The sequence below is a fragment of the Elaeis guineensis genome, chromosome 9, assembly GCF_000442705.2.
Source record: "Elaeis guineensis isolate ETL-2024a chromosome 9, EG11, whole genome shotgun sequence".
Lineage (NCBI taxonomy): Eukaryota > Viridiplantae > Streptophyta > Magnoliopsida > Arecales > Arecaceae > Elaeis > Elaeis guineensis.
Genome location: NC_026001.2, coordinates 84544849 through 84616937, shown reverse-complemented (window position 1 = coordinate 84616937; position 72089 = coordinate 84544849). Strand labels below are relative to the sequence as shown.

Here is a 72089-nt window from a genome sequence, read left to right as displayed (position 1 = left end):
CGTGAGTCCATCCCTCGGTAGCATGGCCGTGTTATGTCCCGGATTTGGGACGTGATATTTTATGATATCAGAACTTAGATTATAATCATTGGAGATTATGATATAAATGATTAGGATATGATAGAATAATATCAGAGCTTCGGTTTAAGATCATTGAGATTATAAAGTGATATCAAAACTTTAGGTATGATCAATAGGATGTGACCGAGTGGAGTATAATGGATAATATCAGAGCTTAAGATTATGATCATTAAGGACGTGATAGAATGATATAAAGTTTAGGTTATGATCACTAGAGAATATAACTTAAGTGATATTTGAATTTAAGGTTATCATTATTCGGGATTGTGACTTTAGTGATATTTGAACTTGAGGCTAAGATCATGAGGAACATGATAGATATAAAAGAAAGGATTCAATAATTTGATTTCGAATCAATAGGTATTATGATGAAATTTATGCATAAGTGGCATATGATGTCTATAATAGAATTAACGAGTTATATCTTAGATTTCAATTAGCAAGGTTGACCTGAGTACGAGAAGTGTTGACCCTAGAATGAAGTGGGAGGTATTGATATATTATGTTAGGTATATTTGATGACATTGGAATGCTAAACCTATATGGATAAAGGACATGATAATTTTGTTGATTTTGATGTTCATTTCTTTGCAAAAAAAAGTTGGTTTGAAAGTTGTCTAAATGATTGTAAGGTAAATCGAAGGTTAACTCAAATTAATTCTAGACATATTGGATTCTCGAGGAGTGGTGAAGCTTATGTCATAAGTTCAAACATAGAAGGAGGATGAAGATTTAATTTTGATGTGCTATGCCTAAAAGATAGTAATGACAAGGAAACCTTAAATTTTACCCTAAATTGTATATGAAATCTGAAAGTTGGATCTATCTTTGATTGATTTAATATACAAAGATATTTTTATTTTTGATAGACTTAGATAAATTGATAAGTTGAGATCAGAGCGCGCAGCAAAAGCGTGATGGTCTGAATTGATTAGAAATATTAATCCTTTAAATCAAAAAATATTATGAAATACGTTAGTTGTAAATAAGGAAGGATTTTACTGATAATAAATGGATGCTAGAGAGAAAATCTATCTGATCAAGGAAAGACTCAAAGAGGATAGACAGAAGAGTTGGGCAGATAGAAAAAGAAAAGAATTGAAATTTCACTTCGATGATCATATTTTTCTAAAAGTATCACCTACAAAAAGTGTCATGAGGTTTGGGAGACATGGCAAGCTGAATCCACGATATATTAGACCTTTTGAAATTTTGAGCAAAGTAGGAGATGTTGCTTACGAACTAACTTTACCATCAGATTTATCCAAAGTGCACAATGTCTTTCATGTTTCACTACTGAGAAAGTTTATACCTGATCCAAATAACGTGATAAAGTATGAGCCATTGCAAATTCATAAAGATTTAACCTATGAAGAATTTTTTCTCCAAATTATTGATCGAAAAGATCAAGTTCTAAAATGGCGCATTATTCCGTATATGAAGACTCACTGGAGTAATCATAAAGAGAGAGGCCACATGGGAGCTTGAAGATGATATGAAGATGAGATATCCACACTTATTTGAAAATGGAGGTATGTTAAATTTCGAAGACGAAATTTTTTTTAAGGATGTAGAATGTGATAACCCGGCCCAATTGGGCCCAAAACCAGCCCACAAAGCCCAAACACAAAAAAAAAAAGAAAAAAAAGAAAACAGAGAACGAAGACTCCCAGCGAGAGTCTTCTTCTTCCCTATGTCCAACCAGGAGAAGAACTCCCAGGGCCATCGAAAACCCTTGTGAAGAACCCTATAAATCCTCCTTCTCCCCCTCAAAAGCCAACCACGACCAGCCGTGAGATCTCCCTCTTCTTTCTCTCAGAATTCTCCGTTGAAGCTCCCGACCCTGTTCTTGTGTTCACCTCAATTTCTCGTCGGAGACCTCACCGAAGTCGAAGGTAAGTCCCGACCCTCCTTTCTCTCTTTCTTCTTCTCCTTCTTATGGTCTTGCACACCCTCGCCGACCGTCGGGATCGATGAAAAACTTATGAATAGGGGTGGCCCTGTTCTTCCCCTGTTCGACCGAGCCTTTCTTCCTCTTTTTCGACCACCAGCGCCATCGCCCGTGGTACCACACCGATGTAGCATTTCCATGATCTTCCTATCTTGCTTTTCCGAGAGACCTTGGCCGCCGGCGATCGGCCAATGATCGAAAAATAAGAGGAAAAAGGGCAGGTCCCTTATTTTTCGTTTGCTTTCTGATCTCTACCGACTGAACCTCGTCGCCAGCCATCTTTGGCTCCACCGCCACCTTCTTCTGTCGTCGGACCTCCGGTCGTGCCGCCGCCCTTCGTTGGAGCTCGAGCCATCGAGCCCCCTCCCCTCGGTCCCTCCTCTGTTCGGTTGGGAAGAGAAAGAATAAAAGGAAAGAAAGAAGAAGAAGAAAAAAAAGAAAAAGAAAAAGAAAAAAGAAAAAGAAAAAAAAAAGAAGAGAGAGAATTTTCTCTCTCCTCTCTCTCCCTCTTTCTCTCTCTTCTCTCTTTAAAAAGAAAAGAAAAAAAAAAGAAAAAAAGAAAATAATAATAATAATAATAAATATATGTGAGAGAAAGTTTCTCTCATCTCTCTCTTAAATATTTCTCTTTCTAGAATGGACTTTCTTTCTCTACCTTCTCTTTATATTTTCTCTCTCTAGATTCTCTCTCTATTTTCTCTCTCTAGACCTTTCTCTCTCATTATGAATTTTGTCTCTCTAGGATCATTCTCTCACTCTAATTGCATCACAGATCCTAAAATAAACTTGAGATGAAAATATGATGATCTGAGACTGCTCCGAAATTCATGCAGTAGATTAGATCCCGATCCGATCCTTATTCAAAATTGATAACATCGATCATGGTTAATCCATATTAAGTCACCCTGATATACCCTCTGATGATCTCAACCATGATTGCCACTTTTGAAGGATACGAAGATTTTCTCTCCACTTTCTCTCTCTACTTTCTCTCTCATGATCGACTTTCTCTCTCTAAAAAGATCTATGAATCCTGTATCGAGTCATGCCTTCATCTTTTAGAGGCTCATATTGACTCTAATAAGATGATCCAAAGTTACTTTGATATCCGTGCTGTATGTCAACTTCATTTGGCCATGTAAAGTATTTTTCAAACCCATTATTAAGGAATCCTATTGATTGATCTTGACTTTAATTTGATCTGTGCTTCACGATTTCTTGATCAAGTCACTTGAATCTAACTCTCAGATAAGAGATCCTGAATTGCCCTGGTATCTGGATGGTCCGACACATCCGGTCAACAGTCTTCTTTCCTTATAATTTGATCTTGTTAGAAGTCTGAAGATCTAAGATGAATGAGATAAGTAGATCTTATGCTCCTTATTTATTTTTAAATGATCATATTTTTATGCAAAGAATTGCTATTGATGAAATCATAATTTTTCATAAAATAAAGATCGACATTTGTGATATGAAAAAGCATGTTTTATTGTGAGTATTGATTTCATGAATATGTCTTATGAAAATAGCATGATTATGAAGCATGAATTTCATTGTTTTTCCATCTATGTATATGCATACTTTAAGAAAAAGATATAATAATTTCAAAGACTCTCAGATGGCTATGAATAAATCCCTTCGAGAAGGTCGACATCCGGAGCTAGCATCCACACGAAACATAGTCCTGCCAGCGGGTATAAAGTTGGCACATGAATTAAGAACTCTGTCGATTAAGAAACATGGCCCTATCACGGGTATAATAGTGACCTTAGCACGAATATCTGTGAGCAATATTTTGAAACATAACATAAATATATGATGAAAATGATTTACGATTCATAATTGTGAAATATACTGATTTATGCATGCATGATGAGCTTATAACTTATTTTATTATATGCTCTATGAAATATTTATTTTTACAATAATTGTTATTTGCTAAATGATACATTATCATAGAAAACTTATACTTGATCCGGTAAGGAAGCGAAAGTCTACTTACTGAGCTGGTGTAGCTCATATTCCTTTTGTTTTCTTTTTTATGTACAAAGAAATAAGGCTAGGACTGATGGAAAGGAAATCCAGGCTTGAGGATCAGCAAAGCAAACTTGAAAATTTTGCATTAAGAATTCAGTTTATGTTTATGGATTGTAGTCATTATGAATTTTTAGGCTTAGATTATTTCATCTTTGGATTTAGATGCTCTGAATCAGTTTTGGTTTAATTAAATATTTGAATTGAACTTTAATATTACATTTATTTATGATACATCTGTTATTATATTTAAGAAGATGAATTTTGACTTCGTGTTATCGTGGGTCCATCCCTCGGTAGCATGGCCGTGTTATGTCCCGAATTTGGGGCGTGACAGGCTTGCCATGGGAGAGGCTGTTGCTGCGGCCATTATCCGCAAACTAGACTTGTGAACCCAAGTGCAGATGGTAGATAGAAAAAAATATTTCTAAAAATCGGCTTCTTTTATGACTGCATAGGTAAAAGGTGTTTTATTGGCTGGTTTTTGAACTGTTACCATTATGGCCTACCATTGGTGCTTTAAGATTTGTGTTTGAAGCTTCTTCATGTGATCGCCGGCAATAAGCTGGGATGCAGCAGTCGACAGCACCGGAAGGGAAGGCAGGTAACCCTGGGAACCGCCAGGGGAAATCTGGTGGGGGGGGGGGATGGCCAGATTTGGGGTGGAAAAAGGGGATGAAGGCGTGTAGCACTTGGATCTCATCGGAACCATAACTGGAGGAGGTGGAGGAGCTTGTACAACAACTTTCAGAGGTGGTGGAGCTCTCGAAAGATGAGGTTCAGATCGATACGAAAGATTGGGCAGCCTCGACGGTGGTGGCGTGGAGTCTTGGCTATAAAGTGAAGGTCGAGACGGCGATCAAGGAATTCCAATAGCGGGCGGGCGTGAAAGGGGAGGTGGTGGGCTATACCCTGGAGCAGGAATACCTCCTTTTTCAGTTCTCGGAGCCAAGAGAAAAGGATTTGATTCTTGACCGATCTTGGGTGGTCGTCGGCCAAGCCTTGACAGTGGAGCAATGGCGGCCGTAATTTGTTCCAACGAAAGAAGCAATCCGCTCGGCGCTGGTGTGGGTCCGACTACTGTGGCTTCCTACCGAGCTTTGGGGGGAGGTGGCAGTCCGAAACATTCTCCGATGGGCTGGCGAGCTGTCGTCGGTGGATGATTTCACGACAGAACGGAGAAGGCTGGGCTACGCATAGGCATGTATCAAGATAGATCTTTCCCGACCATTGAGACCAGGAGTGCTAATTGACGGATCAGAGGGACCTAGATGGCAACGATTCGTGTATGAAAACCATAACGACGTCTGCCTTGGTGCGGCTACTTCCACGGTCCGAAGGCGTGTCCAACGGGCGGGGAAGAGGGGAGCTCGTCGGCAGGTCTCCGCTTAGATAATGTGGTTCGAGCCGAAGGAGAGGAGACACTGGGGCCTTAGCTGATTGCCGTCCGATAATAGATGCCCGAACCGATGGCGAACGGAGGACGAGAGAAGAAAGGGGTCGAGTCAACTCGGCCCCCTGAGTCGGAAACTCAACAGGGCCAACCTGGGAAGGAACCAACTTAGAGCGGCTCAGATCGAGTTGATCCAATGAGGGGATCTAACAATTGGATCAAGCCAGCCAAGATCGCACGACGATGATTGCCTAGGTGTGGATCAACGATTGGATTGTGGGGCCGCATTGAGATGCGTGCAGGGAAGGGAGTGGAGATGGGCTCGAGCCCGTGTGTGGCCTGACCGGCCAACTCCTTCGGCCTGCTCGCATTGGACTGTGACTAGAGGCAAGCCCGTGCACAAGAGCCTGTGGGTCGCGGGCTGCATTGGCGGAGAGGCAAGAGCAGGCTCTGGCCAGGCAATAAAAAGGGCACCTATGAAGCCCATGGATCAGGGGAAAGGGCCCAACAGCAATAAAAAGGGCCTTGCAATGCCCAATAGGCCCAAGGGCAAGGCTTTAGCCTGCCAGGAGGGCCCAGTGGACATGTCAGCCATCTCAGGAGGCCCTAGGGTGTTCACTTTCTCAGCTAAGACCCCAAGGAAAGGGGAAGCAGTGCAACCTAAGAGAGACTCACAGGCGGACGACCTTGGTGCCCCAGCAGATGCCAGGTAGTTTGGGAAGGGGTTGGTGACCGAGATTATGGATGGAGCAAGCATGGACCATGACAAGGCAGTGATCCGACTGATGCAGGCCATACAAGGGGAGGAGAGGAGTCCGTTTGCTATGGACTCAATGACAGTAGGTGCCAAAGCTGATGCTCAGACTAAGGGGGGTACCAGTGCGGATCCCTTTTCTTGTCAGCTTCCCCAATGAGACTGCTGATTTGGAACATCTGAGGGGTGGAGAAGCCCCCATTCCAAACAACGTTTGGCAAAATCATCTAGCAACACTCCCGGACATCTATGTCCTGCTTGAGACCCGACTATTAGGGATTTGCCCGGGCTAGAAGATGGATCCCACCGATGTGGAGCACTTAAGCAGTGGAGTCTAGAGGACTGTCCGGAGGGATCATGGTGGTGTAGCGACGAGGCTTGATCAAGGTGGATGCTTTCCACAGATGCGAGCAGTAAATGGCTTTAGTTATTTCGAAGGAGATTGGAGATCCTTGACTTTTGTCTAGAGTGTATGTTAGCACTAAGTATAGGGAGTGGAGGATTTTTTGATCTGAGATATATAGGCTGGTGGAGTAGGATTTGCCTTTTTTTATTGCTGGAGACTTCAACTGTATTATGAGACCCCACGAGAAGATGGATGGCAGACACTGTGGAGAGCATAAAATCTGAAGGTTTAAGGAGTTCATCGGTGACTTGGGATTGATTGACCTTGGCTACATCAGTCCCAGGTCACTTGGTGCAACAACCGGCTTAGGAGAGCTCAGGTTTGGGAGAGGATTGATCAGGCTCTTGCTACTGCTGAGTGGTTCCAGCATTTTCTGGAGCACCATGTGTAGCATCTTCCAAGGATTACTTTCGACTACTGTTCGCTTCTCATCACCATCGATGGTTCGCACTTGCCCAAGATGTCATTCCGGCTTGAGAAGTTCTAGACTTTCTATTTGAGATCATGGAACTTGATCAAAGAGGTTTGGAGGATACCGATACATAATAATGCGAGACATCGGGTGACTAGGAGGGTTGAACTGATGAGGTGCAGGCTAATCTGATGGAACTGTCTTGAGGTTTGTGATATCTTCAGACGGATCGAGGGAGTAGATATGGATATTGTAAAGCTCCAGAGGAAAGAGGATCAGGATGGAGACCTCCACGAGCATGACCTCAAGGAGCTTCGTGACAAGCTCTCTGGACACCATTTTTTGCTGAGACAACAGGAGATGCTATGAAGGCAAAAGTCTATGATGCAGTGAATTAGGGAGGGTGACCAAAACATCGAATTCTTCCATCAGTCGATAATGATCTGTACGTCTACCAATCGCATCAGACAGCTGAGAGAGAGCGACGATAGAGTGGTGGAAGATAGTGATGAGATCAGAGGTCAGATTTTTCAGTTCTTCAGATCCCGCTGGACTGTTCCCTTGGATGGAGATGCCCCCCTCCAGGGGTCCCACTCTATGTGCAGTATCTCTGATAGGGAGAATGAGGATATGATCCATCCAGTGTCGACAGAGGAGGTGCGGGGTGCCCTTTGGTCCCTCGAAAAGGATAAAGCCCTTAGGCCAGATAGTCCCCCCCTTCTTTCAGCATTATTGGCCGATCGTTAGCGATGAGGTGACTCAGACGGTGCAGGTGGTCTTTGAGTATAGAGGTATTCCTGAGCAATAGAAGAAGACGTTGACTGTCCTCATTTCGAAGAGATCTAATGCGTCGGCCCTGATCACTTCAGACCGATCAGTCTTTGCACCACTCTCTACAAAATATATGCGAGGATCCTGATCGAATGATTGAAGCCGGTTATCCCTCACCTGATTAGCCAGGAGTAGAATGCTTTTGTCAGTGGTCGCTCCATCACCGATAATGCCTTGCTTGCTCGGGAGTTTATGCATAATCTTCAACGTACCCTACTCGTCGGAGCCTGATGACGATCAAGCTGAATATAGAGCGAGCTTAGGATTGGATGAACGAGTGATTTTTGTATTAGATGCTTCACGAGCTCGGCTTCCAAGACAGGTGGATTGATTGAGTCATGGACTGTGTGGAGGCTTCAAGCTATGCCATCTTGATCAATGGGACCCCGACGAAGTTCTTCCACCCGATGGACGGTCTACATCAAGGGTGCCCTCTTTCGCCCTATCTATTTATTTTGTGTGCTGATGCTCTTTCTCGTGCTCTTTGAACAACGATCTAGAAGACTGAGTTAGAACCCTACTGGTCTGACCCTGAGATTCAACCGCTCTCGCACCTCTTTGCAGATGATTGCTTGCTTATTAGTTGAGCGTCTATCAAAAATGCGAGGTGCTTCGCATCTATTATTGAGACATACTATCATGCCTTTGGCCAGCTCGTGAATCTATAGAAGTCCACGATCACCTTCAGCCCCAAGATGAAGATTTAGGTGAAGCAGATGATTCAGGATAGGTTGGGGATCTCTGAACAGACTGGGATCTTGATCTATCTAGAGGTCTCCATCATAGGGAGGAGACTTCGGAGGGTTGACATTAGGCCCATGAAGTAGCAGATCCAGAATTACCTCGAGAGCTGGCAAGCCAATGCCCTCTCCATGATGGGGAGGACTACTCTTGTGAGATCGATCCTGAGCTCCATTTCAGTTTATCTTCTGGCTAATGCTATTGTGCCGTGCTCCTGTCTCAGGGATCTTAAGCAACAATTCTGCAACATTTTTAGGGCTCCAGACATGGCGGCCATGAGCTTTACCTACTCTCTTGGCAGGTGATTTGCTAGCTTGTGCAGGATGGAGGCTTGGGGATCCAATCCTTGCTGGTTCAAAGAGAGATGATGATTGCCAGACACGCGACCAGATTCCTCATTTAGCCTGACTGCTTGTAGAGCAGGATGATGATGGCTCAATATGGAGCTTGAAGCTAGAAGTCCCAGATCCATACTGACTATGGTTGCTCCATCTAAAGGAAGATTTACAGTTGCGCCCCTATGATAGTAGCCCAAGTCAGATGGCTGATTGGTGATGGAGCTTCGATTGTTGTGAGTCAGAATGCCTGAATTTCCAATCTTTCTCTCTCACAGTGGCCGACTTACGTCAGCATGGAGGTGGACGATGATATATGGGTTCGTGATCTGATCACTGATGATGGCAAGGGTTAGAGGTCTTAAGAGGTCATCCATCTCTTCGATGGTCAGCCTGCTGATAGGATCCTAACCATTCCCATTTCTATTTATCAAAGCCATGATCTAAGTGTGTGGGGCCGATCTTGCAGCCCCAAGGTCCCTGCGAGAGATCTCATTGTAATGAGCAGGCTGATGCCAGAGAGGAGGATTGAGACAACTTGGATCTAGAGAGTGACTGTTCATCCCAAGATCAGACTCTTTCTTTAGAAAATTGTTTGGGACCGCTTGTCGATCCAGACTCTTCTCAAAGATAGAGGCATGGAGCTTCCGACCACCTGCCCCATATGCGGGCTGGAGGAGTCATCGACGGAGCATGTCCTGCTTCAGTGTCCGAGAGCATGCTTGATATGGGGGATGGCAGGTGGCCAGCATTGGAGGACGACTAATGGATCGGATGATATGATGCCGTATGTCGCATATCAGATTTGACTATCTAGAAACAACTTGATCTTCAATGCCAAGATAGTGCCTGCGCACCGAGTGCTAGAGAGCCTACTATCATACAGAGGAGTCTAGCCATTTTGATGCTGCTGGCCAGTCTCTTATCGCCCCGAGTTTCTGAAAATCCTTTGCTGCTCATGCAGCGATCCGAAGAATTCTTTTGATTTCTTAAGAGCCCCCACCCTTAGGGTTTGTCAAGTTCAATTTGATGGCAGCGTGAGAGATGACAAAGATAGTGTGGACTACGTCATCCATGGCCCGGATGCCAGACTGCTGGCTTCTCGAAGCTCACCCCTATTCGAGTCATCAATCCCCAATGTGGAGCTCGATGCCACCTGGGCTGGCATTATCTATGCGCATCAAGAGCTACGGGCTAAGAGAATCTTCATTAAGAGTGACTCTGCCACAGTCATTGGCTGGATCCATGATAATATGAGGCATCTCGATGTTCATCTGTTGCTCCGTGATATTTGGAGGGCCCTCAGTCATTCCACCGCAACGACTATTCGACACATCTTTTGAGAGGCGAACAATGCTGCCGACTAGATTACTTCCTTTATGGCCGATCACATTAGAGATTGGACCTGATGTCAAGATAACAACAATCTAAGAGCACTGCATGACATTTTGTACTCTAATTTTTTAGACTGCACTCGTACTAGACTAGTGTGACCGCCTAGTTGTATCAAAAAAAAAAAGACTGCATGGGTAAAACTGGAAGTTGAATTTTGTTGGGATGAGGTGTTAAAATTTGTGCTTCTCATTGCTCAGGTGTGTCCTCAATCCTATCCTTATCCTGTAAGAGGACACATCTTTGGACCATATGATCAAGAAATTATATTCTACACCATGTGCACCACATAGTGGTGCACTGCACCAATCACATACGTTCGTTAAGTTGAGCAATCACCGATATGAGCACTTGATGTATAAAATCCATAGAAATAAACATCTATGATGGTGTGGTGCACTGTCATATAATGCACATGATGTAAGATATAATTTCTCCACATGGCCTCATGAAATTTTGCCAACTATCCGAGATTAATGTTTAGTAAATGGAGTTCCCCATCAAAGTTTGAACTTACACTAGTTTAGTTTGGTCATCGAGCCTATTTATGTGCATCTTAGCTTCAATCCTTTTGGTTTGTGTTCAAGTCCATTTACATGTGTCTAGACTGTCACATAGGTGAAATTAAGCTTCACTAATCTTAGACTTGGAGGTTTTGGTCTAGTAGAAATTTTTTGTGCACCACTTGTGGTGTAGAAAATCTGATGTGGAGTGCACTGCTTCACCCTATTGAACCACGTAGCCATCATTTTTTAAAACATATTTAATATCCACAGTTCTATTTTTTCATTTGAAATTTTGAATGATGAAAATACTTTTTTTAAAAATTATGACACTCCTTTACAAAAATTATGACATCCCTTCTCTTCCAAAAAAAAATTATGACATCATATGCTGATATTATGACATCCTACGTTGAAATTATGACTTTCTGCACAGAATGTCATAATTTTTTCACAAGATGTCATAATTTTTGTAAAGAGATGTCATAATTTTTATGAAGGGATGTCATAATTTTTTTGAAAAAAAAAGATATTATAATTTTTGTGAAAGAATGTCATAATTTTTAAAAAGCAATGACATAATTTTTAAAGATATTTTCATTATTCAAAATTTTAAACGAAAAAATAAAACTGCAGATATTTAATAGGCGTTGGAAAGTGATAGTTACATGGTCCAATAGGGCGAAGCAATGCACTCCACATCAAATTTTCTACGCCGCAGGTGATGCACAAAGCATTTCTCTTTGGTCTAGATTTCGTGTACACTAAAGAACCAATTGGGTCTGAATCATTTGCATATTAAAAAGATCATAAAACTCATCCCATCTTCGGGTGTGGTTGGAGTATTTAAAATCCACGCCTTCCTAGTGAACATCAGGCTCAAGTTGAGTATGAATCACATTTGAGTTAGGTGTCAATTGGGTCCTGATTCCTATTAAGCATCATACTTACCAACTATAATTGGCAAGCAAGGTTGCAATAGCTTGCCCTTGACATAAAGAGAATGTAGAAAATGAATATTGTGATATTCGCATGTTCATACCACAGCAAACTGAAGATTCTTGAATCTAAGAGTTCATTTGTTGAATGTTCAAAGTGAAATCTACAAAATGAATTGTGCCCAAATCTAGCAATAACTTGGGTTTTATCATGTAAGAAAATTTCTGATATAACTCACAGGCATAGGGTACACAAAATTTTCAACCGTGGTTATCAATATGCATCCCTAATCGGTAAAGTTTAAATGACTTGATGGGGCCTTCTCAAGTTAAATTGCACATTTCTACCACGATTTTAGGATATAAATGCAAAAATCCCAACAAATAAGGGCAGCAATGAGTCAGCTTTGGTTTAGGTCAAGTATGGATAGCATCACACAAAACATAGCATTTGTAAACCCTATAATGCATTTTTATTTCAGGGATATAAATGCAAAAATCCCAACAAAGAAGAGTAGCAATGGGTTGGCTTTGGGACAAGCATTTATAGCAACATTCAAAACCTAGACATATACTTGACTTAAAACTGGTATAAGGTCAGGACACCTCAACCGATACCTATCCACAGGTCATTTTGGATGACCCATTTTTTATCTTAATCTAACTTATTTTGCAGGGCTCAAATCCTAAAAAACCTAATCCATCAAATTTAACTTTTACCATTCTCAGTCTGATTTTAAAAATAATTTAAATAACTAGTATTAAAACAAACACCAATCACTCAATAAAATCATATATTCAAGATAAAAACAATCATGCCTTGATCATTTCAATCAAAATAAAATTTGACCCCTTCAGCCTGGGTCGGGTCAAAGCTTCAACATATATCCAATCCATTTGAAGTTCAGGTCAAAAACTATGACCTGCACCTCCCTAATCAAAAAACCTTTGACCCAAACCCCACCTAAATATATGGGCAGCTGGTAATGTGGTAGTGAACCTCCCCGTCCCAGTTGCAAACTTGACTCCCTGACTTCACCTGCAAACTAACAGATAGAATCTGGTCTTGAATGCTTAGAAGGCATAAATGCATTAGATTATTGTATTTCATTTCCTCTGCTTTCCATCATCTTATAGCGCTTTTGTTCTTTTTTAGGTCTTGCAGGACAAAATCGTGTTAGAGCTGGTCCCTTATGATTCCGGATTCAGTGCCCATCTTCAATAAATGAATCGCATAACAAGGGACCAAGAAGAAAATGCAATTTGTATAGGGAAATAGCTAGCAATCTTGCAATCTCTGCGATGCACATTTTTCCTTTTTTTTTCCTTTTGGGTAACTTAATGACAGTTCTTGTTACTAAGTGACCTTTGCTGCAGCATTCACTTTCCCAGGTGGATACAATAACCACAATAGCTCATGATGCAGGAATAGCCATGCTAACACACAAACTAGCTGCTATAAAACATTCTTAATCTCAGAGTGAATTGAAATAATACTCATTTATCTGGGATCATGCATTCGTGATGTATACCTATACTCTCTTAGCACTTGCTGCCAAGAAGTTCATGTGGGTTGCACTTGGAGGGATGAATATATGTAACAGATGCAGATATAACACAGGTGAATGCACATGTAAAAATGCTTTTAAATCAGTCACAGGAGCAAATTTACAATAGTCCACCAAAATCTGGAGTACACTTGTGAATAAATAAATTCTCTAGTTATAAACTAGAAATAAGTAATCCAGATCATCAATTGAGATTAGATCATTTGGCATGTAAAAAAATGAGATAAAAAAGATAAACATGTTACCTCCCATTCAAGGTTCAGTCAGATGCTGGAAATTTTATAGCACCTTGCTTGATTTGCTTTGTTGGGTCTAACATGGACGAAGTTAATTGAAGACCACAACAGGGTACTGCAGTAATGAACTACTACTGGTATATGGCATTGGTGATGGTTGATTTATTTAAGAAAATGGAGCATTTGTTATGCATCAAGATTGTTTGAAGCAAATTAATAAATATACTCCATTTAATCTACATAATCTACAGGGAACATGAAAGTCTATATGCCGACTCCAAATATTGTAAAATAGAGAAAGTAGGAAATGTTAGCCAACTAAGATTAATCTTTTCAAATATATGTTGGCTGTGGAAGCATATATCCTTCAAGATGATCCCTCCATTTTTCATTCTGTTGCATTTTGCAAGAATTTTTATTCATCTTACCCAGATTAACTACAAGTTCTCTCAACTGACAATGCTCGCTTGCATGGATTGATAAGTCCTGATAGAACCTTAAACTATATGATTTAGAGTAGTAATTAAGTGACAGCCACCAAAATTGTACATTTTTTTAAGTAGAAAAAACTGCTGGCACTAATGTAACTATCATAAGAATGATACATTTAGCCTCGAAAAACTTCAGGTGTCAAACAAATTTTCTATGATCTATATTAGTACCAAAAATGACATCAAAAGCAGGCAATTCTACCACAATCTGACAGGGATTAGCAGTCAGAGGAGCAATAAGATAGAAAATACACATTATTTGTCAAAAGAAAGGTAAAAACAAATTTGAACTGGAGTGGCTTGCTTACTAAGTGCAAAAGATCAAGATGCATCATCTTTGGGAGTATTTGTAAGTATAATTCCATTACAAAAACTTCAGTAAATCAGGAAATGGAGACACAGCTATCTCATCATACTTTCCTGAGGTCCGTTAAAGCAAACACTTTCTAGTACCGGATGGTCAAGGCTGTTAGACCGGCAACCGGGTTTGATCCCACAGCTTGAATAACAAAGATATCTGCAATTTTCAGATTCTAGAATTAAACAATTAAGTGAATTGCTAAAGAAAACTGTATTCAAATCTTCAATTGCCAGAATAGAAGAAGAAACGTCATGTATTTTAACTATAATTTACCTGCATCAGAAGCAAGCAGAGTTCTTGCCCCCAAATCTCTCAAGTTCCCAATCAACAAAAGAATCTGGGGGCCAAAAATCAGTCATCCATATTTTGCTTATATGACATTAGAAAAAAAAAATCTATTTTAAGCTACTAAATTGGTAGAACACTTGTACCCGACATTAGCAGAAAGAAGTACCAGCTGAAAAAATATCAGCCCAAACAAATCCTATCGCTGACAGTTTTTCTCCGCAGCATCACGAATGTGAAACATAAGCTGGAAAATTATTATAGTTAGAAAGTTGAATGCCGAATATTACACTGATCCTGATGAAGAACAAGATAAACAAGCAAATACCTTGGTTGCAACATAAAATGATACAAACAAGACAGACAGAACGGGCATTCCTGTACATTAAAAGGACAGAAGGCTCTTGTAGGTAAATGCTTGTTGAACTGGAGCAAACTGATGTGCAGTTAACATACCATCCTTCTGAAGAAATCGTGAAATCAACCAATTTATGCCCGATGGTCCTATAACATAACCAACAAGGTTTGCAACCTGTTGTTCAACCAGGGATCATTAGTACCAATATACCTCAGATTTACCAAGGAACAAACTAAATTTTTCATCTTAAAGGCTTTTCTTCTCCCTTTAAACACTACATAATCATATACCTGCATAAAACTGGAAGAAAAAAAAGGTTGGTTATTGATATTTGAGGACCTTCCTGCTCACCTTACAGAGAAACCTCAGTTGCCGACCATACAATTGATAAAATCAACAAAAGGTTGATATATTGCTTCTTGAAAGAAGACATAGATCAGTAGCAATAAACTTGGGGACACATTTTCTACATAATATGTAGTGTTCTCTAAATCCATTAAATAGAACATGAGAACAGAAACAAAGCTGTCTGATGGAAGGTTATGTCGTATGAAATTCTGAAGAGGATATGCAATAAGATTGATTAATTTGTAAAGCTGAAGCATATGAAGCTCTTCAGTTGGCACTAATCCAGTAAAAGATCTTCTATCAGTGAAGCACAATGATTGCTGTGGCCAGATAAGAAGCATGTCAATTAACATGTTAGATATGCTGAATATGGAAGGATGAATTAATCAAATTTTCTATAGGCATTCCAGGCCTTACTTTTCTTTGGTAAGACCACCCAATTTCAATTATCAAAACAGTTTAATGGGATTGTTTGAATATTAATACATGCATGTTCTCCATCTAGAGTTCTAAATAATTTGAAGGGGATCACTTCTGATAAATTTCTCTCACCCTTTTCTGTTTAAACAAGCAACTGGAAAAGGCTGTTGAATGAGCAAGCCCAGTATGATGAGCTTGTGTTTGGTTCACCAAGGACTTGCCAGATTAAAATGGACCAGGTTTGACAATTGAATTTAAGTTTGGAGATAAATGAACTGATATTTCTATGCTTCCTCATGTTTGACACATTTTATATATATATATATATATATATATATATATATATATTATGTTAGTTATTATTTATAAGCAATCTTTTAAAAAAACTTCACATATTACACACTGGCACAAATTACAATAAGAATGGGGTTGTGTTATCTGCCATCAGTTTTCTGATCTAACTGCTACAATGTTTACTTGCTACTGAACCATTTCAACAGTTTTTCTAGATCTAACAACAAAGATTAATATATATACCAAGGCTTTAGCAGCACTAAGGCTATGATCATTCCCTTCCCCTGCTTTTGAACAGCTCAGGTTCCACCCAGAATTTACTTAGCAGGCATAAGCCTGGCTTGAGTTTAATTCAGCAGAGCTTGAGCTTGGCCTCAATTTTAACATGAACAGAGCTGAAATATGGCTTGGCTCTCTTTATCTTCTTTTATTTACCCATTGGAACCATATATATCACACTATGAATTCAAATTTAGAACAAGAGGGAAGGAAAAAAATGAATATATTAGATACTGACAAACATGAGCAAATTGAAGCAGGCCTTCCTTTTAAAGTATGACAGCTTAAAGGTATATCTACATGTCTCCCAAGGTCTGAAATGCAGCAGCAGAGGAAGTAACGGTCATGCATTGGTATGGATGTACACCAGTATGCTCTCATATCTGTTCATGGTTTGCCAGGACAGATGGTAACGCAGATCAAAATAGGGTGGTATGGTACAAGATACAGGGTGATAGGTATTGCAGTCTGGTAATCTTTCAAACCTTGAAGATATCTCTACTTGAGCATGTTGTTACTGTAGGTTGGCCACATGTGAGCTAAGTTCCATAAGTAGTTTATAGCAAAGCCAGGTTAAATAATGGTGAAGGGCATATGGAAACACTAAGCAGACATGGAAAAAAATGATGTCTCATTCACATGGCCTAAAACGAGAAACCATATGAAAGAAATCTTCATTATAAAAGGGAAACATACCATTAGGCATGTAATTGTTACTGCCCCAGCAATGGCACTAAGTTCGCGATGTATGAACATTCCAGCAGCACATTTTAACTGATCAGAGCAAAAGTTTATCAGGCATTAACTATAATTCGAGCAATGATATTTAGTTAAACTGAATACTGTACTATCTTTACATATATTTAGTCAGCAGTAAACTGAATATTGCTCAATATGATGCAAGCACTGTCATGCTAATGTCAGAAAACTAGGCAAGTAAATAGCAAACACTAGCCTCAAATTATGATATGTTTCCTGCAACCTTGCAATGCAAAGCAGGTTGCCGGATCTGGCTATATATGACATTTGGATGGTGAAAATTGGCCATTTATAGAGGTTAAATCAAGCAATATTTGAGGCAAGCAAGTTGATGCTCTATAATGAAATGACTGTAATAGAGGATTTGGACAAAAATCAGGTTTATTATTTCTTCCCAGCTTCATGTTTTCACTTTATTACCCGTCAAGTGCATTTGGATCCATTATACAATCATGATAGTTAATGAATTTATATGTTCTCTTAATTTACACATTATGGATTTTATACTGCCCAGAGCATGTACCATGTGCTATAAAATTTTGTAGAAGTCCTAAAATCATGAAATTTTATATTTCTATTTCAATTAGAATTTTCAAAATTCACTCTTTTCTTCTATTAGCATCTCACAGTATATCCATTCTTAGACTTTCTTTCTCCAAAGACCAAAAAGACCTTTTGACAAATCTAATATCAGCTCAGTGTCTGGATATGAAATCAGATTACGTTTATGAGGAATTAGGAATAATTTAGGCTGACTTTTTGTTAAGAAAACTTGTCAGTGATTTGCTATTTTTTAAATGTAAGTAAATTGGCCTCTGTATGTAGGTGATGTAGCTGCTGACGTGTGAGCCTGCAGACTGGAGACTTGTGGACTGTGCACATTTAAAGACAATCAAAGGCTTCAGTTGAATCATCAGGTATTAGTTTGTTGATTGAGTCATTTTGAGTTTTTGAGTCATTGTTTGATGCATTTAATTTTCCACTATTTTCTTTTATTTTAATTAATAATCAAGTTACTTACTCGAGCATAAGGTACTGGCTACTTATATGATGATCAACATGTCGCTTGGGGTTGAAGTAATGTTTAACTTTGTAACTTGATTATGCATGGAAGAGCATTTTGATCATGCACCGCTTTTAGGTCATCTATAATTAGTGACTGCCCTATCTTTTGGGATAATGACAATGTTATGTTGATTAACAGTAGTAGTTTTCTTCTTTTTATTTGAGTATTCCCTCATAAGATGTAAGGCCAGCTGTGAGGCACTTCTATGCATAGGAATTCATAACTTTTCTTGTTTCATTATCTTTGCTTGTGTGTTTGTCTCGATCATGGTGTGAGACCATCCTGGAGTGAGTGGGATCTTATTTTTCTCTTTTATAAGATTTTGCACATTTTCTTTTCTTTTATTTTTGGTTTAACCATAGATCCTCAATCCACAACTTAAATTTAATCATTTTCCATACTTTTCATAAAGGAAACTCATAATGCACTTCATCTTCATCAACAACTCAAATATAAAGAGAAATTCCACTCATCAATAGGTTTGTCCTACCATCTGATGTCCTTTCAACCTTAAATTTCTCCTTTTCCCCAGGCTATCCTACATCAATAGGGGAGACCAATCCCCAGGAATCTTTATCATTAATGTTTGAATAAAATAATGGTGGATTATCCCTTTTGTTTTTATCACACCTGAACCTAGTTCTTTGTTCCCCCTAGTTTCCGAATTTCCCTTCTTTTACTCTAAAATTTGGCAAAAGAATCCCACTTAATCCATCATGAGATTCAATTGCTATAACCCTTTGTCAAAACCAATAATTTCTATGCAAACTCACGAGTGCTATCATAATTCTATTTGAATAATTCTCCCAACAAATTAACTAGTATCATTACAGTTCTCATTTGAAAATTGAATGTTATACCACAAGCAATAGCTCCCCAACTTAGAAGAGAAGAAACACCCTAGAATATCCAAAAATCAAAGTGATATGTGAGTTAGGGACATGGTTTTCATTATAAAAACTTGGCTGGGATTTTCACGTGCTAATATGGTGCATTGACAAACATTCAACACACACACACACACATACAAAAGGATTGCTGACTCGGAACTAGACCCCATGCCAGCCAGCCAGCAGCACGAGTTGGTACACCCCTATATCGGACCATACCGAACCCAACCAACACGGAAATGAGGGATGAACCAGGAAGGAAAAGAGAGAGAAAAAGAGAGGAAAGGAGGGAAGAAAAAGGAGGCCGACGGAGATGTCAATAGTGGCCATTAGAGGGCCACGAAGGTCGTCGGGGTGTCCCGAGCTCTGCGGTCCTCCACAAGAGAAAATGAGAGTAGAGAGATAGAGAGAGAGAGGAAAGGAGAAAAGATGAGGGAGGAGAAGGCAGCAAGGAGGCCGTTGAAGGATCACCTACTAGCCGCCGTGGCCATCAGACAGCCCAAAATAACCCCACAACCACCACGGGTTCAAAACAAGGGTTCGAAGCCCCTGTTTCGTCGTATTTTTCAAAAAACACAATATACAATGAAGCCTACAAATCCCTATTTCAAATCTGTGGCGGTCATAGAGCTATTTTGAACTATCCGACGGCCACAATGGCCACCCGACAGCAAACCAATAGCCTCTCCACCATCTTTCTCTCCCTTCCTCTCTCTCTTTATCTCTCTCTTCTTATGCCTTGCGGAGGACCACGGAGCCCTAGAGACCTCGGCAATCCTCCAATGGCCTCAGCAGGCCACCGCCGGTCTTTCCCTTTCCTCCCCTCCTCTCTCTTCCTCTCTTTCCTTCTTCCTCATTCTATTTTCACCAGCATTCAAAATCAAATGCTCGAACCGCACCGATTAGTCATCGGTACAGTTTGGCACACTCCGAATGCATACATGCATACATACATACATACATACATACATACATATATGTATATGTATATGTATATGTATATGTATATGTATATGTATATGTATATATATATATATATATATAATATATATATATATATGTATAAATCCTACCGGACCCCATACCAGTAAAATTCTGTTTAATGTTGGTATGCGGTATGGTACGGTATGGTAATGTTGGTATGCTCCGAGACAGCATACTTGTATGAGACCGGTACGGTACGGTATGGGACAGTACAGGATGGTACGGTATTTCACATATATATAGAGAAACAGACTAGACTCCTTTCAAAAGGATTTGGAGCTAGATCCGATCGATTCCCTCACCGTCCGATCAGCACAAATCTCACCACAAGCACTTCCCTGCTTTATACATTAATTGCCTCTTATACCTTATTATTCCATCACCAAGTCTCTTTACATGATCTCCTTCCCCCTTTTAACTCTTCAAGCACATCTTTAGCCACCATCTTGATAAAGTCGGCCATCTAGTCCCATATTTGATTGTTCAGTTCTTCAGTTCCTATTTCTCTCCTCTAATAATTTTTAATATAAATTATTACTATGATATATATGCATGTACAATATATATGTAGTATCAACTCAGTGAAATGGAATTGCATTCCATTTGTCTTTCTGCTTATTTGTGCCTTAGATGCCAAAACTGGGAGCAAGTGCAAGAGTCAGTACAACTGTACAAGTGGGGGTATAGGAACACGGATATTTTAAAAACACTTGAAGTATGGAAGCACTTAAGAAGTAGGTCCCAGTTCAAGTTTTTGGGGAGTTTCTGAAGTGGATACATTACCTTAGGTGGAGGTTTCCTACCGCTAAAACTTGTGCCTTAGAAACAAACAAGACTGTATATCAGAAGTTGTCGTTTTGCTCCATCTAGACTCTTTCAAAGACTAGAAGAAGATGTACTCCTTGTTTGCATAGGTAGATCTCTTTACCTGAAAACCGATATTACAGGTGACATGACAATCCCTTCTCCTGTCTAAATCTGCCATGACTAAGAATCTCCCACTAGACAGGGTTAATGTCAGCCAACTAGTGGTAAAATTCGCATTTTGTGTTGAGGCTGGGAATTTGACCCTCTCCACCCGCCAATTGACCTCATTGGTTTTTATCTCTACGCTTATATCCTAACATGTAAAATGACAGAATTTAATTTTTTTAATATCCATGCATATGTATTGATACTCAACCTTTATATATCAGCCCAGATAATGCAAAGTCTTGATCAATTAAAAATTCTTTAGCTATTCATCTCAATAATACTTAGAAATCCCAATTCATCTTAGTTTGAAATATTTATGTTTCAAAACCTTGATTAAGAATGGCCAAGCAACCTTGTCTCTATCAGTTAAAGGAAACTTGAAGTCCTAGACGTCTACATAAAAATGAGATTTAGTTATGCATGCCAGGAGATGCCTGGTGCCTCCATTTAGAGGTATGAACTTGTCATCCCTATAACAGTTAAATGATCAATGTCCATTAAAATAGTGACATGCTTGTTGTCTTGGGATCTCAAAGTTGACTTACAAGTTACAACAAGACAACTGATGTGGACAGATTGCATTCATCCTTGTTAAACTGTCAATGCTTAAAGGTACCATATATAAGCATAGTAATGCACATCAGAATAAACACTGACATTATCAGAAATTGAGAAATGTCCATGAGATATTTATCTTTCAATCGTAGAGCAGTAAATGTGCTTAAGTGTGGCAAAAATCTATTGATATGACTAATATGATATTCTACTGAAAAAGGGATTTGTAAGATCCATCACCGTAGACAATGCAAGAGACTATACCTGAAAGGAATTAACTGATGATTTGACTAATATTTCCGGAATAAAAAATAAACATGTCAGCCATGCCCATGAAAGAAGTTTCCTGTTACAGAGTAACAAAACCATCATGTAATTTTGAAGGATAACTTTCTTATAGACTCATACTTCATTAAAATGCTAATAATAGGGGGAAAATGTAAAAGCATGTGCTTAGGGAAAGATATACCACTCAAGATCATGCCATATTGCCACAAACGTGAAAATGACCCACACATTAAGTAGCTTTCTTTGAGAACCACCAAGTGGAATGTACATGTACCTATAATGATAATTTACTATTAGTAATCTCTGATTTTTGAAAATAATCAAAACACAAATTAGTATATTTAACTATAAAGAAACACCAAACACAACCTGACAAGCCACTTGTTGAATGAAGCATGCCAGTTTTTCCAGAAGCCCTCTAAATTATAACAGTTGTTGATACACTTAGGCATATTCTCGGGAGTCTCAATACCTCCTATCTGCAAATTAATGTCTCATTCAATAAGCTTCAGAATCAGCAAAAAACCAGTGTACTCAAGTCAAATGGGAAACAGGCAATTGGGAAAAAAAAAAAGTAAATCAGAGCAGATAGCTGAGAATGAAGCAACACAACAGGACTCAACGGTTACTGACAACACAAAATGCTAATAGCATCAAACAAAACTCCATTGTCGATATTACGAGTTAGGAGGGACATAAGAGATTAAAAAGTATATCAAGAAAGTGGTATTCAGGTTTCAGGAGGATTACCAGTGACCAGAACCTAAAATAGCGCCAAATAAGAAAGAACTTTAACCACATAAAATTAAGGACCTGTCACAACATAATGCAATTAGTTGTCATAAATATGCTAGTTAAAAAGAAAATACAGCAGATATACCAAAACTTACCCATGGATGCATAAAAGTAATATAAATGCAATACTTAATGGAAATGGATAAACTCTATCAGTATCATCAATTACATAACCTGCATCCAAATCCTATCATCAATTACATAACCTGCATCCAAATCCACCCTCACATACACTACTGGCAACTAAAAACTAAATTGCACAATGACTTATCATTAGAAGGCTAAATTTAGAGAGCTCCCAAGGGATTCTACCACTAAGCTAAAGGAGAAGAAGATTATGCAATGAAGCACATGTTATGATAACAATAGTAAAAGACATTTTTCTTTCACAGTTGATACTAAATACGAACATGTTGCATGAAGAAAAATACATGCATAAGTTTGTAGGACATGTGATCTTTGTATCCATAAATATTATGTTCTACAACATGGAAATATTCCATTAAGCACTTCTTTGACAGGTAAAAATTATAATCAACAAGAAAAATTTAGAATTAAATAGAGTAGAGTAGAATTATTATTAATCTAAATTCTAGTGGAAATAATGCTTATCAGCCTTAGTTCAGTTGGCCAGCATCCTTCTCCACTTAGGAAAGGAATGTTTGAACTTATGAACCCAGGTGGCATCATCCTCTCTGTATTTCTTTAGAAAAAATATAGTACAGAATCTACAGATTATGATTTTATTTTCCATCTGCTATTTCATGAGACCCAAAATAATTTGAAGAAGTGTTGCTTTTTATCTTATTTGATAACAATAATAGACTTCCAAAGCTTAATGGCAGTTGAAGAATGAATTAAGTTGGTTCACCAAAGAGAAAAAGCCAGTGCAGAATGTGACAGAAGGAGAGAACAAGAGTTACACAAATTAACACATAAGTATCAACTATTCATATTGGTGAAAATAAATCAGTTAAAAATAGAATGCTTTTATCAAGACTGAACTATGTTGTCATGCAGGAACATAGAATGCACAGCTTGCATGGAGTTACAGGATAAAAACAGAAACAAGACAATTTTAAATTCAGAGCAGGGAAGAATTAAAAACATAAAACAATTTGAAGCAGCATAATACATCAATCACTCGATATATATTGGTATTAAGATAATCCTGGTAAAAAGAAGACCACATAACAATTGAAGCACTTGATACAAAACTAAAATCATGATATATCAAGTAGTTAAAAACCAAAGCAAGCCACAAAACCACCTTAGAATACCACAGCAAAAAAAAATCTTAACAAAATGTTAAAAAGTAGAAAATAGAATAAAATTTTTAATTTCTTTTACCAGATTATTTTCTCAATATCCAATTATATGAAATGGCAAAACTAACTCTTGTAGGAGTAAAGGTGTATAAGAACCAAGCTCGAGCAAGCCAAGTCATGCTGAAGCATAGTTCAAATTGTCCTGAAGCCAAGAATGAGCGGGAATGGTTAATTTGAATACTGCTCGAATGGTTCCAAAAAATAATTAATTCACTGGATTTATGAGAGCCTCATGCAAGGGTTTAAATACTAGAAATGAGCCAGTATCGATTTTTATCATGTAACAGTACAGTAATGGTACAATCAGTAAGAAACAGTTCAAGACAAAACCGATGTCCTGCGCATGTACTAGCGGCGTGTTCTTGTCAAAGCAGAATGATACCAGTTGTGCTGTACTGAATCGATGGTATTTAATTCCCAGTTTGAGGTTCAATAAGCCTTACACATATACGTGCACATATTTATGTATCCTTATGTAGTATTTATATGTTTCACCCCGTCTTAGTCACTAGACTCAATCAAAAGGCTAAAACCTTTGTTGATTAATGAGCACTTGACATTCTTATTACATAAGTAAATCTAAGTAATATAATTTATTAACACTAAGGCCATGTAGGATGCTGGTTCTGGGGTGGTTAGGCGACGGTTATTCACTTAACCAGCCAAACAAGTGCAAAAAATGGTGTGTTAACTCTATCTGGTCAATGCCCCAAAAAGTGGCTTAACCTGGCTTTGTTTATTTCATGGGGGGGACTTGAATACATTCAACCACTAGACCTCTCTCTTCTCTCTCTTTACTCTTTTTTTTTCCACTTTTGTCCATGACTTATCCCACTAACCCTCTAATGTCAACCAAACAACAAATAATTCTAACCCATAGTTTTTTTAATTATCAAGTGGCAATGGTTAAAGGCATCTACCCCTTGTTAGCTATTTGGGAACCAAACAAGGCCTATATGAATTACATGCATATTTACAGGTTTGCTTGCATGAATACATGGATATGTGATATGCATGTGCATATCTAACTTGAGTTTAATCACACTGAATGTTAGTAGGCAAGGAAATTCTCAAGCTCAGCTAATTTCCTGATTGTACATGCCCTTAAGAGCAGAATGCAAAGCAGAACACAAGCAACTCACAAACAGCTCATCCAATTTACACTCCAAGAGAAGGTTGTGATCTGTCATTGTGGACATTGTCCCCAAGATCTATTAGAGACCAGCGTCAAAGCCTTCCACATTATTTAAAAAGTATCATGAATTTATTCCATTTCTCCTATCTTAAAATGTGTTCCCTTGCAGGGTTCATGTACATAGCAATGCTCTGCCAAAGCTACAATATCAATCCTTTGCTTCATTTAGAAGCTGTGGCATGTGAAATTGGAGGGAGCAATTGCAAGGTTGGGAAGGATTGATGTTGAATACTCGTTTTGTTATATCCTACCTTCCTTGTCATTATCTTTGAAGTATGGATTTTTCAAGGTAATGCTTATGTTTGCAAAACCAATGCCCTTTAACCTTCTTATATCTTTCCTCGATGAGTTTGGGCCATATACAAATTTGTAAGGCATGTTGAGTATCAGGAAGCAACTCTCTTTTGCAACAATGCCAGCAACTTGCATTCCAGCCAAAGATTCAAATCCCAGTGGGACATCCCGTGAGACACCAGGATGGGGTACCATCCCATGTGTCAGGACAAGACGTCCCACTAATATCCCAACATCCCAATCGGGACATCTTGGAACATCTCCTGTTCCAAGCGTCAAGTTGAGGCGGGGTAGCGGGGCGTCCCATTCCATGAAAAAACCGGGACAGTCCTGTTCCACAAAATTTAAAATCTTGATTCCAGCCATGACAGCTAATGTGGAGGCTCTACTAAAGGATAAGCTGAGAAACATGCCATAACCATTAGCCTTGTACTAATACAGAAAGACAAAGGATGCTTATGAAGACCTTGTGAAATTTTTATCTCCAAAAGATAACTAAAACCCTTCAAACTTTGAGGAATAACTTGAAAATAAATAGTTGCTTACAATTTTCAATTTCATCATCCTTTACAATAAAAAATTTTGACAAAAAGTTACAGTATTAATTTAAATCAAGGTTGACATGAAACTTCAAGAAGGTACTTGATCCTCAATAATTTTGTTCACTAGCAGCATGCTATGATTGCTAGTTTTAATAACAATCTTCTTTCACCTATTACACCACTGGAAACTAGCTTAGAATCAATATCATTGTGGAACCTAAGGCCTCTCCATAGGATGCGATAACATACACTAAAAGGAGTCTTCACACACAATATAAGAATTTTATCCTTCATAGAACTGAATTCATGCTTAGGCGTCTCAGATGGAACTAAAAGCAGTATCACCATCTTCACAAAGTGACAATGACCCTAGATGACAGATAACCGGTGCTACAGTAACTTCTACATGATGCTAATGAGAATAGTGGGGTCCAAATTCATCACCTTTGATCAACTTAGGGTCTGTTTGAGAATGTTGTGGCTTTTCACTGAAAAGCAGTTTTTAGCAAAAGCTGCGTTTTGAGGTCAAAAGCTATTTCAGGGGAAAATACATTTGCTGTAAAAGTATTTGGCTGTCAAGATCTAAAAGCCACTCTAAAGCTATAAAAATGATTTGTTGTATGTTTGACTGGCAAACCTAAAATCTGCTTTTAAATGACCAAATGACCAAAAAGGACAAATGCCTAAACTGACTCTAAAATTATTTAGATACAAGACAAATGAGTACCATGATGCAAAATACACAATTCAGATAAAGAATGGGATTAGATAGCCTCCTAAATGCTTATTGTTCCAGTTTAGCTGCACAAAACTCTATTCAGATGGCTAGTCAGCTAAATGCTCATTGTTCCAGTTTAGCTGCACAAAACTCTATTCAGATGGCTAGTCAGCTAAATGCTCATTGTTCCAGTTCAGCTGTACATAACTCTATTCAGATGGCAAGGATCTCTGTCAGGTCAGCTCTACTTGAACCATTTCCAGCCCAAGCTGGATTTTTGCATGCATGCATATGTGGACCAGTACTGATGAACAACCATGCTGATGGGCATGTACATGTCAAAATGCTACTTGTCGTGAACATGTTCATGCCAACTTATATGGAAATTTGATGGTCACTTTGCAATGTCTGCAAAGTAGTACTGAGAATCATGACAGTAAACTACCAATACCACATGGTATGGTCAGTGCAATACAATACAAACCCCATACTGAGACAGACTCCAATGCTTTTTCTCACTCCCAGTGACTATACTGCCAGATATTGGGCAGTACGGCATGGTTCCATTTGGGTTGAACCAGCATGGACCTGTTCAACTCATATATCAACCGAACCTCAATACTGTATTAGTACCCTATCAGTATGGTATGGTTGGTACAGCATGGTATGGATCAGTATGGCAGACACTAGTGACTCATGTGCAGAAAAACCAACTAACATGTGCACATTCACATGTACAAATATATCATGTCAATGTAACCCAAATAATAAAAACATAACAAAATTTATTTGCATTTCGTGTGGAAAAGATGAGCATAGCTAGGAAAATGGTCATATTTCAGTTTCATTTCATGCAAACCACCTTCCCTTGGTCCCTTCCTACTAGCCAAAGTACAAGCACACAGATAAAAAGTCAAGCAGAAAGAAATACTCCAAATACCTTACATGAATGACCATGAGAAAAATAATAATTCAACAGTATGAGGAGCACTTTAAGCATTTTTCTTTAAAAAAAGAAAAAGAAAAAGAAAAAAGACTTAGCACAATGACAGTAGTTCTTATAAGCATAAACCAGATGTCAAAAAGATCTCACCCCATAACCAATGATGAAGACCTCAAAAGGTGACAACTGCCTCCACAAGCCACTACACAACATAACAAACAAATAGGTCTTCAACTCAGCCTCAATATGTGATATATCAAACCAATCACTGATTCAAGCTTGTGTGTAGGTGACTCACCTAATTGCGAATGCATTGTAGTAGAAAAAGTGTGTTACTGTTTCCATAAGGAGAAGGCTAAGAATCCATCTGAGCCCATACCAAGCTATTTGTCCAACTGAATAATTTTTTTGAGGTGCATCTAACTGCAAGATTTCTAGCATGTGAATCATAGACAAAAAATAAAGAGGTACACTGCTTTCTATTGGAAAGGAATACAATAGCTTAATAAGAATGTATCTTTCCCAGCAAAGGAATGGTTGGTTTAGTTTGTCTGTAGCAAAATTTTATCTTCAACAATATCAGGATGTCTTTATCAAAAAAAACCCAAACAAAAACAAAAGAAATCAGGACATCTGATCAAATAAAATATTTATGACTAAAATCGCTGACGAACAAAGCATTGCATTTTTAATTTCAAATACTTTGAAGAAAGCTTCAGCTACTACAGCATTAGTTAAGCAAATGTGATACTGACCTGTGTTGCAAATGCATTGAAGCTTACAATGGGTCCAGCTATATAAAGTGGTGCATATGTCAGATAGCATACATACATATTGAATGAATATTTATCATTCTGCATGCTTCTTTCCTGCCAAACATAAAAAGAAAGATAAAGGCTGCTACACCTCCACAACCAAAGTGGTTTAGTCAGAAAGTAAATAAATACATACCAGATGAACAGACTGCAAGACCCACTTAAATAAACAACAAAATCAATACGCAAGAAGTTTAATACTGTGAATTTCCATGATGATGAAATCGGCAAATGCTATCTACAATAAAACAAAGATATCAAATAACTTTCTTGTTTTTATTTTTCTTAATTTTTCTTTTTTCCTTTTTCCGACTTTTTTGCCAGAACCCTGAAACTCAGAGAAACTGACAAGGCCATTAAAACAAAAGATCTACTAAATGGACCGAAAGTGAAACCAAGTTTTAAAACCTTGGTCAAGGAAAATGACTTCTTCATGCTTTTAATTTCTATGTTGAATAATAATTTTTTATAATGTCTCTTTTAAAAAAAATAAAAAGAACACTAATCGGCAAATGTTTCAGAAGTAACAAATTATTAGCTGGAAGTGGTGTAGAGAACCATCCAAATACCTGTAAAACATGGTAGCATGTCCTTCCAGAAGAACAAAAATGGCAGCGTAGCATATGTTTCTGCATCCACAAGGCAACAGATACTATATTTAACCATTAAATAAAAGAAACTATGTTTGAGCTGAATTTTAAATACATTTTAATATCAATATGCACCAAGATTATTAACACGTACTTTCAAAAACATAAAATTCTTCAAAAATGATATTAGAGTTAGAATAGCTTAAATAAGCATGATGAGATTTTTCATTAATGTATCATGAAAAAAAATGGAAACAAAAAGGGACAAGCTGCAAAAGAAAGGTATCCATTCAGCAATGCCTTATCGCAAATACATAAATATATAGGAAATATCTCCAATAAAGTGCAAGACTCGACATAGGAGGACATGCTAAAATTGCAATTATAGATATTTCCTGCCTTCTTGAATGCCACTAGTGACATATAGGATTATGACATTTGACATCAGGGTTTACTGTGACAATTCAGATGGTACCATATCATGCAACATATTCTGGCATCTGTCCATAACAGAACTCCCCTAACCCAAATCACAACTGAACTACGCACCCCCCCACCACCACACCCCCAACCCAAAACAAGGAAAATAAATGAATAAATAAAACTGTATGTCATCTATAATATTTGATATGATGCAATTCCTTTTGTTCTGAAATCACCCAAAATCTGATCTGTTTGTCCCAAGTGCAGTTTTCTTCCACAGATCCACATTTAATGACTCAAACCCTACCATACAATCCTAAGTATCACCTAGAATCATATTATATTAGCAAATGCAACGGTCATCCATGTTATAAACTATATTGCGATTTAGAGAATGATGAGGGTGCTTAAAAAGGGAACAAAATATTCATGAACTAATGCATTCTTTGTTGAAGATAGTCAAATCAAACTTCAAACTAGCAGCAGGCAAACTTTCATATTCCCTATAGGCTGCCCTCCACCTTCAGATATAGAATTTGGAGAGAGACTACTTGACAAGAGGATTGGCTGATGAATCAATGAGGTAAGCTGGTTTCTGTAGGTCTAGGTTACTTTTTCCTAATATTAATGCTGAATCAATGAGGTAAGATGGTTTCTGTAGGTCTAGGTTTCTTTTTCCTAAATTAATGCCTTACTTTCTTCTGAAAAAGCTAATAGGTTTTGATCGAAAGAACACCTTAATCAATTCTAATTCTGAGGAATTCCAAATTTCTTAATCAAAAACCAGTAAATCAGAGAACAGTTTGAGGAAAACTAATCCAGTTAGGTTGATTTTTTGTTCTATAGCCAGATAAAGAGAAAACATACCCATGCCCACTATCATCCCAGAAATAAATAATTCATTATTAAAATTAATTATTCAAAAAATAATTATAAAAATGATTTCTACACAATATCCCAGGGATGTCTTAGTTCATTAGTTATTGTTTATCCAATGGCCTATTAACATCCATAACAAGCTAAGTTCATTCATAATGAACTGTAGAATGCAAAACAAAGCTTGAGCTAAAGCTACCTTCTGGAGAATAATTTATTTATTATACCATTTTGAGGAAAGGGAATATTATAATTTTGAAATAAAAAGATGTGACCAAACCCAATATAAGGCAACATCAACAAACAAACACTACCATGTAAAAATGCATCATAATTTTAATGATTATGCTTTTCTAGTAGTATTTAAATCATTAACAAGTGTGAAGATTGCCATGGACTGAAGCTATTCTATGTGAAGATTGTAATGGACTGAAGTTATTCTAACTTTGATATTCTTCTGTTTTTATACATGAACTTTTGGGATTGATGTGAGTATGACAGTTAGAACCTCTTTTGGATAAACATCAAAATCCAGCATTCTTTGCTCTTTATCTAAACTCCCTCTCAAGTTTAAAGTAACCTCAGAATGTTGCTTCTCAACAGAATGCTTTAAGTCTTTAACCGAACAGGTCAACTTCGTTCCTTTTGGAAAGCTTCAATGAGGCCACAGATTGGTATTTTTTCTCTCTGGAAATCAAATAATAACAAAATTCCTACTGCACTACTTTTATGGAGTGTAATGCAAGTTGCCAAAGGTGTTAGCTTGCTGATGAACATCCCAAGCATCTCTTTTTCAAGTGTCCAAAGGCAGCTTAAGTATGGAAAGAAACTAAGATTTAGGGTACATAGATATGCTCACGGGATTGTTTTAGATTTTTTTTTTTTTCCGCGAGACAGGATTCACTAAACTGGTGGCAGAAGACAATCAAGTGTGGGGAATGGTCTGTGGGAGCTTTGAAAGAATAGAAATGACTAATTATTCCAAGGTATAAGAATGAGAGGAAGAAGGTGTTCCTAACCCATAAGATAATCTTCATTGCAGAGTATATCTTAATACAAATGGAGGGCAATATTTGTTCCAAAACATAGACTCACAGAAGCATTTTATTGACATCTGTCAGACCCTGCTTGGGCAAAGCTGAATTCTGATGGCTCCAAATATCAAGATATCATATAGCAAGCTTTAGGAGGGTTCTTATAGATTATTCCTGTAAGCCAATTTGAGCAATCGCAAATTGATATTTTATAATACAAATATTCAGTTTGCAAAGGTTGACAATAGCAAACAAAAAAGAGTGAAAAAGATTTGGGTTGAATAAGATGTTTTAAGTAAAGCTAATTATTTCTTGGGAAAAACAGTTTGTCAGCTGATGAGGAAATTCTCTTGCAAGAAGTTCATTATCTATTTATGCAGTTTCAGGAACACTACATCTCGTATGTACATAGGGAAGCTAATGGTAGGAGATTGACTTGTGAGGGAAGGACATGAAAGTAGAAAATAGTATGGAAGCATGACAAACACTAGCACACAGCAGGTATCATGCCAGAGCCACATGCCCCTACCAGAATAGTAATATAAGGCTGTCATGTGTGCCAATTGGCACTTAAATTCATGATTTTAGAACACAGCCATCGTGGACAATTAAGGAGTTGGGGGAATGGGGTGCATTAGGACTTAGGAGATATCTTCATGCCAGACATGCATAGATCAACAATAGCTGGTGTCTTCTATAACTCTTAGAGTGTCTACACATTCATCAACCTCATATGGAACCACATTAAGAACGATGTTAATGCTAAACATGTTACTTTTCTAGTCATGCAACATGGCCAAGTGAATTTTGAGAGCCTCTCCATGTCAAGATATTGCTTCAAGATATGGATGACATTGTATCTTGCAAGAAATATTGGTCAATGTCTTGATGTAGTCTGAAGGTGCTAGGAGAACGTTCTAGTCATGCAACATAGCCAAGTGATTTGAGACAAAGAAAAAGCACAAGTTCATCATTCCAATATGTTGCTTCATCATGTGGATAAGTTCATTTATCACAAGCAACATTGGTTAATGAGTCTGGGAGTCCCGTTTTAATTCTCCAAATACCATAGTTGCTAGCGCAAGACAGACATTCTTGAAACCGGATATCTTCACCATTACAAGCATGGGATCTACCAGTATGCTGCTAAAGGAATTATGTAGTTTCTATTTAATATTCTTAGTTATATTTTACAAGTTCTAAACCATGAAAAATATCTTTATATTGTGGAACAGGAGTGTGTTTAGACTTTAGACTACATTAGGTATCAATATTAGCTCAAAAAACTTAAGCAGTCTCATTTGACCGTTGAAAACATATATGACCATATATCATCACAATGCAATCAGTAATAATATAGGATTGAAGATCAAATGCTTTGTCGGTGTATCATAGAATGTTATACAATGCATTATTTGGCAGTCTCATATATCATTCAATGCCCGAACTTCACAAGATACTAATCCATGTTAAGTACCATTTTGAGGAATCTGCAATTTGAATTTGCTGATTTGAATAGGAATTACCATACAAGTAAACTGTGGAATTAAAGAGGAGAGAGTACTATGAGAGAAGAAGGAAAGAAAAGGAAACAAGTGATAGTTGGGAGCACTTGTTCTAGGTGGTTGCTTTAAAGATCATGCTGCTCTCTGGCATTTGTTCGAATGGGTGGTGGACTAGAGGAGAGGTAGTCGGGATGGAGACGGAGATGGGAGCTATGAGCGGTGGCGGCTGATCTTCTTCTGACTCCAGCGAGCACAGCTGGTCATGGGCTCAGGTGGCCCAAGGCCCCCCGACAACCCCAATGGACATCGCATAGGATAATGGAGGAGGAGACGGAGAAGCTCCAGCACTACACCAAAGTGTTGGAGTTCTCGGAGATAGAGATACCAAAATCTAGGCAAAAATGGGAAGACATTTCCATCGTCACCCAGATCCTGGGTCGTTGGGTTCCGGTTGAGTGGATAGCAAAGGATTTTAAGAAAAGGGAAAAACTGGATTATGAGATTAAAGGTTGAGGCCTTCTCTTTGGTAGAAGATCACCAAATGTTCCACTTCCAGACGGCTGCCAACCGGGATGCAGAGATCAATGGAGGATCGTGGTTTGTGGCTGGCTAACTATTGGCGATAGAACCTTGGGTCCTATACTTTGTTCTGGGTATGGATCTAGTCTGACGAACAGTGGTCTAGTTGAGACTCCCCAAGCTACTGATAGACTATTAAAAAATGAAGAATATTTTGGGCATTGTGGCTGAGACAGGGGATCCAATCTCGATGGATGACTTCACCGATCTGCTAAGGAAGATGGGTTATGCCTGGATCCAGGTGGCCAGTGACTTGTTGGCGCCGTTCAACCAAACAACTTCATCAAGGTCAACAACGGTGGTCGGAACCAAGATTCCCCCTCACTGATGGTGATGGAGGCTATAGGAGGTGCCAGAACAAAGAACCCCGACACCAGAATCAGGTGGAGAGGCCACGACTGGGGTCATGGTTGGTGACCTCAGAGCTCTGACAGTCGAGGGTTTCTAGAATTGGGACAAAAGGAAAGAAGCTAAGTCAAACTCGGACTTATCGGGTCCCAACTCATCCTCCTCTAGACCGAGTTCTCCTTAGTAGCAGCTAAGTTCCCCTGAATCACTGCCTGACTCAGATGGGTGGCAAAAGCCAACAAAAGTGGCCCATCGACGATCACCAGATAAGCAGCAGGGAGGGCTCAAGTCAAGGTCTTCGACGCCAAGCAAGCCTGACTCACTAATTGGGTCCTCATTCTATGTTCTCTTGGATCTGGGCCTGGGCAATGATGCGATCAAGGTGGGCCAGGTGGTGGGCCTAGTGAGCCACAATGTCTACATAGGCGAGAACGTTGGAGCTAAGGCGAAGCAAGCTCGAAGCCCAAGAGCGGCCCAAACCCAACCTACAATGCAACGGACCGAGGCTAGCCCAACTTCTGATCCATCTACTGTTGGGCCGACGAAGTCCCAACGAGCCCTAGCACTACATCCTCCCTCTACATCAGGGCTCCATCAAAAAATTGAGATATTTCGGAAGGCCCTAGCTCCCAACCATCACTGCCAAAAAAGGTTCGAGTAGAGTGTCAGGACTGGCTTGTTACTAGATGGGCGAAGGAGATGCTAGCAACCACCTTGCAGTCGCCCTCCTCATCACTGACAGCCATGGGTACCCTATCTTCCAAATCCAAAGGGGATAGGGGCTGCTTATCCAGGGGCTTACTAATGGGTGCCCTATCCCACCTCCCTCGGCCGCATAAGGAGTGCAGCGGCCGGCGGGGACCTCATCACCATCCACAACTCGATGCCCTCTGCCATCTGATGGTTCGGCTAAGGAGGATGGGCACCCTAATGTCAATGGGCCGAATTGCCAAATAGAAGACTTGCACAAGGCTATGGTAAACCAGCTAAGGGTAGTTTTGAATGAGGCTGGCAGTGGCTCACGTGATGATAAGGATATGGGGAAAGGGATGCAACTGGTGCTGTGGTGACTGCTCGGAGGAGACGACACCTCCAAGCCCTATCGATATTCACCAATGAAGATTCTGATATGGAATAGTCGGAAGGTTGGCAAGCCTTATCTTGGAAACCCATCTATTAGGTAGGAGTTTAGTTCATGCAAGACGACAATTTCAAGAGTCCTGGGCTTTTATGCAATCGAGTCAGTTTACATTGTGGTGTTATTGTTGTATGGAGAAGCAGGGCAGCCATAGTGAATGTCCTTCACAGATGCAATCAACAAGTTGTCATTGTTGTTTCTAGAATCAATGAGAATCATTGGCCTTTGATTGGTGCCTATGCTAGCACTGAGTACAGACAACGAAGGGTATTGTGGGATGAGGCTTGATTAATCAATCAGGGCATTCCTTCCCTTGTGGCTAGCAACTTTAACTGTATTGATGGCCCCTGAGAGAAGAGGCGAGGTAGGCCCTTCTCTAACAATATTGAGACCAGAGAGTTTCGGGACTTCATAGTGAGGAATGGGTTGGTGGACCTTGGTTTCATTGGGTCCAGATACACTTGGTACAACAACCGTCTGGACAGGGCCAGATTCTGGGAGCAAATTGACAGGGCCTTCACCACAACTAGCTGGATCCAGCATTTCCCCAGTTACCAAGTGCGTCACCTTTCGAGGATCATGTCTGATCACTGCTCAATCCTAATCTCCACTAACTCCACTATCTCCTACTGGTGTCCATTCCAATTTGAGAAGTTCTGCCTTATCCTCAATATTGGGATATAGTATGTGAGGCCTAGAGGCTGTCGGTTCACAATAACACCATGTATCAGGCCATGCATAAACTAGAGCTGACAAAATGCAAGTTGCGGTGGCTGAACCAAGTAGAGGTTGATAATATCTTTAAGAGACTAGAGGAGACTGAGACCTTGATCACTGAGCTCCAGTTAAGAGAGGACAAAGAGGGCAGACTCACAGAGGATGACTTGACTGATCTCAGAAGGAAACTCTCCTTGCACCACTCATCGCTACGACAGTAAAAGATTATGATGATAGAAGTCGAGGATCCAATGGATTAGCAAGGGGACAGGAATACAAGATTATTTCACCAGTCAACCATCATCAGGAGGCACAGGAACCAGATCCAGACTATGAGGGATGTAGAGGGCCACTAGGTTGATGGTGATGAGGCTAGGTAGGAGATTCTGAGTTTCTTCAGATCGAGATGGATGGTCAGATTAAGGGGTGATAGTTCTTTTACTCCCCCTACCCTGACCAGTCGGATCTTGGCTCAAGAGAACCTCTTCCTGATTGGAGCAGTGTCAACTGACAAGGTTCGAGAAGCGATCTGGTCTATGGCAAAAGAATAAAGAGCTCAATCCGGATGGGTTCCCTCCTCTCTTCTTCAGGCAATACTGGGCTATTATGTGAGATGAGGTCGTGGAGGCCATTTAGCAATAGTTTGTTACTGGATCCATGCCTGCACCTAGAAGAAGACCTTTATTACGCTGATTCAAAAATGGCAAGATGTCTTAGAGCCGGCTCATTACAGACCGATTGGCCTGTGCACTACATTATACAAGGTTTGTGCTAGAATCATGGTGGGTCGAATGAAGTTTGTTCTCCCTCGATTAATTAATCCAGAGCATAGAGCCTTTGTTGGTGGCTGTAGCATCTCCAACAATATGCTAATCACCAAGAGTTCATGGATGACTCGAGGAAAGCCCCAACCCCACAGTGTCTCATGGCCATCAAGCTAGATATGGAGAAAGCTTATGATTGTATATGCTAGGAGTTCCTCTGGCATGCCTTGGAAAGTTTTGGATTTCATGGTCAGTGGAATAGCTAGATTATGGAGTGTGTCTGTACACCATCCTTTGCTTCTTAATCAACGACACCTCAATGGAGTTCTTCCAATCTACCGTTGGTTTGGATCAAGTTTGTTCCTTGTCCCCTTATCTATTTATTATTTGTACTGATGCCCTTTCCCGAGCTTTGGCGGTGGCAACTCTTAGGCAAACCTTAGACGGGGTGCCTACCCCTAGAGACTAGCCAAACTCGCATCTACCCTTTGCAGATGATTGTGTTCTGGTGGGCTGTCATTTGTCCGAAATGCTACCATTTTCAAAAAGATTTTGGAGTACTATGTAGCCTAAGAGCAAAAGATAAACCTCCTAACATCAGTAGTTTGCTTCAATCCAAAGACCAAGGCTCAACAGAAGCAAGCTATCCGGGACCTACTAGTTGTGATGAAGCATAGCAAAGTCTGGCACTACTTGGGTGTGCCCATAATCAGGAGGAGACTAAGAAGGGCTAAGCATGTTGGTGTGGATATGTCAATCTGAGAGCAACTTGAGGGCTGATAAGCCAGATCTTTATCCATAATAGGTAGGTTGACACTCGTCAGATCAGACCTCAACTCCATTTTGGTTTATCTGCTATCCAAATACCATCCTGCCATGGACCTCCCTTGTCAAGATCGATCAGCTGTTCTGCAACTTCCTATGGGGATCGCACCAAGGCAATGGAGGGGTGCACCTCCTGGCCTAGGACGTCGTGTATCAGCCAATTGCTGATGCAGGCTTGGTTTATAGTCTATGCTGGATGCTGGTCAGAAATGAGGCCCTAATTGCCCAACATGCTGTCAGGTTCCTTCTTCAGCCCGATAGTCTCTGGTGCTCTATGATGAGGGCCAAGTATGGCTCCTGGATCTTGGATACTGACATTACGGTGAGTCGAAATAGCTTCATGTGGAAGGAGATCTGAACTCGAGCTCGGGATGTCATGCCTTACACTAAATGGATGATCGAAGATGGGCAAATAGTGAATCTAATTCGTGATCCCTGGCTTGCAAACCTCCCACTCAACAGGTGACCGACTTTTGTTAGCTCCGAGATTGAGGACACAATGCAGGTGTGTGATCTCTTTCGACCTAGAGGGAGGGGTTGGGACGCTGACTTGGAGACTAGTTTGTTTGAAGATCAGCTATCGGAGAGGGTGTTATCCCAAGCTATCCCCATCCATAGGGGCAAAGATGTCAAGGTGTGGAGGTCTTCCTACTCCTTGAGGCCGATTGCCAGGGATCTCTTCGACAAGTATAGGGGGGAGCCAACTAAGAGACTAGATGCATCATAGATCTAAAGACTCAGGGTACATCCTAAAGTCAACCTCTTTGTTAAAAAGGTCGTCTGGAGTCGCCTTTTGATCAGGGCTGTGCTAAGTGCTCGTGGGATGGACCTCTCACTTGCCTGTCCTTGCTATGGTCCGAAGGAGAAGGCGACAAAGCACATTCCCTTTTGTTGCCCAAGAGTGAGACAAGTTTGCGCGGTCCAATTTCTACCTGACGATTGCCCACTCCAAACAACCTGCCTAGGATCTTCTTAAGATACTTTGACGAAGCATAGAGACTGAGACTTCCAGACTAATGGATATCCAGGCGGCTTATACTACATTTCACATCTAGTTGGCCCGGAACAATGGAGTCTTCAAGGCGAGCTGGCAATCGGCTATCAGGCTATCAAGATTGCGCACTCGTTGCCCAATGGTTTGACTTGGATAACTCGGAACACCTGGGACTCTCCATCTGCTCTAGCATCACCTCAACAGGTATTCATCACCTAAGAGTCCCCACCCGCGAATTTCTTCCAGGTTAACTTTGACGTTAGCGTGATGGGCAAGAGTGGAGAAGCAAGATTTGTGATCCGAGGCCTAGACTCCAGACCATGGTGGCAAAAAGGAGCCACCTCTTTGATATTACTGTCTATGGTGCTAAGTTCAAGTAGCCGGATAAGTATTTCATATGCAAGGCAAAGACCAAGGACTACTCACTTGATCGTCGAGGAGGACTTTGCTATAGTAGTGGCCCAGATGCAGTCATGCAGATGCACACCAGTGGCTGCCACACACTCACTCCTGCAGGACATTTGGAGACTGATGGCGGAGTGTGCCTCTGTAGTCATCAGGCATGTGTACTAAGAGGCGAACAGTGCTGCCGACTAGGTGGCTACATTCATTGCCGAGCACTCGGAGCAGTCTTTTGGGCCGATGTTGCACTGTACCTATGGCACTGGGACATTCTATTTTCCAACTTTTTTGGTTGAATTCATACTAGACATGTATGAGTGCTCCACCTTACCGAAAAAACAAAGAGAGAGAGAGAGACAGAGAAGAGAGTGACAGAGAGGAGTAGAAAAGGAGGGTACAACATAATTTGCTGCTTTGCTTTGTCATTCCTGTTATTTATCATAAACAGAACAGTGAATAGCAGGAACAAGCCCAAGCTACCCTTACGCACATACCTCCTATTTATATATTAATGCAGAAATAGGATATCTCTGCGTTAAGTGCTCAAAAATGAAATAGAAAATTATAATTCTTTTCTTTTCCCCCTCAAACTGGAAAACAAACAATTTCCATCCCTACCTTGAAATAGATAAACTAATGTTGAGACCATCCAAAAGCTTTCTTGATTACTCTGCTAATTGCCAAACAATTATCATTTATTCAGATAAGGTATGGTTATCTTGGTAAGGAATTATCAGCTAATATAACAAATGACATCAATATGCTTCCAAACTACATATTTAGGTAACAAATCACAAGCTATCTTCGTTTTATCCCTGAAAATGAAACCTGCTTCTGTTTCATTGTCTTCAGCCACATAAATTCACATGTTATACAAGTCATTGCACTTGCCATAGCTTTTACACCGTGTTAAGCAACATCAGTTCCTTTTTCACTCCACTCCTAGGTTGCAATACTTAAATCTCTTATAAGAAAGAGTAAGTCAAGTTATTCAACGGATATGTGGGCTTATGAATAAAGTCCATCATGGTAATTTAAGGAAATAGGAAATACGAAATATAGGAACAAACTTCAATTTAACCAATAACAAATAAATGCAGATGAGGAATACATAAACAAGATATGTTCTAAAACAAACATGTTCATTAAGCAGACAAAACATATAAGGAAATGCAGCCTAACAAGAATTCCATAGCATGTAATTATCATATAACACTCTTTTAAATTATGTATTGTTCTATAAATCCAACATATAAGCAAATTTAAATTAAATAAGAAAGATAAACATTACCTTTTGATCAAAGTGAGTAAGTTTATTGGACCAATGGTAATCACATCCATAGCTGATCATACGCAATACAACTGTTAAACAAACCAGAAGAAGAAACTTGAACCCGATTACTTCAAAGAAAATTTATAGTCAACAAGGACAAGTAAAGCAAATTATAACTATGTAATTACTCAATGTAAAAAACCAGATACAAGTAATGAGTGTTTTTACATAAATGCATCAAAATTATTGGAAGCTGAGCTCTTCATTTGCAACAATGAATAATAATTAGACTGATTTGTAGCAAATTTAATTGTGCATGTACTTGGAACCAAGGTTCACGGACTCGGTACCGGAATCCATGCCGGTTGCCGATCAGTACGGTACGATATGGTACCAAACCATACCATATCGAACCATACCGACAATAAAAAAATCCCACCCAATGGCCAAAAAAAAAAAATCAAGCTGAACAGGACCGAACCGATACCGTACCGGACCAAACCGCTCAATATCGGATGGTTCGGGATGATACCGTATCGAACCGATCGATTCGATCTAGTTCAGGCCATTTTCCAAAAAACTAGCTTGAACCGAACCAATTCCCCACCAGTACGGTACGATAAGGGATATACCGGCCGGTTCAGGCCGATACGAAATACCATACGTAGAACATTTTTAAGCAAATCAACATATGATTAAATGTAGGCTTCATCAAACAATAAATTAGTTTAATAAATGCATAGGGATTACAAAAAGGGAAAACAGATTTGAGTAAAAACAACTAAATGAATTACATTTTGTGAGTCCAATAAGCCCATCTTACATTCTTATAGGGAGATATTGACAAAAGTAATTTGAGTTAAATAGGTAAAATGCATGTACAGCCTACATAAAGAAAATGATTTGGTGCTTAATTAAGATTACTTCACAATAGAAACTGCAGCTGCCAGCTGGGCTGGTAAAATAAGATATGTGCTAGATCCCAAGCAACATAAAGGGCAAGTGTAATAGCATCAACTTAAAACCAATGTTTTAAGAGGATGGAGCTGATTTAAAAATGACCGAAAACAAATTTAATGGCTATCAATCTAGTGTTCAACTGCTAGCTGAAGAATAGAACTAGTATTTATAATGCAGGCCTCGTTTTTTAGATATATGCGTGATCATTCTACAACAATGAAGAAAAAATCAACATCAAAAGAAATTAATGATCGTAAAGAAGGTAAAAACTTAAAAATTCATACCTAGGTTAAAGCATATATGCCACCTAAAAGTGCCTCGATAGTTGTCCAAGAATGCCAAGCATCCACTGTTTACATCAACCAAACATCATAATGTTAAAACTAATAACTGATAAAAAAAGGAATTTAAATAAATGTTATAATTACATAAATTTGACCATCAAATAACTAACCCAAACAAGGAGAATGAATAGCCTTCATAGACACGGTTTAGTATAAGAAAAGTTATATTGAAGATCCAAAGCATGCTCATGTAGTATGGGGAACGTGCAAAAGTCTGCAGAAAGAAAAAAGAATACTGCATAATGGTGAAGAAATTTACTTGAAGGATTGGCAAAGATTAGAATTCTTCTAATTAAACATAATATTTTTATTTGCTAACAACGTTTAACCCATTAATTTTTAAACATGGTAAATAAAAGTGATATCAAAACCTACATGTTGAACAAAAGAAACAAGAAAAGGACTTTCAAATGTCCATAATCTACTCTTGGATTTCTGTTGGAGCTGATTTTACAGTTCACATCATCTCTGCAAGTAATTATAGGGGTTTCGAGGAAAGAAAGGTCCTCAAGAACATGATAGCAGCCTATATGATTTATTGCACTACAATCCTAGAATATATCTGTTCTGACCTTTCATTTAAACCCATATGAATTCATGATGCTGGGCAATGAAAGATAACTCCATCCGTAACAGGGAATGACAATTGAATTAAAGAAAGTACAAGTGGAATTATCTTTAAGGAGAAAAAAATATAATTCTACAAGGGATAAAGAGATCTCTTTCTCGTATTTCTTGAAGTAATGATTAAACATCACTATATGCCCTCAAGCAACGCTTTGATGGAAAAGTATGACCGGAGTCTTACACCCACCACATTAATGGAGAAGCACCATCTTGATAAAAAAGGACAGTCCTCGCTCCACATTTCAAAGCTAAATTCATGGTGCATACTTTCTATGATAAAGTTACAAAACTGATCAAGATCTGAAGCAATCTAAAATATTGACCCAAAAAGCAATCTAAACAGATTATAACCTCAAAAAAGCAAGAAAACAAACAAGTTTGTCCTAATCTCACATGCTACTTAAAACCTGAAATGCTGAAACTAATTCACAACAAGTTAACTAAGTGCAAGGAATCAAAAACAGTGATGTCATCGGGCTACCAAAAAATATGTATGCAGGTTTGCAGATCTCAAATCAAGACATCTAAGTCTAGCTGTAATACAATTGATAAACTTTTAAAACTAATTCTAATTCTAATCATATCAAAACTCCTTAACTAAAAGAAAAATAACTTCAGACATAATTCTCAACCAAGAATCACCTACCCAACAATAGAGGAAGTATGAAAATAAATCCAAAAAGAATTGCTTGATACGCATGCACCTTGCCTCTACAAAACCATGCTCCTAGCTTAGCAACAAGGGCCTAAACCAAGAATCACCGACTTGGAACCAAACCCCATGTCGGTCGGCCAGCAATATGAGTCGGTACGCCCCCGCACCAGATCATATCGGGCCAAACTGACATGAAAATGGGGGATGAAGCGGGGAGGAAAAGAGAGAAAAAGAGAGAAGGGGAGGGAGGAGAGAGAAAAAGAATGGATGGCTAGCAGAGATGCCTGTAGTAGCCACCGGTGGCCCACCGAGGCTATCGAAGAACCGCCGAGACTCTGGATCTCCGCGGTCCTCCGCGAGAGAAACTAAGAAGAAAGAGATGGGGGAAGGGAGAGGAGAGAAGGGAGGAGAAGGCGGTGGAGAGGCCACCATGACCACCGGGCGTTCCAAAACCCCCTCACAGCCTCCATAGGTTCGAAACAGGGATGGATATTTTTAAAAATCCGACACAGTGAAGCCGACAATACTATATGTCTGGTTTTTAAAAAAACTTGATGAAACAGGGGCGAAGCCCCTATTTTGAATCTACGATGGCCACGGGGGGTTTTGGGCCGTCCGATAGCCACGATAGTCGCCCGACGGCCTCCCTGTCGCCTTCTCCCTCCTCTCCCCTCCCTTCCCCCCTCTCTCTCTCCTCAGTTTCTCTCATGGAGATCCGGAGTCTCGACGGCCTCGGCCAGGTCTCCATGGTCCTCCACAGGCCATCGTTGGCCTTCCTCTCTCCTTGCCTCCCCTCTCTCTCTCTCTCTTCCTCTCTTCTCCTTCATTTTGTTTTCACCAGCGTTTCGAATCGAACATCCGAACCGCACCAATTAGCTGCAGGTACAGTTCCGCACGCCCCAAACTATCCGTTTCGAGCCAGTTCGGCAAACCATAGCCTAAAAAATCTTAAGAGTCGCCTTACATAAATTGTAAATGGCCTAGACCACTTCCGTGAGTTAAGGACAATATAACAAGGACATCAAGCTCTGATTCCCTTTCACATCTCTATTTCTCTCTCTCTTCTTTCATGTATTGCTTCTACATGTTTCTCCTTTCTTTCCATCATTTAAGTGCCTAAAGATAGTAATTGATGTTATGAAAACAAAAGTAAAGATAAATAACACATAATCACATATTGTTGCACAAGAATATGTTAGCTAATAGAGTTGGACTAAAATTCAAACTTGCAAATGATGTTAATTGCATTAGAGAAAACAGCAGAAGAGATAACAAAAAAAACATCATCAATCAAGTAAAAACCAGAAGTATTTCATGAAGAATTGGTGAATAGTAGTGAATTTTGCATTTACTGAATAATATCTGAATAATTGATTATATGGGAATTATTTGCCGAGAGCATAAATACCAATGAAGAGAAAATGTATAAGTGCAGGACTTTCAAGTAGTTACTTAAATAATGTGTTTTCACATTATATTAACAGATTTTAATACACAAGCCTTTCAAATTCCACCAATAATCTAGGTCTTGTCTTCCCTAGTATCCATCACTCGGGAACCACTAAAGTAGCATCAAGAGTTCAAGACATTAAATAGCTAAACAAAAAACATCCTTTGTTTTAGTAAGGCATTCATATCACAGTATAACAAGAAACGGGCGTACATGGACAGCAAAATAAGGTACTCAGCATAACTAGCATTTGCCTCTAAGACTTTCAATAAAAGTAAATCGACATACTAACTCATATTAGTGGACTATGTTACACAAATTGAGGGCATTTCAATCCTTGCATACATAGTTATTTCACAATTTTTTAACAAAAAATAACATTAAAAAAGATCAAATATTCAGATTTAACTATTATCAATATAAATCATTACATTTATGAGACACTGACATCAAGCAAAAGCACCGACCTTCACTATGAAATAATTCGCAGAAGCAATTGAAAGAACAAATATAACGCTGCAATGGTCACAAACTAGTTAGATAAGAATCTGTAGAATCACATAATACTATCAAACTAGAAATCTCATGATCAAGATACATACCAAGCTTCATGAAGATATGATAGATAACACAAAGATAGTATAATCCATATGAAGGACATTCCTCTCCCTTTTAAGCAATAATGATACCTCAAGATATTTGCAACAAATGTGAAAAAACACATAACCAAGGTAAGAATAGGCAAGTTTCCACGGAAGTTTCTCCATTGTGCATCAGAAAGATCCTGCAAAAAAATAAATAAATAAATAATAAAGGAAAAGAAAAACCCTTAAATGGTCAATGATATTCATTTTTAGCTCAGAGGGCAAATTCTTTAAGTATTGACCAAAAGGATGCAAGAATTCGATGTTCATTTCTACCAAGACCAGAAACAAGGGTAGTAGTATACAGAAGCTAGTTCGGGGGAAGTGAAAATTAGCCAAATAACTCCTGAAATAAGAATATTGTGAAACAGTTGAAATTAGCCATCAAATAGTCATCTTTACTTAACGCAGTCCTAGTATAAGTTGTTGGTAGCTAAGAAATTATGCACATCAACAAAAAGGATGGCTGCGTTATAGCAACAACATACCACATGCAAGGAAATAGAGGTGCACAGCCCCCCTTTTTTTTTTCAGCCAAAAAATTTGACAGCATCAAGGCCCTTTTAGCAAGTAAATGGAGGATGGAAAGAAGAAAGTGACAGTAAAAAGGGTCAGCTGTCTTTTTGGCTAAATCTCAGTCATTCCATTCCTCTCGTTGTTGTTCAATTGCAACATGGCTCTCTTATTGCAACCATTGGATTTTAGGAGAAGCACTAGCATCTAGCAATGTCTTCTATCAAGGTACATTATCTGCAGAATGAGAGGATGTAACATTCATTTGATAGAAAAGTAATGAAATTTCAATTGTTTCTCTTCTCTCCACTCTATCCAGTTATACTCATCGCCTGATAAAATTCAGCAGTAGGTTCTCACATTCGCCTCTAGAACAGACAATCATTTCACAAATGTGGATTTTCTGCACCTCAAACAGGAATTTTAGATCACTGCTAAATTTCACCAAACCCATTGGATCTTAGATGTTATCATCAATCAATGTCAGAGGACCCCTCTACATCAGTTGTATACCAGGGGGAAATAGAACGATGAGAAGTAGAGAAATAGACATGGGATCAAGCACTGTAACTGTTTGGAGTGCTTGAGTGCAATCTCACAGCTTGGGCCAGAGGGTCCAATATATGATTTACACAATCTTCTGCTTCAATGCTTGGTCTTGAAGAAGCTCCATAGTCCAGACCATGTATGATCATCTCAAAATTAAGAAATTGATGTTGCAGTTGCTGGTTAACTTACATCTGTCTTCAACTTCATGCGGATCTTAGCATTGAATTCATCTTCATACTACAATTCTTATTTAACATCAATATTGCATGACAGAATTGGAGTCTAGCATGAGGACATGTACATATAGCGGTATCAGATAGAACATGTGGCAAGTACCAGGAAAATTATTCTTTGGTTTGTTTCAGACATGCATCAGGCATGCCAATTTGCTTACAAATAACTCCCTACCATATTTCTCATTTAGCTTGCACACACACACACACACACACACACACATAATCTGAACCCTTTCACTCACCAAAGACTTTCTGATTGCTCTTCTAGCATTTCATGGTCCCCGTGTTCCAACTTAAAATCCAGACTAGCACAAACATAAAAGCTCAATTTTTTTTTTTTTTTACTAGGCCTTCCTCTAACAAATCATCACTGAATAGTTATCTTCTGCAGTAACTTGCCCACGACACAGATTTCACCATACACAAATTTCAATCGTTCTTCATCTGATCTGTCATCTTTCACAGCAATTTTTTTTTCATGGCAGCCTTTATTATCCCATTCACGTGAATAGTCAAATTTATACTAATCAAGACAGACATCAAATTCAAATTTGAATGATTATTACAGTCTTGAAACAAATCCCTTTGGTCATTCAAAGGACACCAATATCCAAATTGCTTAAAGTCCCTTCCCCCCTACAGCCAACAAACAGAAGCTTATCCATATGATAGAGCAGAGACTTCTGGAATTCCAAAACACCTTGGATGAATCATGAAACAGAATAGCAACAACATCTTCAATGTCAAGGACAAGACTAGCATAGAGAGGTAAAAAGGAGCAAAGTACAGACAAAACCAAAGAAATGGCACCAGACCTCTAACCAAGTGTAGAGTACCACAAGAAATTAAGATCTCAGTATAACCAAATATGGCTTGGAAAACAGCTACTTAATCTTCTTTAGGGCTTCTAAGATAAATATATTAGTATATACCACTACAAACCAAGGAAATCTCCAAAGAACATTCCCGCAAACATAACAAGAAACATAAGCTTAAAATGATACATTTTGACCATACAACTGTCTAACATTTGAAATCAATTGATCAAGGATTTTTACCTAGGTTAATTTTTTACCAGCCTGTGCATCATTTCTTAAAAATTTACATGATTTACAACGATAGCACTTGCCATTATTTACAGCAGATCAAATAAATAGATTAGTATAAATTCAGAATCAGATTAAAAATGCCAATGATAATTTTTTTTAAAAAAAAGGACAGAATCAAAGAAAATCACATTAAAAGCATACATTTAGGCGATTAGACATCCATCCAGGGCGTAAACCATAGAGGCTTCTTGAATGATCTGTACAATAATGAGGTGGGTGAAGCTGACTTATATCCATAAATGTGCAGGAAATATAGTGTAGGAGATATGAAATAAGGGAGTCAAAGAAGGGAGGAGATTACCATGGGAGAGTTGCAAAGACCAGCGGATGAAAACAAAGAAAAAAGCCAAGGCATAAAGAATAATGAATAGGAACTCCCATCGCTTCCACGAGCTATTGCTCATCTCCTCTCTTCTACAACAATTTGGACAAAGGTTAGTTTAAAGGATTATATTTTCCTGTTGGTCCAAGAGAAAAATATGCCCAGAGAGAGTGATCCTCGCAGATGCGAGCATATGCGACACGGAAGGAAAGAGTGGAGGGTGAGGAGGAAGAGGGAGGGAGGTGGAGAGAGAGAGAGAGAGAGAAATAATAATAATAATAATAATAATAATAATAATAATAATAATAATAATAATAATAATAATAATAATAATAATAAAGCAAAATTACTTAAACACCTCTTCAATTGAGAGTCAATCTCATGCAACATCAAATTTGGGGGTCAAAGCCTATCCAACTTTCATATGTCTAATTTAGGCAAGATATATCAGAGAATGTCATGGAAACACATCACAAAACAAAACAACGCCCTAATTTTTTCCTTGTTCCTGAACCATATTTTATAGTCCAAAAAAAAAAAAAACATTCCCCAGGAGACAAATCACAGACTCTAATAAATTCAAAGATGTCGACCGCATCAAGGATGAAGATGATAAAGGAAATCATGAGAAATAAGAAAAGAAATCAAAAAGGAAATTAAATCAAGGCAATGGAAAGAAAGTAGGATTAGAGTTCTAGAGAAAAAGTACCTACAGGAGGTGTCCTTGCGAAAACCTTTGAGGTTTCTAGGAAGAGAAAGGGTTTCAGAAACCGGAGGAGGAGAGGTCGGTTGATGGGAAGAGGTGGGGACCCACCTTTTGTTTCAATTGGATGGCTAGATGTAAGTAACAGCCTGGTCCATTAGTTTTACAAAAGCAAAATAATGATAAGACTAAACAACTCTAGGGACAGAAACCATTTAGAATCAAGCGGCAATGAGGCTATATGGGTTCGTTCGACAAGAATTTTGGTGGACTTTAGTATTTTTTTCAGTATAAAAAATTTAAAATTTTATTAAAATTTAAAAAATTTCAAACTCATCAATGAACTTAGTTAAGTAGTTAAATATATTTTCAACTCCTATCTGGCATCTAAACCTATTCAAATTCCATCCAACTCGCCCAAGCTCAGAGCAATTTTGACAAGCATGAGCCTGATTTTTAAGCCCAATGAAATTAGAGCTTGCCCCTTAATGGGCTAAACTCGGGTTTATATCGATCATGCCCTATTCTGGTACTGATTTTTTAAATTGTAACTTCCTACCCACCTAGATCTGATCCAATAAAATTGCTAGCCCCAATGCTATGTCTGAAGTCCAATTATTCATATTATTAAGGAAAAAAAGAGCAAAATCACCAATCCCACGACCCACTCCCCCTCTTGCCACCGTCACAGTCTCTCTTCCTCCATTCGTTGCTATCACAATATCCCTTCCTTTTATCACCTCCATAACCTTCCCTTCCCCTCTTGCCACCACAACAATCACTCCTCCCCCTCTTGCTGCCTCTGCAGTATCCCCTCCTTTCATTGCAGCTACAGTCTCCCCTCCCCTCTCATCATCGCCGCTACCATAGGTTTCCCTCCCCCTCTCACTAATGCCACCAATTGCTCCCCTCCCCCTCTCACTGCCGCCCTAGGTTCCCCACCCCCTTTACATGCCTTTTGAGCTCCCCTCCCCCTCTACATAATGTTCAAGCTCTCCTCCCCCTCCACATGCCCTTCAAGCATCCTTCCCCCTCTGCATGCCCTTCAAGCATCAACCATAATGGAGATCCCTTAATAATTCATGAGCATCATCATCCCTGATCCGAAAAAGAACAAGGCCCAATCCGACGTCCAAAGCTACCAGGCTCAAGCCTGGGAAGTAAGCCAAAGGCCGAGCCGAGCCGGATTTGGTCCTGCCTAATTTTAGTTATGCATTGGATTAAGCTCAGCCTGAATCCAACACGGCCCGCTCGATAAGCAGGTCCACCGGCATCCAACATTGTTAAGATGCTATCATAAAGAATAAGTTTGCCTTTACCCAAATGGCTTATTTATTATAAAAAATGTCCTACATTCTTCTCTTCCTATCCCTCCTCAATTTCCACCACCTCCTCTTCCAACAACACTTCCGCCTTTCTAAACCCTTCTATTGTCTTCATCCCTCCTCTCCATTCGTCTTCTCAAACTAACATGGTTCCCACAACCCCATCCTTTCTAACCATCTCCTCCTCTTCCAACACATCCTCCTCCTACTCTCTAAACCCCACCATTATCATCATCCCTCATCTCCATCCATCCTCTCCATTTAATCTAGTCCCGAGCCCTACTCACTCCCACCACCTCATCCTCTTCCAATACCTCCTCCTCCTTTCTAATCTCCTAGCTATTCTCATCCCTCCTCTCCATTTAAGGGCTTGTTTGGAAAGGATAGGACTGGCCCAAATCCCATAGGATCACAGCTTCTATTGAGTAAAAAATCCTGTTTCCTTTCTGGCCACTGTTTGGATGATTAAACTATAGGATAAATGAACAATGGGAAGTGGCTAATTCTATAAGGAAAAAAAAAAATCCTCCGATGATTTTTTCTTTCTTTTCTCTACGATTGTCGGGCTTTACCTTCGAACTCTCATTGTCTCCCCCCTCTTCACCCGTGCCATCTCCTCCTCCCCTCCCCCGCTGCCGCCCTCTCCAACTGCCCCTGACTTCTCTCCTTCCTCACCCTCCCCCGCCTCCTCTCCTTTCCCCCGCCCTCCGCCTCCTCGCCGCCTGCGCCAGCCGCAGTGAGGCCCCCCTCGATGCCCTTGCCCTCAACCTCCTCGTCGCTGCCCTCTGCAGCTCACACCACCACATCTCGCACAAAATCTCTTATGCTTGAGAAAAAGCCCCAATCCAAACCTAAGAAGCCCCTCCAATCTCCCTCAGGTTCTTTCTCTCCCCACAGATCTCGAAAAGGAGAATGAAATGAAAAGAAAAAAAAACGAAAATAAAAAGAAATGATCAATCTATGTAGGAAAAATCTTACCTTTTAATTCTTTCAGTCTTTCTTTGTTTTCGTTGATTTTTTTTCTCTGTTTGCGCCTGATTTTTCTATTTTTACATCCTCAGGAGCAAGCGATGGCTACAGTTCTGTGTTGGGTGTTTACGGAGTTCTTTTTTCAAATAATATTAAAAAAAAATTTACAAAAATAATGCATCTTTCAACTTATTTACAAAGATAATGCAAAATCACAAAATACCATTCCAAATGGTATTTATTGGATAATAAATGCCATTTAGAGTGGCATTTTTTTGCTACATGTTCCCACCCCTGTGGCAGTTCGGTACGTCCCATTATACCCATGGCACTTCGGTACACGTCATTTTGGTAGAAAAAATCGAAAGCGCCATTTATAATGGTATTTTCAAATTAATTTTAAAAAAATAATCTACCACCATCCTGTTAAATTTAATTTTTTACTGATTTATTATTAATTTTAAAAAAAATTATGAAAATAATTTTAAAATAAATTATAAAAATAATCCACCTTCGATCGAAACCAATCGTCCTCCAATCTGATTCTGCTAGCTCTCATCTTCTCGGATCTGAATCCTCCCAACTCTCATCATCCTCGATCATCCTTTGATTAGATCTTCCAACTCTTATCCTCCGCTCGGAACGGTCGAATCCTCCTAGCTCTTATCCTCCGATCAGATCCGATCATCCTCCAGTCGGATCCTACCGGCTCTCATCCGATGGATCTGGATACTCCTAACTCTCATCCTCCGGTCAAATCCGATCGATCGATCCTCCCAGCTCTTGTCCTCTAGTCAGATCCGGTCGATCCTCCCAGTTCTTATCCTCCGGTCGGATCCGATCCTCGCAGCTCTCATCGGATCCGATTGTCCTCCAGTAGGATCCAAATCTTCCCAACTCTCATCCTCTTATCCGAGCCGATAGGATCCTCTCAGATTGGATGACCAATCAGGACATGATCTCCAAGCCGTATGAATGCTGACCAGTCTAAACTCTAAACCCTAAATCTTAAACCCAAACCCTAAACCCAAACCCTAAATCTTAAACCTTAAACCCTAAATCAGAGGTCGGTAACATCCAATGATGTGCAATGATGTGGATAGAACACTGTAATCTAATCGACCTGAAGTTCAATATGATCTAACCTGACCTGACCTAAAGCATCGTATGACCTGACTGACTGACCCATGACCCTGAGCCACCCGTGACCCAACAGGACTAACCAGATGTAGGTGCCTACATGGTTAGATTGTAGGCACCTACAATCCAATTTTTTTTAAAATTTTTTAATTAAATATGAAATAATAATATTTTATTTAAAAAAATAAAAATAGATATTTTTGGATTGTAGGCGCCTATATCTGGATTGTAAGCGCCTACATCTGGTTTGTAGGAGGCGTCTAATTTTTTTTTAATTTTTTAATTAAATATAAAAAATAATATTTTATTTAAAAAATAAAAAAATTAGATATTTTTGGATTATAGGCACTACAATCTAGATGTAGGCGCCTACATCTGGAATGTAGGCACCTACAATCCTAGGCGCCTAATTTTTTTTTAATTTTTTTAATTAAATATGAATAATAATATTTTATTTTTTAAAAAAAATATTAGATGGTTTTGGCCTACAATCTAGATGTAGGCGCCTACATCTAGATTATAGGTGCCCACAATCCAAGTTAGGTGCCTAAATTTTTTTAATTTTTTAAATTTTTTTAACTAAATATGAAATAATAATATTTTATTTAAAAAAATAAAAAAATTAATTATTTCTGGATTGTAGGCACCTATTTTTTTTAATTTTTTTAATTAAATATAAAAAAATAATATTTTATTTAAAAATAAAAAAATAGATGTTTCTGGATTATAGGTGCCTACAATCCAAATGTAGGCACCTATAATCCAGGTTAGGCACTTAATTTTTTTTAATTTTTTTATTTAAATATAAATAAAGATATTTTATTTAAAAAAATAAAAAATTAGATATTTTTGGATTGTAGGTACCTACAATCCAGATGTAGGCGCCTACAATCCAGGCACCTAATTTTTTTTTAATTTTTTTAATTAAATATAAAATAATGATATTTTATTTAAAAAATAAAAAAAAATATTATTTCTGAATTATAGGTGCCTACAATCCAGATGTAGGCGCCTAATTTTTTTTATTTTTTTAATTAAATATAAAAAATAAAATTTTATTTAAAAAAATAAAAAATTAGGTGTTTCTGGATTATAGGTGCCTACAATCCAGATGTAGGCGCCTATAATCCAGATGTAGGTGCCTACATCTGGATTGTAGGCACCTACAAGCGCTTAATTTTTTTTAATTTTTTTAATTAAATATAAATAATAATATTTTATTTAAAAAATAAAAAATTAGATATTTCTGGATTATAGGTGCCTACAATCCAGATGTAGGCACCTACATCTGGATTGTAGGCGCCTACAATCTAGGTTAGGCACCTAATTTTTTTTTAATTTTTTTAATTAAATATAAAATAAAAATATTTTATTTAAAAAAATAAAAAAAATTAATTATTTCTGAATTGTAAGCACCTACAATCCAGATATAGGCGCCTACATCTGGATTGTAGGTGCCTACATCTGGATTGTAGGGGCCTACAATCCAGGCACCTAATTTTTTAATTTTTTAATTAAATATAAAAAATAATATTTTATTTAAAAAATAAAAAAATAGGTGTTTTTGGATTGTATGTGCCTACAATCCAAATGTAGGCGCCTACATCTGGATTGTAGGCGCCTATAATCCAGGTTAGGCACCTAATTTTTTTTAATATTTTAATTAAATATGAATAATGATATTTTATTTAAAAAAATAAAAAAATTAAGTGTTTCAGATTGTAGGCATCTACAATCCAGATGTAGGCATCTACATCTGGATTGTAGGCACCTACAATTCAGGTTTGGTGCCTAATTTTTTTTTTATTTTTTTAATAAAATATAGAATAATGATATTTTATTTAAAAAATAAAAAAATTAGGTGTTTCTTAATTACAATCTAGATGTTGTAGGTGCCTACATCTGGATTGTAGGCACCTACAATCCAGACACCTAATTTTTTTTAATTTTTTAATTAAATATAAAAATAATATTTTATTTTAAAAAATAAAAAATAGGTGTTTCTGGATTGTAGGTGCCTACAATCCAGAAACACCTATTTTTTATTTTTTTAATTAAATATGGATAATTAGATTGTAGGCACTTACAATCCAAATATAGGCGCCTACATTGGGTTGCTCCGATCTTTGGCCTTTATATATTTTGAAATAGAACACTCTTTTTTTCCATCCTCAGCTCTCTGCTTTTCTTCCATTCTTAGCTTTCTTCCATCAACCTCCTTCCATCTTCTTCTCTCCATCTCCTTCGAAATCCCTAGCTCATCTTCACAACCATCTCCTCTCATTCTCCATCTCCTTTTCTCGACCAATCCCTAACCATCTCCTTTTCTTCTCCATCTCCTTCTCGATCAGAATCCCTATCTGTCATATTCTCAACCATCTCCTCTCCTTCTCCTTCTCTTTCTCCTCTCAACCTCCTTCCATCTACCTCCTCCATCTCCAATGGCTCCGAAGATGCATCTTCCCCAATACCAAAGAGTCAGCAGAAGTCCAAAAAGAGTCAGTAGAAGTCAAGAAAGCAGAGGAAGGAGAAGAAAAGCAACCGAAGCACTATCACCTCCTCCTCCTTCAAGATCTCCTCCTCCGACAGCTCCTACCTCAAGATCACCTCCTCCTGCGAGACCTATAAGTGACAAAAATATTCTTTCCAGCCGTGTTATTGATATGGATTTTTTAGATTCAGAAGGATTTGAGATTGCTAACTTAATTAGAGTCATGGGATGGGAATTTATTTGCACCACTGAAACTTCGATATTTATGAAGTTAGTTAGAGAATTTTATGAAAATATTTCATTCGAACAATATATTGTATTATCTTCAGTGAAAGAAGAAGAAATTTATTTGGATGATAAAATATTAGGAGAAATTTTAAAACTTCCGACGATAGATGAGTTGCAAGATAGTAGAAGAGATAGAAGTACAAGAATTGAAACTGTTATTCAGGTAGAAGATAATGATCAGTTTCAGAGAATTTATGAAAGATATTTAAATATTAAAATAAAATTACTGCATATAATTATTTGCTGGATTATACAACCTTGGACTGAAGGATTTGACATTGTAACTGACAGAGATTTAGCGATTATGTATCATGTAGTGAAATGCGTTCTACTCAACCTTTCAAGAATGATAATGAAGGTTATGCAAGAAGCTATCGCTAGGGTACAGATATCTCTGTCTTATGCAATGATGTTAACCCATATTTTTAAATATTATGGAATAAAATTTCAGGAGGAACAATCAACAAAATTAGGTAGAGATAGCAAAATTAATGAAGGAGCCTTACACAGAATGCATTGGTTTAAAATTGATGGTGAGTGGATTAAAAAGAATGGAAGGAGAGAAGATGAAGATATTTCAGGTGAGGAAAGAGTTAGGAGTGAAGCAGGTTCTTCCAGGAGGAGGAGTGAAGCAGGATCTTCTAGGAGGAGGAGTGAAGCAAGATCTTCTCGATCTATAAGGGGTATGGAACCTGTTCAACAAATGAGGATGGCTTCAGATATGGTCAGTGCAATTATCCGAGAAGTTGTATCTATTCTTCAATCATCATCTTCAAGAGAGAGCACTACACGTATGGATGCTAGTGCGATACATAGTTCTTCCTTGTTTGAGCAAAAAGTGGATAATCTTATTTCAGTAGTGCAAGATATTAGATAAGATATTTGCAATTTAGTCTGTCGTATCGAAGAATTAGAGAGATGTTCGTCTCATACAGATATGCAACATCAGTTAAGTGAGATTATCTGCACTCTTAGAGTGCTTCAGACTGTAATACAGAGAGAATCAGGTGGAATAGAAAGATAAAATATTTTTTCTACTGAATTGACTATGGTTTTACAGAATATTGCCCGAATCAGCCAGCAGATAAATATTCTTGTTTCAAATCTTTCAAGTGATCAATCCAATCAGCCTCCTAGTCAGCCTTCCAGTCAGCCATCCTCCTCTAGACCATCCTCAGCTCATCCATCCTCATCAGCTCGTCGCTATCGCTCTACTGTTCAAGCTGATTCGAAGGATTAGATTATGAGGATTTTATGTATTCTGTTGTGTATATATATTGTATGGTGTGCTGATGTGTATTTTCTTACAGCTGGTCTTTGATTTTGATTTATGGTCTGAATATATTTTTTGATTTATGGTATGAGAATGATATAGAGTAATATAAAGTACAATAGAATAAAAATATAATAAAAAAATATCTCAAAAATACTAAGTATAAATCTAAAAAATACTAAGTCCCACAAGGACGTCGAAGTCGGCATGGTCGCTTGGATCTTCTCAGCGGTCACTCCTGCTCCTGTATCTACTACTCCTGTATCTACTGTGATGGCTCCTCCCCTATATCATCATCATGCTGCTCAGGAATAACATCATCATGCTGCTTAGGAATAATCGATGCTGTCGGAGCATCTGTGGGCTAAGTGACGCTGACCCTCTCATCTGGATATAAAGATGGGCCTAAAAAAAAAGTGTCATACTCATGTGGCCAACTAGGACTCAGTGATGTCATCTGGGGCATGTAGGAAGAAGAAGGTCCTGCCATCTGTGGATCAAACGGTGGTGGCATATATGCAGTCTGTAGTGATGACATCTGTAGAATATGCGGTAATGGTGGAACATATAATGACGGTGTATATATCATATCTGACATATCGGCTGCTCCATACCAAGGTGCAGACCTATCTGGGTCAACACCAATCGCCACCAATATTCTCGAGCATGATCTCTCCATCTCACGCACTATTCGAATCTGCTCGTCTTCATCAGTCGTAAATAAAATACGACGACAGTCCAACATAAGATCTGACATAAAATCAGTTTACATAATAAAAATAAAATTAGCAATATACTGTAAAATTGAAAACAAATGGGACTATATAAAATATTTTATAATCTTAAATTATTAGAAGTAAAGACAATGCTATAAAGTAAAATTTCTATGATTTTACCAAAAGACGCATAGCAGAACTTTCACCCTCATATCCTGGAACTACATACCGAGGCTGTCCAATGATTCGCACTATAATACAAAAAAATCAAGCTATGTAGTCCTCAGTATATGCACGATCTCTCAAAATATGATCGTCATGAACTATGTGATCTCGATGTGTATTCCAAATGACAATGTACTCGCATGTCTGATACGTCAGTTAACACGAGCTCTCCCTCGATGATCAATATGATGTAGTCTCTGGCTGGTGTCAAATTGCTGTGGGATGCCCTGAATCTGACCAAACTACCGCAGTACACGATTGAAAAGATGCCATTCCACCACATCAAAATAAATAAGTGGCACCCTAGTAGACCATATGTCATGTCCAACTATACACATCTGTGGCAATATAGCTAATATCTCATTTGTATATGGCTCCCACAAAAACTGATAGAGTTAAAATAAAAAAATAAATTAGTAAGCTAAATTTTTAATAGATTATAAATATTATAAAATAATATTTATAAATAAATTAAATTTATCTATCTTTATATATTAACTAATGTATCCAACTGGCATCTATAAACCCGTGCCACTCTCATCGATACGTGATGAACGTTGAATGCAACGTTCCATCTGCGTGACAGTGTATTCATATTAAATAAATTTTATCAAATTTAAAATAATATTAAATATCAAGTAGAGGAAGCAATATTTTGATACTTATATCCTAACAGTCCGTCTAGTCTGAATGGGACATTAGGATCATGCTGCTCTGGTGGCATCTCGAATAACTGTCGTCGTAATGGACTGATAGTTGGCATCCTCTTCTATACCAAAATATATAAATTTTAAAAAAATATAAGTAATATATCTAATCAAAGCTATAATAGAATATTAAAAATATAAATTTTTAATTTATATACTTATAATAATACAAAATAACCACCTATCTCACTCTGGTCAGCATAAGAACCTTGACACATAGTTCTGAAATAAGATGTCTGGGCTCCTGAAATAAGAAACAATAATTAGATAATGTATAGGATTTTAATAATATTTTTTTTATAAAAAATATAAATATGTAATAGTAGGTATTGAATGCTTACACTACCATCTAAAATAATCTGTGATCGATGGTACTCCTGCAATATAAGAATACTCCTGTCTTGAGGGCCTGGATGTCGTAGATTGTATGCCATAATATGCTAATATATCTAAAATAATGATATATATCCCAAATATATTAGAGTATAAAAAATATAATTGAATATAATTTTTAATGTATAAAAATGATGATGTGACTATTTCATTACTAGTAAATGTCTGGTAGTACAACATTGTCATATAATATATTTCTAGGTATAAAACAATATTTAAAATACAATCCTACAAAAAGACATAAAACAATATTGAAAATATATCTCTGTAGCCTTTAATTTCTTTCACTGCTTGAAGTTAAAGTGTGTTGAAGTATCTTGGGACAGTGGTGGCGATCGTGACCTTGTTCCTTACAAATACTACAATGATTTTTATTTCTTATTTGCCCATCATCCATCTCATTTCGCAATCTTGTTGACTTTGGTCTACCTTTCTACTTAGATCTCAAACGATGATGATCAGAAATATATTTGAACATAACTATATGCATCTAATAATCTTCATGTGGTAATGGATTAAACTCGCCACTCCAAATATTCATATATGCTGTAATTGTATATGCATCATCCACAAATCTCCTAAAATGTACAGCAATTTCTTGGCATACAGCTAAAACATATGACATGAATATTTGTACATGCTTCACTTTTCACATGAATATTTTTTTCACTTAAAATAATAGTATGTAAATTTTCTCCACCTCGTAACCCTGTACTTGCTCTCCTCGTTAGCACTTCATATATGCCTTTTTGAAGGTTGAACACCGTTACTCGATGCTGATTAGCTTTAACTTGATCTTCAGCAATCTTAATAGCAATATGAGGAGTAAAAAAATTATTTGGATTATCCTATACATATCTTAAGGCTTGGGCATGTCTCGTATTAAAATATTTTACAAGATGGTAAAATGTCATTTGAACCAAGCTGTAATTGGCACATTCTTAGCTCCTCGTAAAATATTGTTAAAAATCTTCGATAAATTTATAGTTAACACACCATAGCGCAGATCATCATCATGTGCCAATGTCCACTTCTCTTTTTCTAACTCAGACAACCAACTCCAAGTCTCTTCATTTACTATTCTGATCCTGCCCATGATAAAATTAAACTAGCGAACTTGATGAGTACTTCCTGCTTGCCATACTACTTTTTTAAGCTGTATATTTTTAAAATGAGTGTTGAAATTACTGCAGATATGTTGTAAGCAGTATCGGTGATAGGCACGTGGTGGACTCCATCCAATAGATTCATATGCAATGGCATTTAATATACCTGGATGCTTGTCAAAAATTAAGCATACTCCATTTCTGTCTTTGACGACATGTGTTCTGAGCTGGAAAAGAAACCAACTCCAACTGACAGTCATCTCTTCATCCACAATTGCATATGCTAAAAAAAAATTTCATTCTCTGTATCAATTTTTATTGCAATTAACATCTTATCTTTAAACTTTTCATACAAGTGTGTGCCATCAATGCTGATTACAGGACGGTAGTGCCTAAAACCCTGGATGGATAGTTTGAAAGCCCAAAAAATATAATTTAAAATCCAAACATCAAAATTTATAGTTTAAAAAAAATCTCATGAAACAACAGTATCGGGGTTTGTATGTTGGAGTGCAGTTATATAATAAGATAATTTTGCATAAGATGGCTCCCATTCTTCATAAATATCAATCAATGCCTTTTGCTTTCCACACCATACTTTTCTGTAAGATACTGTGTACTAAAATTGATTATTAACAGTTGCCACAATAGCTTTAACTCTAACACTAGGATCCTTCTCAATAATATGTCAGACTGGTGTACCAATCATCTTTTCACTGATATGTTTGTGGTCTCGACTCAACTCCATAAACAAACAAGTATGAGAACCCTCATATTTTGTAATTTGAAAATATCCATATTTTTTCAATAATGCAGCATGAGGCCTCCATTTATAATTTTGCATGTTACCTAATGATGCACATCGTACGGACCATAACTTTGAATGTGACTGCACCACATTGTATGTCCGATGCTTCATAATGTGATAAAGATCAACAGCTCTCTTTAGATAATCTTTACTCTCAAATATTAGACCTTTCAAAAATTCAGTTATCGAAGAGTTCCAAAATTGATAGTCAGAATTTAATTTTTGACTAGCACTAACACAACCACCATCATCCAAATTTATATTGTTAAAAAATTATGGAGGTTCGTACAAACAAGATTGAAATTCTCCCACATTGATATCATCTTCATCATCATCATCATCATCACCACTACTATCCTCATCCATCCAATAGTCTTCATCCTCACTTTCATCTGACTCAAAATCTAGATTATCAAAATTTATTCCATCGCCTATCCAATCATCATCTCCTATATGAGTCTCATATCCTGTACTTACTACTACTTCCACTATAGGCGAAGTCACTATAGCGGAAGATATCACAGGAGAAGTCACCATAGGATTTTGAATAATTAGACAATAAGACCAGCAGTAGTAGAATGTTGTTCTGCAAACATGGTCTCAACACTATCCGTTTGCACCATCGGAGTCACTAAAGGAGAGGAAGGCCCAGGAATATTGTCGTCTTGAGTTAAAAGCCAACTATAGTATCCAAAACTCGGTACATCTTCTTTTTCAATATATAATTTTAAAAATTGATATTTTGAATATTTCAAAGAAAATATCAGCATTTCTTGGATATCTTCATCGTTATCAATTGGTATTAAGACATACTTGCTCTGTATTAACTGCTTCAATAGATTAGGAGATCTTCATTTCAATTTGAGTTCATATTTTTCTTTATCTACAGAAATACTACTGTATAAATGATCTAATAATTTTTGACATGATAATGATGAAGATATTCTAATCATCCAATTTGCATGGTGACTGTACTGCACACCAGCTTCGTCATTCTGTATTATGCCATCATAATACAATAATAGACGAACCCGAGTAGTGTCCATTTTCTCACAAAATTCTATGACAATATCAAAATCAAAAATTTTGTATTAATAATTATTTTATCATTTCAAATGACTTACATGATAAATATACATCCTATCATCAGCTAATAGGCAAAGATAGATCCGATCTCATTCAGGAATTGCATCAATTCTATAAGTTAATCACAGTAATCAAATGATACACAATAGGGATTAAAAAAATTTCGACAATATTTTTCTTTAGTTCTCTCCACACAACTGAAAATGTGTGAGGAGAACTAAAGAAAAATACTATTCGAAATTTTTTTCGAACCCTTTGTATATCATTTGATTACTGTAATTACTTATAGAATTAAATATAATTCTCAAACTGTCCAAACTGGATAATCAATTGATCAATATATATATTTTATGACATCTGTACAAAAATATATAATTAAATTACAAAAATCTTCTTTGAGTTTAGATCGAGATTATACTTAAGTCCGAAAAATATACACCTACAGCCCAATATTTACGAAAAACCTACAATTTAACCCCCACCTTAGGGGGTTAACATGTAGATTTTTTATACATGTTAGATATGTAGGTGTACGTTTGAACTTATGTGGTAATTTCGATCTAACCTCAATCAAAAATTTTTTATAATTTAATCATATTTTTGGGATGCCGTAGAATATTCTACATTGCTCAACTGACAGGTCTATGCTTAACTGACAATGCCAGATGCCTGTCGGATACCGTAGAATATTTAAAATTCTTAAATTAATCAACAATATTAATGAACAAAAAAATTAAAAATTAAAAAATAAAAAACTATGGTAGTGGTGAATAGGAGGTTGGTTGAAGGATCTGGGTGAAGGCACGAGGGGTGAGAGGGAAGGGTCCCACGACGGAGAGGGACCGGACCGTCACAGGGGTTGAGGGGGGCAAGGGGTGAGGGGGGCAAAGGGCAGCCACTACCGTTGCCACTATCAGGGGGTGAGGGAGGCGGGTGGAGAAGGGGGCAGGTGCCGGAGGTGGGGCTGCCGCCGGCTAGAGGGAGTGAGGGAAGGCAGGAGGGGAGGGGTGGCGGTCACCACTACCAGGGGGTGAGGCCGCTGCCAGCCCACTGTCGCCAGTGGGGGTGAGGGGAGGCGGGTGGGGAAGGAGCGCAGCTGCCACCGGGGATAGGGCTGCCATTGGGCCATTACCACCGAGGATAGAGAGGAGGTGGGTGGGGAAGGGGGCGATCGTCGCAGGAGGTCGGGGCTGCTGCCGGGGGGTGAGGGGAGGTGGGATGGCGGTCGCTGCCGGGGACAGGGCTGCCGTCGAGCCAAAGGGGTGAAGGGAGGTGGGATGGTGGTCGCTATCGGGGGCAAGGCTGCCGTCGAGCCAAAGGGGGGCGGGGGCCAAAGGGGGTGGGTGTGGCCGCCACCCCGGGCCAAAGGGGGGTGGAGCTGCTTGGGCTGGGGGGGTTCCGGGTGGCTGCCGCTGGCAGTGGCAGAGGGAGAGAAGAGGAGGAAGAAAAAAGAAGGGGAAGAGGAGTTTACCAGCACGGAGGAGGAGGAGGAGGAGGAGAGATCAGTCACCGTCGGAGAGGGGGAAGTCGTCGGAGAGGGGAAGTCGCTGTCGGAGAGGAGGGAGAGGTATGATTTTTTTTGTATAATTTTTTTTATATATACAGGAGAAACGGAGTTTGAAATGGTATTTTCAAAAATGCCATGGTGAATAGCGCTCTCAAAAATATCATTTCACATGGCACTTTTCTCTTTTTTTTTATTTTTTTTTATTTTTTTCGTATGTCCTGACGGGATGGTTTTTTTATTTTTCTCTCTTTTTTTATTTTTTTTATTTTTTTTCATGTGTCTTTTTATTTTTTTATTTTCTATCTTTTTTCTGAGAGGATTGAAAATGCCAGGTGGAATGGAGTTTTCAAAAACACCATTTCACATGGCACTTCTCTCTTTTTTTTTTTAATTTTTTTAATTTTTTAATTTTTTTCTTGTATGTTCTGACAGGATGGTTTTTTCTATTTTCTATTTTTTTTCTGTATTATCCTTTTTTTTATTTTTTTATTTTTTTCTGTATCCTGACGGGATGGTTTTTTTTTCTATTTTTTATTTTTTTTCTTGTGTTGTCTTTTTTTTTTCTGTGGCTGGGATTGAAAACGCCAATTAGAATGGCATCTTCAAAAATACCATTTCACCCGATGTTTTTTACCTATTTTGGGGAGGGTCCACTGGGGATGGGGGGAGGCCACATGGGATGGGGGATGGTCCACGGGGGGATGGAGGGAGGTGATGTGGACTGAAGAATCGTCATTTCAAATAACATTTTTTATCAAGAAAATATCATTTGAAGTGGCATTTTATGATTTTGTATTAGTTTAGTAAATAAGTTAAAATATATATTATTTTTATAAAAAAATATTTTTTAAATATTATTTGGATAATGGACTCGGTGTTTATGTATTACTACAGTTTAAATGGTATAAATATATTATATATTATCAATCAATCAAGGCATTATTGTGAACTGTGGTCATTGGTTAAGTGAGTGGTTAGGCATGGGAGAGACGGTGCTGGCTCTGTCATTCGCGATCCCGATGTTAGATTTTTAACGGTAGATATCTGCTATCTTTTTGAGTTTTTTATTTCGGATATGAAATTTCATATCATCTGGGTCGGTGTTATCTTTACTAGGCAATAGCTTCATGCAGAGAGCATCTGCCTAGAGGATGATTCTGCTACTATTATTGTTTGAATCTATGAAGATGAAAGGCAGCTCGAGATTCATCCGCTTATTCAAGGTATCTGGACCTTCCTCCACCAAGCTGATGCAATCAGTGTTTGGCATGTTTATCGGGAGGCAAATACTGCTATAGATTGGGTGGCGATATATATTGTGGACCACTCCGATGATTAGATTTGGAGATCAGATGAAGACTGTCCATTTATCCTATGAAATTTTGTATATCTTGATCTTTTGGACTACTCTCACACCAGACTGATGTGACTGCCCATTTGTAACAAAAAAAAAAGAAAGTGGTTAGGCCATCAAATACTCATGTTTCTACGAAATTTTGTATATCTTGATCTTTTGGACTGCTCTCGCACAAGACTGGGGTGACCGCCCATTTGTAACCAAAAAAAAAAAAAAAAAAGAGAGTGGTTAGACCATCAAATACTCATATCCCCTTATTAGATATTATTTTATAAAAACTTATTTATATATATATATATATATATATATATATATATATATATATATATATATTATATATATATATATATATATATATATATATATGTAGACACACACACACACACACACATATATATATATATATATATATATATCAAACTCGTATAGTAGATATCCAAGGGATAAAAAAAATTAATTTTAAATTTTAAAAATATATAAAGATATGTTATCTTTTTCTTGATATAAGTTATTTTATAATTATAATAATTAATATGATATTTTAATAATGATGAATTTATTATTTTGATAAAAGAAATTTATAATATATATATATATATATATCATCAAATTCGAGCAGCGAGTATCAAGGGATAAATTTCAAATCCATTTTAAATTCAAATAGATTTTAATTTTAAATTTCAAAAAATACATAAAGGCATATTATATTTTCTTGATATAAATTATTTTATAATTATAATAATTGATATAATATTTTAGTCATGATAAGTTTATTATTTTGGTAAAAGAATGATATAGAGAAAAGGGAAAGAGATAGATGGGAGGGAGAGGAAATCCTAATTTATCATCCATATAGGATTAATTACGTGCTTCCAATAGGACTTTATGTATGATTATATAGAATCAAAACTTACATCATATTATAAATTTTATTATACAGATATAAATCCTAAATACTCAAATAGACCTTAAGTTGGTCTCAAATCCTAGTAACTCTGACCACCTCCTCCTCTTTAAATCCAGCCATCGTCTTCATTTTTTCTCTCCATCCCTCCTCCTCCTCATTCCTCCCCTCAATCTAAACAACTCTTCACAAGAGTATTTTAATTCTGAAGCAAAACAATCACATGATGAAATATCATGAGCTCAAGTAAACAAAGACGGATGACAAGATCATATTAAACCACTTAATTAACTTAAAGAACAATTTTGAAGCTTTTAAACTCGAGGGGTATAAAGTGAATATGGCCCTAAATTGAAGAGGTATTTAAGTAATTTCTTAAAAGAGCACTTTTAGATGTTTTTGAACAATTTGGTAAAAATTTTAAAATAGCTTTTTATGCTCTCCAAAAAGCTTCGATTTGGAGCTTTTAGATAAAAGTTCTATCTGAAAAAATACATGAAGTTACTTCCAGTTTAATGAAAGTTCTATATAGATGAAAATGCACATTCTAATTCTTGATAATTTTAGTTATACTTATCAAAATCTAGTTGTCCTTACACAAGCCTGGCTAAGCTCTAGAGACCTCGAATCCCTACCATCATGCAAATAATCCAGCCTTCCTTGTCAGGCCTTGTTCTCCTCCACTATCATACATGTCCTTTATGGGGTTCCACTAGGAGACAATCGTCGTCGACCTCTCCAATATGACACCTACCTTATGAACTAGATCATCAAGAATTATCTCTATCATGAGAATACTGTCATCCTCCTTCGATACCATCCCACCAGCATCCTCTACAATGCTAACTAGGACTCCATCAACTACTAGGTATCAGCTGCGATGGTGATAATAAAAGATCCAGCTGATTCCAAGAGTTGTCGCAAAAGTTAAAGGATGACTTTAATACCTTCATGACCACTAAGGCACAAAACCTCGCCAAGCCACATGTGGTGATGAATACCTCTTAAGATTCATATTTTCAAGGACCACAATATGAAGGGGAGGCTCTATCTTAGGACAGAAAGATTTGGGTTCAACACTACCATCATGGGACCTGATGGTTTATGGCCTCCTAGAGGACAAGAGACTTAAAAGTGCTAACAATTATCGTGTCCACCACCCAAAAATGCTCTAATTATTAGTTGTTTCAAAATTTTTAAAACTCTTTCCTTTTTTAATCTCACATCAAATATGTAAAAAAAAAAATCTTCTTGCTTAAATGAAAATCTATACCATGAAGCCCAAGTCAAACTTTAAGGGAAGTAGGCTAGTGATAACAAACACATGTGATTTTTAAGATTTTGCAGTTATAAAGTTCTTAATTTATTTTATTATTTCATAGCAAAAATAGAAATTTCTAGTTATCATTCGTACAACTGCAAGGGATATGCATTAGATCATGTATCCTGATATCATTGGTAAATCTAGATTGGCATATAGCATAAAATTGATGATTGGAGATTGAAAAACCTTCTACTACAAAATAAGATAGTTACATTATTATGGATATTATAAAAGAGAAATTTCTATTATAGGCTCTTGTATTTTCAATCCAATTTTTAGGATTTCTCTAATCCAATCCTCTTGAACCCATGTTAAGCTAAACGGGCATTTGATATGGGATGATCATCCTAAGATCAAAGATGATGTAGGTGGGGTCATGACATCACTGCATTTAATTTCATATCATGATCTTTTGTGTTAGTAATACTAAATCATCTCTACTTTTCAAATCACCATCTAAATCAATGATGGGAAAAAGATCGGGTATCCAAAATCACCTTAGGAAACAATCACTTGAAACTAATCCTGAAAATTTTATTCGGTTGAGTTTGGTTTATCAGATAATGTTTCATACATTGGGTTAAATAGGTTGGGTCAAGTCTAAATACTAAAAATCTATTTTATATATGAGCAAAAATATAAGAAAAATTAAAATTTGAAATACACACACATATACATATACATATGGGTTGGGTTGGGTCGATTTGAATCAATTTCTAAAAACTTAAATTGAAACCAAACTGGTAGTTTGTTTTTGGTTCAAGACTTTTTCAAATTGATACCTAATGAATTTCTTTTAAAAAAAATAAATGCTACAACAAAAAATGGTTATTAATAGTATGGTAAAAAATTATCAATGGCAAACTATATATCTTAAAATTTGAACCATGGATTCAAACCAACGACCCCTTATTTGAATAGCAAGCTCTTAACTACCAAGCTATAGGTTGTATTATTTTTAGATAAAATTTGTTTATTCAAATTTTTAATGTACATTTTGTCATTAAATAAGTATTTGATGTGTATTTTAACTTTTCTTTTTTAATCATTATTTAAAAATTCTTTTCTTTTTTGCAAAAATGGTTAATTCATATTTAAAAATTCTTTTCTTTATCATGTTATTCATACTTCATTTTATTGTTAAAAATATTTTAAAATTAACTTTTGAGTGTCATCGTACTCAACAATAATTTTTTCACAAACTCTTTAAGAATTGTTAATTCCTGATTAACTTTATTTATGCTATAGTAAAAAGTAATAATAGTTTTTGATGAAAAATTATTAATATTCTTATACTATATTTTATCTTAAATAATTTTTGATTCTTAATATTTTAATACAAGCCCAATCAAATCAATAACCCATATTTAGTAATGCTAAGAATATATGCATATGATAATATACACTTTATTCCCCTATCTCTTTATAATATACCCTTTAAGTTATTCCATATAAATCTTTTTTTTAAGATCTCTATTATGAAAATGATCCAATCAAGGAAAAGAAAGTAATTCTCTTAATCCACTCAACTTGAATCTGTTAAGAAAATTTTGAAATAGTAGAAAGATTAGCAAAAATAGGATTAGGTCCCATTTCTTTTATTAATGAATAGCAAACTAAGATACATAAATTATATATATATTAGTGATGTCTATCCTTGCACAACTTGGTTTGATTCCTCTTTAAGTTAAAAGAGGACGTAGTTTTTATAAAATAGATATAATTAGTAAAAATAATTATTAAAAAGATAAAATCTTAAAAAAGATAGATTTTAACTTCTATATCAACTTTGCCTATAGATACCCTACCTAATTCTTTCTAGATTAAGAGATGCACCAAATGAAAGTCTTTGTCAAAAAGAAAAATTCTACTTTGACTTGCCCATTTTAGCATCCAACAATGGAATGTGGCCTTGATTGCCTAATATGCAATACTTTTTAGAGATCAACAACCCATCTTATAGCTAAAAAGTTATCCAATTTCAAAAAAGAAAAAGATCACTTTAATTGGGCAATATGTAACTAAGTTATGACATTTGAAAGTTTAGCATATGATTCAGCTTCTTAACATGATGAATCTCACTCATAGACCTATCTATACCCTATCTATGATCTTCTTTATAGTAGCTAAAGTGTTCCACATCGAGTTTGATGATCTATGTGGATTAAAATTTTTTTTTTCATATCTATTTAATGGATGATTAGTTTATGAATAGATATGATAGTAAGTAGTGTTAGATGTATGCCCTAAAGTCAGATTGACAGACACATGTATATATTCTAAGGGTATAATTTTGTAATTAAAATTTTGAAATAAATAAATTTAAATTATTTTCATTCATGTTATATTTAAATTGTGGCCATGAATCATCCGAGAAATTAACGGATGATAACATGTATTCTCAAGAGTTGAAAATTTGAAGCATGTGTCATTAGTGATTAATTCCTAAATACTCTTGATCGATGGATCATCATAGAGATGGTGCCTGATTCGGATAGATCGATACACGGATCACTTTTTTCATAGATAAACGATTTCGAGTCGACAGTATGGGGATATTGGAGCGAGAGTGTAGATATTTGATAGAGATGAAAGGTACTGAACATGATCAATATAAGAAGTCACTAGAATGGCTATCCACTCGTCAGTTACTTACTCAAAGTTATAGTTATGTGGATAGTTCTTTGACCTATGATGCATTGACTATTTATAGTGGGGTTGCTGTGTTTGACTACACCAACTCTTGGTTACTTAGCTATTTGAAATCTTGAGATATATATTGACTATAGTAGGTCCATTGTAGGAATAGAGTGTATACCAAGATGAGATCTATCGATCTTGGTAGATAAGAAGAGGTGTCCAATGTAGTTCATGAGATCGAGTTCTTAAATTCATGGTCATAGTAGGTGAATGATAGAAAAGAGTATTCATAAGATTTCATAATGAACTCGAGTCGATTGAATCTGACATATGACAGACGATCAGATTTGACGAGTTATTCTTGACTTGCATCATGTCGGGACTCACGATAAAAAAATTGAATCATATGGTAACTATATCTAGAAGTTCATTGTTTAGTTTTGTTGGATTGTCACTACATACTGCTAGATGTCACTGATAGATTATAGGATCAATGAGCATTATTTTGATGATAATAATTTTCAATTGACTAAATTTGAAATGTTCCAGTCTATTGAAAGGAGTTTCAATGACAATATTGATGGAGATCATAATGTATCCCACTACCAGACAGAATTGAACCATGGAGTCACACATTGAAGAAATTTGATTTAAGATTGACCAAATGGGCTTATGAAGTCTTGATTGGGTTAGGATTTAAGAAATCCTATTAGATTTAGGCATACCATACTAGCACATAGTTAAACCTAATTTCTCTTATGACTTGGACTCCTTATTGAATAAGATTTGACCAAGTTGGAGTGTGCTTATGTGAGGCGCCAATTGTTGGCATTAATTCACCATAATTTTCATATTATGGCTCCTGAAGGAAGAGTCCTTCTACTTGTTAGCTTTGAATAGTCAAAGCTAGTTGATTTAAATTTGGATAAGATCCAAATTAAAATCAAATTTCGAATTAAATTGGGGTGCCACTTTTATTCTGATTTTATGGTGTTTTGTGTGATGAGAAAGTAAGGACAATGGGGGCTCACACCCCTTATATTGAAAATTATGTCCCAAAATCAATCATTAGTCTATTGATAGTTGTACTTATTTATATTTGTATATAAATTATTTAATAATAAAAATTATTTGATATTTTTATTATAAATATTTATATTTTTAATATAAATTTTTAGGTTGTGATGAAATCCTTAAGACTAATTTAAATAGAAGATTTAGTCCCTAAACTTATTTGCGATCAAATGATACATTATTACTAGAATGATAACGATATCAAGTGTAGGTCATTGTATGCCATGTAGGTTGGTTGTCTGCTTAACTAAAGAGTGTAGGAACACTAGTATAGCATACAGTGGAGTGTAGGAGTATATTTACATCGAACGTGATCAACTGTGGAGCACTCTTCTGTCAAAAGTAGCTCGCGAAGGGTATGAGTATAAGTGTCTCTTCGATCTGAAATCACCACAGTGACTTACAAGCAACTCACTATACTTTGGTGTCGGACTATCTAAATTTTTAATTCAATGATGAAAGATTTTTGGGTGCAGTCAAGTACTTATCAAGTCATACATAAGTCAAGACGGGATTGACCCTTTCGAATAAGTAGAAGCTGATGCATCAGTGTATTTCAATTTAGTAAAATCTTGATCAGGATAATCCATGTGATGGATTTGAAAGGTTAAAATATAATATGATTGATTTTTTTAGAGTTGACAGTTAAACCTTAGGACATCTTGAGTATTAAGGTCATAGGGATGAATTATACGCTAACTATACGTTAGTAGATTCTTGAATATTGCTTTGTAATTATTCGATCTATCCGGATGTTGGGTCCCATTGCTAGATGGTTATATCGATTAATTTAAAAAATTATTTTATGCTATCTAAGCGAACCTATGGGATCATACTCATAAGAAGTTACTGACTGATCACATGGCTGATTAACAATTAGAATCATTCAAGGGTCTAATTATCGATTTGATTGATGGATGGTCTTATACAAAAATTACAATCAATTATAAGAGGATTAATTAGTAATTAAATTATGGATTAGCTTAATTAAATTGAGCAATGTGAATCAGATCAAATCTAAATGAATTAGATTCAATTTGGTTTGGTCCGATTAGGTTATGAGAGGACCTAATTATCAAGGGTGAATGATTTCTGATTTAACCAGAACTTAGGCTTAATTAAATTCTGATTTGATTAGAATTTAATTATGTTTGAGATCAAATTAGATTGGATTCAGATTGATCTAATTAGTTTAACCTAATTTGATTAGGTTGGAAAGTTATTGGATGAAACCCTATAGTCCAAAATAGCTTGGACTCTTACCCTACCTGACCACCCTTGTGTGCATGCCCTTCCTAACATCAATTTCAGTTTGGCATGATGGAACTCCACGCCCACACTCCCTTGTCACCCACTCTCGATAGGAATCAAAAGTTTGGATCAATTGGTTGATCTAATCAAATTCAAATCTGATTTGAATTCAAATATAAATGAAAAATCTGTTCTCATCCAAACACCTCCACGCTACATCTATATAAACCATATATTTTTATGGGACAAAAATAAGATTATTGAGATTATTGAGAGATCTTTGAAGCTAGGATTTTTGGGCGTGAGGTCTTGGTGTTGGGCGGCCTCTTGTTGGCATGTGAGCATAGAGAAGTTTCTTCTCCTTTTGGGTGAGAATCCTAGAAATTTGTTCTAGGATTTTTGGGGTGAGAGAAAATCAAAGAGAAGAGAGTTCTCCTCCCTCTATACCAGCACTAGATCCTCCATAAGTTTCTTCTTCAAATCTAGAGGAGTCTGGGATATCTGAAAATAGAAGATAGATTAGCCATCCAGAGATTGTTATGCGAGCTAGCACTCTCGAGACGACGGATCAGCGTAGGACTTCGAATGGATCACCTGTAGAGGTTGAAAACCCTATGCGACTGTGAGTAACTAACAAAACCATGATTTTTTAGATGTGAAAATCTAATATCCGTGCTAAGGTATCGAGTTCTGAATTCATACTTGATATACATAAGATGTATAGTGTAGATATGATCTATAGATGCTTGTTTTGATGTGATCATGCTTACTGATTTTATTTTTCATATCATATTCATGCATCATAACATGTTTAGATCCTAGGGTAGGTGTTGAGATTAGATCTTAAGCATATAGTATAGATTAAATTGTTTAATCTGATTTTTTGCTATATAATTTTTTTTTAAAGTATATGTTATGCACTTGCCGATTTTTCAACGATGGTATCAGAGCCTAGGCTCCATTATAATATGTATATGTATGCATGTAGCATTAAAATTTGATTTTGATTACAATATGATTTAATTATGATGAGATCTAGCATGATTTAGATTAGATCTAAAATTTCACATATGTGATATGTTTAGATTAGGTGCCTAATAGCTAAGTAATTGGATTGAACATTCATGACCGTCTGATTATAGAAGAAAGTAGGATTTTATGATCTTCTTCTTCTATTCCATGGAGATCTCTTATGGCGTATTGGAGTGCTGTTTGTTCATGAAGATGAAATGCACAAGGTTCAAAATTTACTTTTCTGTAAAATCCTAGTTTTTGAAATCCTAGGTTTTAGTTGTATATGATACAAAATAAATGAAGATTAAACCATCTAATCTAAAGGATTAAAAATTATTTTAATCAAGAGAAAT

At 37.4% G+C, this 72089-nt stretch overlaps 1 protein-coding gene across 9 annotated transcripts; it reads right to left on the bottom strand.

Annotated features, from left to right (window-relative positions):
- Positions 1–14154: 14154 nt before the first annotated feature.
- On the bottom strand, positions 14155–48298 carry LOC105051197 (membrane-bound O-acyltransferase gup1). Of its 9 annotated transcripts, none has more exons than XM_029266472.2 (22): positions 48145–48298; positions 47415–47527; positions 47255–47310; positions 44665–44846; positions 44530–44578; positions 41441–41544; positions 41271–41335; positions 40045–40115; positions 29128–29187; positions 28499–28612; positions 28042–28166; positions 27894–27945; positions 22679–22741; positions 22298–22407; positions 22110–22202; positions 21905–21986; positions 17108–17185; positions 15169–15244; positions 15041–15090; positions 14882–14959; positions 14701–14764; positions 14155–14599 (listed from the first exon to the last, which is right to left on the bottom strand). In XM_029266472.2, the coding sequence occupies exons 2-20, from the start codon at positions 47515–47517 to the stop codon at positions 14912–14914; spliced, it is 1581 nt and encodes a 526-aa protein (XP_029122305.1). In that variant the 5' UTR covers positions 47518–47527; positions 48145–48298; the 3' UTR covers positions 14155–14599; positions 14701–14764; positions 14882–14911. The 9 variants fall into 9 exon arrangements, with proteins under 9 accessions (XP_029122305.1, XP_010929817.1, XP_029122304.1 ...); XM_010931515.4 differs by having other exon boundaries at positions 14155–14583; XM_029266471.2 differs by having other exon boundaries at positions 14859–14959; positions 48145–48297.
- Between the last annotated feature and the right edge of the window lie 23791 nt (positions 48299–72089).

Coding starts and splice junctions, on each gene's coding strand:
- LOC105051197 (XM_010931507.4), bottom strand. CDS start 47,517: ATGAGCAATAGCTCGTGGAAGCGATGGGAGTTCCTATTCATTATTCTT. Junction 44,579..44,664: donor TCATATCTTCATGAAGCTTG/GTATGTATCTTG, acceptor TGACCATTGCAG/CGTTATATTTGTTCTTTCAA. Junction 21,987..22,109: donor ATATGGCATGATCTTGAGTG/GTATATCTTTCC, acceptor ACTCTGTAACAG/GAAACTTCTTTCATGGGCAT.